The sequence below is a fragment of the Musca vetustissima genome, unplaced genomic scaffold (assembly GCF_032173495.1).
Source record: "Musca vetustissima isolate MV318-11 ecotype Yass unplaced genomic scaffold, APGP_CSIRO_Mvet_v1 utg197424, whole genome shotgun sequence".
Taxonomy (NCBI): Eukaryota; Metazoa; Arthropoda; class Insecta; order Diptera; family Muscidae; genus Musca; species Musca vetustissima.
Window position 1 is genome coordinate 1 of NW_026884398.1, and position 55961 is coordinate 55961.

Consider the following 55961-nt stretch of genomic DNA (forward strand, 5'->3'; position numbering starts at 1 on the left):
TAGAGTGCGAAAGCTTAAATCAAATTGAACACAATATTCCGTGATGGATTTATGTTGTCAATCTGCCGAATAGGAAATATTGAATTATCCAATTTATGGAAACTATCTATCGAGTTAGTAACGAATTAATATACAATTGAAGATATGCGAAACTTCAAAAGAAAACAACAAAAAAGATTGAGAGAAATTGCAAAGAATTGCTTTATTTCAACAAGTAACTATCGAAAATAGTTTGTCAGCTGTAGGGTGTTAATGTACAAAACTACCAAAAATGAACAGAATTTATAATATTTCCAAACCAAGCTATAAAAATGTACCAAAAAACCAAAGAGTCGATTGGAAAAAAGGGGACAACAATTGTCGAAAATAATTTGAAAATCGCTATTACCGACGGAAGGGTGCACGAAATTTCAAAATTATGCGATAATTTTACAGACAAATAATTTTTGTTGTAAACGTAAATATCTTTTTTTTTTCGAAAAATGTATAACAATTTCAATAAAAATTTCCAAAAAGAGTTTTTAATTAACACGCAAATTAATGCTTTGAATTCGCTTGTTGTATGCCGAAAGTAAGGTACTTTTTGTTAAAAATTCCAAAAATCTACAATAGACCAACAAATATAACAAAAATTTTTTATAAATTGTTTTTAAAAAATTATTTATAAAAATCCACTATTTTTCATACGTAGCCACTGTGCAGTGGTGAACAACGAATACCGCACAAAGGAAAATAAAACACAAGCAGTGTTGAGTGAGCGGCTAACGCACTACAAACAGACCAACGACAACGAAACAACAGAGATGTGTGGGGAGAGTAAGAACTTGTTGGTACGTTTGTTTGTTAGTCGGCTCACACTAAACAAGGCGGCTGGAATGCGAGAGTGATATTTGTTGTTGATATCACACGATCAACAACACAACGAGAATGAACCAACAGTGAGTGTTGGGGATTGAACGATTGAACAGTAATAGTGGTGAAGAGAAATAATTTGTTGGTAGATCAAATGTTAATAAACAGACGCTACAAAAAGGCGCGAGGAATATTCGATTATTGTTGTTGTGTTTACTCGACCAAACAACGAAAGATGATTCGATATAGAAATTGTCGGTAGGTTTGCGAATAAAAAGAAAACTAAGAAAAGGGCACGATGAATATTAGTAGTATTGTTTGTGCTTTTTCTCACTAGTGGCTAGCGAAGTCAACGAGAAGGCGGGGGTGTATATGTAACCTTTAGTGAGAAATAACAAATAAGCACTACACAATAGATCACTGGCTAACAAATTATCTCATATGCGACAATGAGTGGACTGTATATTTAGGAATGCATACGTTAAGGTAATGGTAGGGCGACCAATGCGTGACGTAGCGAACAAATTTAACAAAGGAATTGAATAAGGAATATTTGTTTTTGTAAATCGAAATTAAAAAACGACAACACTCGCGGAATGCTCAATATAAAAGAAACTGAACTACGTACCTTTTAATATATGATGTTGTTTGTGGATGATGTTTTTGATGATTTGGTGATGATGAGGTGTTGTGTTTTGTAAGGGGTGATGATGTATTTCTCCTTAGCCAATAGGAAAAAGGGTCGAGATTAGCAACAACGTCACAATTTATTGGTAGACGATCCGCCAACGAAAATGCTTAGCTTTTATCCGGCTCGAACGGATCAAAATGTTGGCGTGATACCGAGATGCAGTGAAACCCCAAAAAAATAAAGAAAAGAAAAACGATAGAATGTTTAAGTAAATATATTAAAATCTTTATAGTAAAGTATATGGGTTTCGTTAGAAACAAAACTTTACCTTAGCGTGCGTTAACGACGATAGCGAGAGATGTTTTAGCAACGAAAGCGAGAATGTAAGTGTTTACTCTACGAGAGTTCGAAAGCAAGTTTAACAAACGAGAGTTAGAAAGCAAGTGATGTTGCGATGGGCAAGAAAGCTACAGCAAGGCCGTGATCAACAACTACGACCACAGCATTGGAAAGCGCCTCTCTGCATCCGAACTAAGCGAATGTGGCTTCCAGTAGAAGGGAGCGAAACTCTCCCCTACAATCCGAACTAGGCGAATGAGGCTCCTGGAAGATATGCAGAGAAGATTTCCCCATTGGGCTCCGAAGAGCGGCCAATTAAAGTGGTTAATATCGAATATCGAATTTCTAGTTAATAAACGTATCTAGATGTACGGGTTTTTGAATTTTTACAGATGTTTTTGTAATATTTTCATTCCATTTCGTAAGTATTTCGTGTATAAAACATTTAATTATTTAAGGCAGTATTATTAAAAAGTGGTTAATTACAATGTGCATTCTTATAAAAATAATCAAAAATACAATATTTTTAAAAGATTGATAGAAATAAAACAAGTGACAATTAAACCAAGGTTGCAATAAACTGTAGGCCATACATTTTAAAGAATAATTAAGGACCAAACCAGGGGTTAATAAAAAGTAATAATTTTATACAATTCCAAATTAATCAATCAGCATACGTGATCGTCTGGGCGGGAATTTGTAGACCAACGTATCAAACATATACAGTTCTATCTGAGTCGATTTATTTATATCCGTCTGTTGATGTTTAATTGTATACAAAGTACAGGTCGCATTTATGATCAGAATGAGATGAAATTTTGGCACAGCTCTCTTATTCGATCCAAGGACCCTATTGAAATTGGAGAAAATCGATTCAGATATAGATATAACCATATCAGTTTTGAAATGAGTATCTTCGCCATGTTATTCACACATTAAATTATCTTCTTTGTGATATACTGGTCCAGCTTGAGAGTAAACCCGAAATTCTTTGAAGCTTAATGTATATATATATATATATATACATTGACTCCATCGCATAATCGGACAAGAATTTGAGTGATATGAATATGCTCAAAACTAAAGTAAAATAGCAAATATTTGAGTTATTTTTTGCTTTAATGTACATTATACTCTCTCATTTTACAAAATAATAATAATAAAACAATTGTTGTCTTCTTAATAACGGTAAATTTTTATTGAAAAGAATATTTACTTCATTTATTGTGCTCAAAGCATAATCGGACAAACAAACACAATGAATCAGTAAGTACGGTTAGTTAACCAAAAATATATTTCAAGATGTATTCTTGTCACATTTAGTCATAAATTGCATATGGTAACAGGCAGATGGAGTTTTTACAAAATATTTTTTTAATGGCTCCGAACGGAAAACACTCTTCTGTTGAAATAAGGCAGTTAATTGTAAAATTGAATTTTGAAGGGAAAACGGTGCGAGAAATGGCTGAATTGGTAGGAAGAAGCAAATCTACTGTCCAAGACATTATCAAGAGGTTCCGTAATGAGGGTAGATTAGAAAATAAAAGCCGAAAAGGACAAGGAAAAATGTTAAATGACAGAGAAGAACGCTATATAGTGAAGGAAACTAAAAATATCCTTTTAAACCTGCGAAAGATTTAAAAATATTGTTGAAGACCAGCAGTGGAAAAGATGTTTGTCTTAACACAGTTCGTAATACATTGCATAAATATAATTACCATGGCAGAATTGTTAGAAAAAAAAAAAAACATTTATTAGCCCCCAAAATAAGAAAAGGAGAAGATTTTTGGAATAAGGTAATTTGGTATATATGTATATTAAACATATTTTTATTGATAGTGAATTGTGAAAAATGTTTTTGTTTATTTTATTATTTTTAAGATGAGAGTGTAGTATAAAAATAAAAGGTGGAAAATAAACATATATTTAGTATTTTTATTCAGTTTAGAGCGCACACATATCAACAATTTGTCTGTCCGATTATGCGATGGAGTCACTGTATATATTCTAATAAAAGTGTAAAGACGCAACGGCTGAAGCTAGAATCTTAAAATTATAGGTGAGGGTACTCTTGGTCCAAATGTGTCAGAGTTTTTGGAAATGCGTGTTAGAACTGTACAAATGTACTAAATGTGGTATCATTTGTATTTCGCGAACCGATAGAGCTAGAACTCTTAAATTTAAAATGAGGGACACTGATGGAGTGTAGAATACATGTAGCAATACATGAAATTCGAACTATAAATATCCGAAAAGTACTAATATGTTCTAAATTTTGTACAATTTCGCAGCATGTGAACGGAAAGACATAAAAACTTGGAATTTGAAAAGCGAATTCGGGTCGATATAAGGAGATGGGTTTGAAAGCGTATACTCATATGTACAAAATGTACTATATAGTACTATATTTGGTCCAATTTGAATTTGGAGGTACAAATCGAGCTAGAATCGTGAAAATTTAAATTAAAATTACCGCCGGAGAGTAGGATTGAGATATGTACGTAGTTTTGGAAAAATTTATTTATGTGTAGGAAAAGTTCTAAATCTTACTATAATTGGCTTTGTGTGAACCGATAGAGCGGGAACAACAAAATTTGGAGTCAGTATCATTGTTGAAGTGTAGGGTTAGGGCCCTACACCCAGGCCATAAGGCCTATTCTGTAACTTTAACAAAAAATTAGATATTGTTTAAATATCTTTTGTTATTGTAAAAACAATAAAACAAACAAATGAAATTGTTGTAAAATAGACAATATCGAATGTTTTATAAAAAGTTGCAGAATACAGTACATGACTCAGTTTAAGGTATTAATACTTATGGGTACTAAATCGTACTAAATTTGGCACAATTTGAATTTTAGGTGAACCAATAGATCTAGAATCATGAAATTTTGAGTCAGGATGACTGTTAACGTCTAAGATTGAAATATGTAGGAAGTTTTAGCAATATGTACTAATGTGTACTAAATTTGGTACAATTTGAATTGTGGGTGACGCGATAGAGTCGAAATCATGAAATTTGAAGTTAGGATCACTGTGGAGGTGACGGATTGGGGTATATAGGATCTTTTGGATATTGGTACCGGTAGAGTTAGAGTCCTGAAACTTGAATTTGGGATCACTGTGGTGTTGTAGGTTTGGGGTAAGTAAAAAAGTTTTGGCAATGCGTACTACTGTGTACTAAATTTGGTACAATTTGAATTGTGAACCTATGGAGTTGGAATCCTGAAACATGGATGTAGAATCACTGTCGCTGTAGATTTGGGTTAAGTAGGAGGTTTTGAAAATTCGTACTAGTGTGTACTAACATTTGCAGAATATTAATTGCGGGTGAACCGATAGAGTTGGAATGCTCAAACTGAGATTTAGGAGCATTGTCGGAGTGTAGGTTTGGGTTAAGTAGCAAGTTTTGGAAATTCAAACTACTGCGTACTAAATTTGGTACAACTTAAATTGTTGGCGAACCAAAAAAGTTGGAATCCTGAAATCTGAATTTGGAATCATTGTGGGGGAGTATTGTCGGGGTATGCAGGAAGTTTTGTTGGATGGTTGAGGAGGGTACTTGTGGAAATAATGTGTGTTAAATGGAACTTAATTTGATTTTCAGTGTACCTTTAAAGCTCGAATCATGAAATTTGGTACAAAATGGTACTCAAATTTATCTTATGCTCGATATTAATGTGTGGATTTTTTTACATATGCAGTTTCTGTGAAAATAAAATAATATGTTAATACATGTTTACATATTTCTTACATATATATATATATATATATATATATATAGTATACATTATATATAGTATACATTATATTCGTAACATGTTAAGATTGGGACTTTTTTAAAATCACTTAAGATTGTTAAATATACTTGTATTTATGCTGTTGTGCCAACATAGTATAATGCTTTAGTAAAATGTGTAACAAATTCATTTTAAATGCGTTTTGATGTAGGGGAGACTGGGGCACCTTCGGCATCGGGTCACATTCGGCATTCGCGTTTTCGATATGGAGCTCTCACCGTACATCACTAGCTTCGATACATAGGTATCGAATATCGAATTTCTAGTTAATAAACGTATCTAGATGTACGCGTTTTTGAATTTTTACAGATGTTTTTGTAATATTTTCATTCCATTTCGTAAGTATTTCGTGTATAAAACATTTAATTATTTAAGGCAGTATTATTAAAAAGTGGTTAATTACAATGTGCATTCTTATAAAAATAATCAAAAATACAATATTTTTAAAAGATTGATAGAAATAAAACAAGTGACAATTACACCAAGGTTGCAATAAACTGTAGGGCATACATTTTAAAGAATAATTAAGGACCAAACCAGGGGTTAATAAAAAGTAATACTTTTATACAATTCCAAATTAAACAATCAGCATACGTGATCGTCTGGGCGGGAATTTGTAGACCAACGTATCAAACATATACAGTTCTATCTGAGTCGATTTATTTATATCCGTCTGTTGATGTTTAATTGTATACAAATTACAGGTCCCATTTATGATCAGAATGAGATGAAATTTGGCACAGCTCTCTTATTCGATCCAAGGGCCCTATTGAAATTGGAGAAAATCGATTCAGATATAGATATAACCATATCAGTTTTGAAATGAGTATCTTCGCCATGCTATTCACACATTAAATTATCTTCTTTGTGATATACTGGTCCAGCTTGAGAGTAAACCCGAAATTCTTTGAAGCTTCCAATTTAATTTCATTAATTTTTTCATGCTTGATGCTATACGTTAATGTATATATATATATATATATATACTAATAAAAGTGTAAAGACGCAACGGCTGAAGCTAGAATCTTAAAATTATAGGTGAGGGTACTCTTGGTCCAAATGTGTCAGAGTTTTTGGAAATGCGTGTTAGAACTGTACAAATGTACTAAATGTGGTATCATTTGTATTTCGCGAACCGGTAGAGCTAGAACTCTTAAATTTAAAATGAGGGACACTGATGGAGTGTAGAATACATGTAGCAATACATGAAATTCGAACTATAAATATCCGAAAAGTACTAATATGTTCTAAATTTTGTACAATTTCGCAGCATGTGAACGGAAAGACATAAAAACTTGGAATTTGAAAAGCGAATTCGGGTCGATATAAGGAGATGGGTTTGAAAGCGTATACTCATATGTACAAAATGTACTATATAGTACTATATTTGATACAATTTGAATTTGGAGGTACAAATCGAGCTAGAATCGTGAAAATTTAAACTAAAAGTACCGCCGGAGAGTAGGATTGAGATATGTAAGTAGTTTTGGAAAATTTTATTTATGTGTAGGAAAAGTTATAAATCTTACTATAATTGGCTTTGTGTGAACCGATAGAGGGGGAGCAACAAAATTTGGAGTCAGTATCATTGTTGGTGTGTAGGGTTAGGGCCCTACACCCAGGCCAGTAGGCCTATTCTGTAACTTTAACAAAAAATTAGATATTGTTTAAATATCTTTTGTTATTGTAAAAACAATAAAACAAACAAATGAAATTGTTATAAAAAAGACAATATCGAATGTTTTATAAAAAGTTGCAGAATACAGTACAGGACTCAGTTTAAGGTATTAACACTTATGGGTACTAAATCATACAAAATTTGGCACAATTTGAATTTTAGGTGAACCAATAGATCTAAAATCATGAAATTTTGAGTCAGGATGACTGTTAACGTCTAAGATTGAGATATGTAGGAAGTTTTAGCAATATGTACTAATGTGTACTAAATTTGGTACAATTTGAATTGTGGGTGACGCGATAGAGTCGAAATCATGAAATTTGAAGTTAGGATCACTGTGGAGGTGACGGATTGGGGTATGTAGGATCTTTTGGATATTGCTACCGGTAGAGTTAGAGTCCTGAAACTTGAATTTGGGATCACTGTGGTGGTGTAGGTTTGGGATAAGTAAAAAGTTTTGGCAATGCGTACTACTGTGTACTAAATTTGGTACAATTTGAATTGTGAACCTATGGAGTTGGAATCCTGAAACTTGGATGTAGAATCACTGTCGCTGTAGATTTGGGTTAAGTAGGAGGTTTTGAAAATTCGTACTAGTGTGTACTAACATTTGCACAATATTAATTGCGGGTGAACCGATAGAGTTGGAATGCTCAAACTGAGATTTAGGAGCATTGTCGGGGTGTAGGTTTGGGTTAATTAGCAAGTTTTGGAAATTCAAACTACTGCGTACTAAATTTGGTACAACTTAAATTTTTGGCGAACCAAAAACGTTGGAATCCTGAAATCTGAATTTGGAATCATTGTGGGGGAGTATTGTCGGGGTATGCAGGAAGTTTTGTTGGATGGTTGAGGAGGGTACTTGTGGAAATAATGTGTGTTAAATGGAACTTAATTTGATTTTCAGTGTACCTTTAAAGCTCGAATCATGAAATTTGGTACAAAATGGTACTCAAATTTATCTTTCTGTGAAAATAAAATAATATGTTAATACATGTTTACATATTTCTTATATATATATATAGTATATATATATATATATATTATATATAGTATACATTATATTCGTAATATGTTAAGATTGGGACTTTTTTAAAATCACTTAAGATTGTTAAATATACTTGTATTTATGCTGTTGTGCCAACATAGTATAATGCTTTAGTAAAATGTGTAACAAATTCATTTTAAATGCGTTTTGATGTAGGGGAGACTGGGGCACCTTCGGCATCGGGTCACATTCGGCATTCGCGTTTTCGATATGGAGCTCTCACCGTACATCACTAGCTTCGATACATAGGTATCGAATATCGAATTTCTAGTTAATAAACGTATCTAGATGTACGGATTTTTGAATTTTTACAGATGTTTCTGTAATATTTTCATTCCATTTCGTAAGTATTTCGTGTATAAAACATTTAATTATTTAAGGCAGTATTATTAAAAAGTGGTTAATTACAATGTGCATTCTTATAAAAATAATCAAAAATACAATATTTTTAAAAGATTGATAGAAATAAAACAAAAAAGCTATAAAAAGACCTTCGGTGTAGATTCGCCATTTTGAAGTGGGGCACATTCGTGCGATATAACATAACATGTTTTTGAGTTGATCTTTAAAAATAATTCTTTAATATGGTTTGAAATTACATATGTAAGACCAAACGTGCTTGCATTGATGAAAATGCGACGGAAAAAAGATATTTCTGATGGTGTGTGTGACCTTGAGATGTCAACGTCCGCCGCTAGAAAATATAGCCTTAACATTCAAACTTTGAGTCGCATATTAAACAAAATGGAACATTTAGAGCAAGTGAATTTCAAGCACACTGATAGCGGTGATAGTTAACAGGCTATGACTATGTTGCCGAATGTGCTCCATCAAATGCCGAAGCTACCCCGAGTAGGGGAAAATTCGGCGAATTTGACTTTTTTACAAAACTGTAAAATGTTTAACTAATACTAATTTATTATATGTTTTTCGAACTAGTTTTTATAATTAAGTATAAGAGGACAATAATCAGCCATTAAGTTTTTATATATGTTGAATAAGTACTGAGATGTAGAGCTCTAAACAAAAAGTGCCGAAGGTGCCCAGTCTCCTCTACATTGATGTTAATATAGTAGACCATGCTATGTTTAATAGGTATTATAGCGAAGAACATTTTTACATTCCTATAAATGCTTGTTGTTTACAACTTTTATCTATACAGTAGACCACGGATATAAGAACATCTTATATAAGAAAAACACGGATATAAGAAAATGTTTCGCCCATATATGAAAACAGTTTGTTATATAAAGTACATTCATATAAGAAAAATCCTCTTATAAGAACAAATTTCTCAATCCCGATGTATTCTGGATACTTCACTATTGGACTTATTAATATATCACGCATAAAGATATCGAATATATATAACAAACAATATTTGTTTTATGTATTGACAATATTGCTGGATTTATGCGTGGTCTGCTACAATTTATCTTCATTTTAAGAAAATTTTAGATTTTTAACGACGGTCTAAGAGCTAATTATAATATTTTAGATTTTTATTTTCGTTTGACCGGAAATAGATAAAATTGTTTAATTCGGAATTAAATTTTGCACTTATAATTCTATCATAGCTTTCTTTTAGTTCCTGGATAGTGTCACAGTTTTCAGAAATCGACAATAAGCCATACCATAACGACAAATATTCAGAATCAGCATCAAATATCATATATTGGTTGATGTACTTCACCTGGAGACATCACAACTCTTTGGTAAGGTACATTTTCAATATCTCTACCATTGTTTGTTGACCACCTGTATTGCCACTATGGATGATATTCCACATGGCGATGAATAGCATGGCCAGAAAAGGCACAACATGTGAAGAATTTAATCCTTTAAAACCAACATTCATCAATTGTAATTCCATGTTCAATAAATTACATTTACTGGTCTGATTGTTTTAGACATGTAATCATGCTGGTACTCCGTACGACGTTTAAGAAGAATTCCGATCACCTGTGTGTGATCAAAATTCCTTCAAACGGAAGTTACTGTTTCATTATCAGATATCGGAATGTTTACTACTCGGGACATTTTGAAATCTAAACCGTTTGAGAGGCATATATTCATGTTTTTCCATTCTTAATTACCCGACTGTAACGTATTGATCTTCGGCCTATTGCTGGGGTTTTGTCTATGAAATTGCACTCTAGATATAAGTGACCGATTGAAATCCTGTTGATCACTCCTTTGTACGTTTCGTCTACGTTGTCGTTTCTCGTGCTCGATTAGGTCTCGAAAGTTCCATTGTTTAGTGCTCCTCTTTATGGTATATTGAGTCCTGGAGTCGTTGAAATTGTGTTGATGTGTTCCACAGTTGTTTCTGCTCATGCATATGAGCAGAAGCATCATGTTGCTGCTCTTCGATTAATATTGCTGGTTTGTCGGTTCTATAGGATCATCGAATAACATTATTTTAAACTAAATTCCTTACAACGCGTCGGCGTGTGGCAGCACTTTGTTTGCGTGTCCTTGGCGTTTTATATTTTGGTGTTAATGGTTTGAAGTTGTCTCTAAGACAATGTTGCAAATTGTGTATGCAAGGCATATATACAGCATGTACATTACTGTATAATTGTGATGACTCCATGTGAAGGACGAGAACCAATACATGATAACTGATGCTGATTCTGAAGATTTGTCGTTATGGTATGGTATATCCGCCGCTAACTGCAACAGAAATTTTATTGCCTATTCCTGAAAACTGTGAAAATATCCAGGAACTAAAAGATAGCTATGATAAAATTATAAGTGCAAATTTGGATTCCGAATTAAACAATTTAACCAATTTGCGGTCACAAGAAAATATAAATCTAACATATGATAATTATGTATTAGCTCTTAGATCGTCGTTAAAAAAATCTGAAATGTACTTAAAATGAAGATTTGAAGACAAATGGAAATGGTCAACGCATACAATCGAGCAATATTGCCACTGCATAAAACAAATATTGTTTTTTTTATATATATTCGATATCCTTATGCGTGCTATATTAAAAACTCATTTCGTAACGTATCCAGAATACTTCGGGATATTGTTGAAGAATAAAGGATTGACAACCATTTAATAAAGCAAAAGCTACTGCATATAGCTCCAGTTTATTCGTGGTACTGAACAATCAGCACAAGAGATATGCGGCTTTCAGAAAGTAGTAACGCCGAGGTTTACACAAGTACTAGACGATAAGAAGAGGAAGTATTTCTGTAAATACCTCGAGAACAGAACCAGAACCTTCAGATATTTATGCTGTTTATGCTAAACATAGGAATTAAAGGTTATTGATATTGACGAAATATCAATAACATAGGAATTAAAGGTTATTGATATTGACGAAATATCAATGGTGGGAGCAAAAGCGCATTTATATATTGATGCAAAAATTAAACAAATTTTCAAAGATGCCGAATATGTCCTAGTACTTGGAGACTAAAAAAACAGCTCTCGCCCGTTGGTGATCGTTGGATATTTGTGGCACCGACGACATATGCTGAAATATATGGAAATAAAATGAACAAAGAGAAGATCAATCGTTCGCTATGGCTTTCAGTAACAAGACTTCAGAGCAAATAACAAATTATGATGTTTGTTTCAAATAATTTAATTTTAATTTAATAAGCATAGTAACGAAGCCAAATAGTCCATTTACGTTACACAAAACAACATAACATATACTACTCGAGAATCTGGAATAATGAAATCTGTTAAAACATTTAAATTCTATGAAACTTAAGGATTGCCGTATCAGCTAATATTGAAAACTGTTACAATTTATCTTCATTTTAAGAAAATTTTAGATTTTTAACAACGGTCTAAAAGCTAATTATAATATTTTAGATTTTTATTTTCGTTTGACCGGAAATTGATAAAATTGTTTAATTCGGAATTAAATTTTGCACTTATAATTCTATCATAGCTTTCTTTTAGTTCCTGGATAGTGTCACAGTTGTCAGAAATCGACAATATGCCATACCATAACGACAAATATTCAGAATCAGCATCAAATATCATATATTGGTTGATGTAATTCACCTGGAGACATCACAACTCTTTGGTAAGGTACATTTTCAATATCTCTACCATTGTTTGTTGACCACCTGTATTGCCACTATGGATGATATTCCACATGGCGATGAATAGCATGGCCAGAAAAGGCACAACATGTGAAGAATTTAATCCTTTAAAACCAACATTTATCAATTGTAATTCCATGTTCAATAAATTACATTTTCTGGTCTGATTGTTTTAGACATGTAATCATGCTGATACTCCGTACGACGTTTAAGATGAAATCGGATCACCTGTGTGTGATCAAAATCCCTTCAAACGGAAGTTACTGTTTCATTATCAGATATCGGAATGTTTACTACTCGGGACATTTTGAAATCTAAACCGTTTGAGAGACATATATTCATGTTTTTCCATTCATAATTACCCGACTGTAACGTATTGATCTTCGACCTATTGCTGGGGTTTTGTCTATGAAATTGCACTCTAGATATAAGTGACCGATTGAAATCCTGTTGCTCACTCCTTTGTACGATTCGTCTACGTTGTCGTTTCTCGTGCTCGATTAGGTCTCGAAAGTTCCATTGTTCAGTGCTCCTCTTTATGGTATATTGAGTCCTGGAGTCGTTCAAATTGTGTTGATGTGTTCCACAGTTGTTTCTGCTCATGCATATGAGCAGAAGCATCACGTTGCTGCTCTTCGATTATATATTGCTGGTTTGTCGGTTCTATAGGATCATCGAATAACATTATTTTAAACTAAATTCCATACAACGCGTCGGCGTGTGGCAGCACTTTGTTTGCGTGTCCTTGGCGTTTTATATTTTGGTGTTAATGGTTTGAAGTTGTCTCTAAGACAATGTTGCAAATTGTGTATGCAAGGCATATATACAGCATGTACATTACTGTATAATTGTGATGACTCCATGTGAAGGACGAGAACCAATACATGATAACTGATGCTGATTCTGAAGATTTGTCGTTATGGTATGGTATATCCGCCGCTAACTGCAACAGAAATTTTATTGCCTATTCCTGAAAACTGTGAAAATATCCAGGAACTAAAAGATAGCTATGATAAAATTATAAGTGCAAATTTGGATTCCGAATTAAACAATTTAACCAATTTGCGGTCACAAGAAAATATAAATCTAACATATGATAATTATGTATTAGCTCTTAGATCGTCGTTAAAAAAATCTGAAATGTACTTAAAATGAAGATTTGAAGACAAATGGAAATGGTCAACGCATACAATCGAGCAATATAGCCACTGCATAAAACAAATATTGTTTTTTTATATATATATTCGAAATCCCTATGCGTGCTATATTAAAAAGTCATTTCGTAAAGTATCCAGAATACTTAGGGATAGAATAAAGGATTGACAACCATTTAATAAAGCAAAAGCTACTGCATATATGGGGGTTATATGGGGACAACCCCAAAAAAAGGGCGCGAATATTAAACTTTTTTGTTAGGGAGATTTGTTACCATATACGACTACAAAATACCAAATTGCAGCGAACTCGGTTGAAAGACGAGCTCAAGAACCCCAAAATACCGAAAATTGAGGGTACCCTTATATGGGGGTTATCCGAAAAAATGGACCTATAATAATAATTTTTTGTGGAGAAATTTGGTACCTATTAGGAACTCAAAATACTAAATTACAGCGAATTCGGTTGAAAAACTCGAATAAGAACCCCAAAATACCGAAAATTGGGGAGACCCTTACCACATGTGGTATGTTTGGGTGAGATTGCGGGGAGTGATCTTCACTACAGACTGATAAGAATGTGTAGCGTGCTTGCCACATGTGAGATAAAGAAATGTGTGTGTCCACTCCATGTTTTACGGCAGACGCACTCTCTCTCTCTTTTACACATTATTCTAAGATATGTTAAGTCATATTGTACAACTTAGTTCCTAAGAAACACTTTTCATATTAATAAATTAGTGTGTAAATGCACAGCAAGTACGAAGTGCTTTCACTCCGCGGACAGTATTCGCGTAAGATCCCTAGTTTAACATTGGTCCTTCGAGCCGGATCAGTGACCGATAGTAAAGAAAGATATGCTGAAGAATTTACCTTAACAGTCAAGGAAATTCTGTCAGCTTGGTGAAAAATTTACAGAAAGAAAACAAACAAACAAACAAAACTGCGGCAAGGAACAAGGCGGTGACGGCGAGACATTTAGCCAGTAAAGCTTCAATACTGAGCATAGCGGCTGCAGATGAAGATAAGCTAGGCAGAGCCTCGGCACCAACCCACTGTGGGCGAAATGGACGATCTAGCGTCGTTGATTTCAATTTTCAAAGTGTTTAATTGGGCCAAAATTGTGTCTCTATCGATTACTACTATCCCACTGATCTAATATATCGGTTCTATTCTGATTGATATGATCTAGTTGAACAGCTGTGAGCTGTCAAACACAACATATGTTTCAGCCAATGCATAACTAAGCTTCAACACGTGTTTTCTTTGCATTGTCAAATTTTCTCTAAAGTTGCATTTGTCTCAATTAAGTCAATGAAAAGTTGATTTATATATTGTTAGAGGTATGTATTAACTAAAAAAAAATTGTTTGTGACCTGTGCTTAAGTGTTGTAGAAAAAATATAGTTCAAGTGTACTATACCACTAATCTGCTTGAAAAAAATCCAAAGCAAGACTTCCGTAGACCAGAACTTCTGATATTCGTGTGTATTCGCGCTAGAATAATTGTTTTTAAATTACTATGTCGTCTTGTGATTTTAAAATGTCCAAATGATCTGCAGCCACCTGCAACTTTACAAGATATTGCATTTTTTAGGAAAAATGTCGATGCTCAGACGATAAGTTTAGAGTCCAATTCACGAACTATTCAGCTCAAGTGCCTTAACAAGATATGGTAGATCATATTGTTACGCGTCTCGAAAAAGCTCGTTCTTCTATCAGAATTTAATGTTGCAGAACGGAGTGAGCAGAATTTCATTTCTTGCGGGCTCAAAATCGATATTGAATCTTGTAGGCAATATGCTTTACAGACCGCAGAACTTGTTATCATATTGTATCCTTGGTTTTATATGCCGTGTTCCATACATAAAATCTTAATACATGGAACCGATATAATTAAAGTATCACCACTTCAATTAGGAAAAATGTCGGAAGAAGCGTTAGAAGCCCGGCGAAGATTACCGCAATTTCCGTGAGCACCATTTGTATTTTTCCTTTTTTATTGATTTATAATTAAATTTTTGTTATGAAATCAACTGAAATGTATGAAGTCTGAATAAGGCCAAAAATATTATTAAAAAAATTAATAAATAAATGTTTTTATTACTAAAGTTTAATATATTCTTAGCCCCAAAGAATGAGAAACATTAAATATACTAACCTTATCATGTTTTCCTGAGTGAAATAAACAATGTCTAAAATAAAAAAAATTGCAACTTCCAAAAAAAAAAAAAAAACATATATATATTTTTTTTTGTTTAACAGAGTAGCTTAATCTATTTTCAACTAAAAAAAAATATTGCAAAAAATAAAAAACAAAATCCCTAAGCGCTATTAATTAAACGCCGCTAGATGAGCCTTTTCGCCCACTGTGCAACCCTGGAGCTGGAGATAAACAATCTTCTAAATAATATTAACATGTTCGCAGAGAATATCGATCGACTAGATGTGACTGTGGTACCGAACATGTATGACTTTATAGAAATACTTGTGAGGGACCTATCCGATTAAGTGAAAGGCGATCCTGTGGTGCGGGATCGGTGAATGGAGATATTGGAAAAGAAATCCAATATGGCAGGAGGTTTTAGGCCAGTACAAGAACAAATGGGCAGCCTTCAAATAGCATTGAAGGAGAAAAGTCGTGACGTGGCGAGTTACGGGCAAGGAATAAAGAGCTAGAACTTGCTCTAAAAAGATCGGAAGACGCCAATAATTGCCTTCAAGAAAGGGCACAGGCAAGTTATAAAAAGGCAAGAGATAGATACATTGACTTGTCCTTTCAAGAGCTCAAGCTTAAAGATGAATTGGTGGCGACTGCAGAGAAAGTCCAGGCAGTAGAAAAATCCTGGGAAGAAGAGAAAATGACTCTTTTGAAAAAACTGGATCTTTCGGAGAAGAACCGTCGATCAGCAGAGGCAGAACGTGACCAGTTGGCCGTACGAATGATTGCCAATAACAATAAGGAGCGGCACGTAAGTATCATTCCATTTGTTCACAGTAATATTCCATTTGCACAGGAAATACCTCCAGTCGAGTTGGCCATGGAAAAGAACGATGGAGTGGCTGTTGCGGAGAAACCTGTTATGGAACAGGATTCGGATGTGACGATAAATCCGATGAAAAAGCAAGTCCATGAGGGAATATATACTAAGAAGTGTGAGCCGGCAGTGGATAATTGTTTTGCCGATATGAAGGTAAAGCCGGCAGACAATGTATGTTACCCGACAGCAACAAATGATTGGGGCTGTGAGCAAAAGCCGGTGGTTATTAATGTTCCGACGAGGAAAATTACGGCTAGAAATTCAACACAAAATGATTGGAATGGTAAGCGAAAGCTTCCGGCCAGGAAGATTGTCGATATAAATCGTGGAAATGCGGCCAGGAAGTTGGATCAAGCAGTCGCATGCAATATGCAGCCAACATTAGATGGTGCACCACGTAATAAAGATGACGTTCTGCCGGAGAGGACGAATTTGGTGCCAAGAGAGATGGTGAGGCAGAAGGAGAAGGTTTTCCCGCCAAAACGAAGTCTGCGGTCAGAAGCGGGAACAAGCTGAAGAATGAAGCCGTGGCTATGATGAGGTTTGCAAATGACACAGCATGGAGAATGATGCTGCCGGCCAAAGATGAGGGCAAGCCACTTAGAAGCCGTATGATCGAGAAGCTGACGAAGACTATGGCCAGTGGTTCTGACTGGAAGATGAAGCCGGCAGACAAAGGTGGAGGTGCCGATATTAGAAGCTGGTTGGAGAGATCGCGGTGGTACCTAGATGCGATCACCTAGCTGTATTAGATTCTTTAAAATTAAATTCAAATCTATTCTTATTTCATAATTTCGAGGCTTTTACATATTTTATATTTTTTTATTCATTTTCAGGCCCGCAAGATGTTCACGTAGCGAACATGGGTTTTGTATAATAAAGATAGTGAATGTCTTGCTGTGGATCTTTTGTATAAAGGAGAGAATATTTAGTGAAACAGGGATCTATTTTTGTCTACAGTCCACTTGAGATAAAAGATTATTTTGGTAAAATGTTTGTACACATTAATAAGATAGGAGTTTTCTATTGCCACATGTGGTATGTTTGGGTGAGATTGCGGGGAGTAATCTTCACAACAGACCGATAAGCATGTGTAGCGTGCTTGCCAAATGTGAGATACAGAAATGTGTGTGTCCACTTCATGTGTTACGGCAGACTCACTCTCTCTCTCTTTTACACATTATTCTAAGATAGGTTAAGTCATATTGTATTACTTAGTTTCTATGAAACACGTTTCATATTAATAAATTAGTATGTAAATGCACAGCAAAACAAGTACGAAGTGCTTTCACTCCGGGGACAATATCCGCGTAAGATCCCGAGTTTAACAGGGGCTATCCGCAAAAATGGACTTATATTCATAATTTTTCGTGGAGAGTTTTGGCATCTATTAAGAACTCAAAATACAAAATTACAACCAATTCGGTGGAAAAATATGATAAAACCCCCAAAATACTACAGATTAGAGGTTACTGTTATATGGGGGCTACCAGAAAAAGGGGACCTAAATTTATAATTTTTTTGTGGGCAAATTTGGAACCAAATAAGAACCCATTGTAGCAAATTTCAGCGAATTCGGTTGAAAAACGTGCTCAAGAACCCCAAAATACCGAAAAGTAGTGGGTACCCTTATATGGGAGCTATGCCTAAACGTGGACCGATATATCCCATCTTCGAACTTAACCTGCCTGCAGACAAAAGACAACACTATGTGTTTGCGGAGGCAATAAAAAAGAAATGAAACCAAAAGAAAATAAAACAAAAGAATTTTAGTTTTTTTAAATAATAAATAAATTAAATCCTTTATTAAATATTGTTCGGATAAACATGTTCACGAATATGAACGGTGGTGGACGAAAATCCAAAGAAAAAGATGTGATGTGGACGAATATCCAAAAACAAGTGATCGCTTGTTGTTGCAAAGTGGCGCTCTTTTTTGTTTACTAGTTAGAATTTGACATCAGTCACTTTGTGCGAAAACACAAAGTTGTATTTTTGCTATTGATGTGCAAATTCTAACGGCAGGAAATTTTGAAGTTAATTTTAAATATTGGAAAATAATTCTTAATTAAACGATGTTACAACTTAAAATACTTATTATCTATTTACATCTATATGTTCAAGGGTAGGACCGTCAATGTGAACATATTTTTAAATTCATATTTACTTTTTCATACAAAAATGGCACGGGAAGCCAAAATGGTCAGGATGACCCATTTCAATGTCTATTGTTCTTCTTTAAACTTAGAGTCGACGGAGCCGATTTTTTTTCTAATCCGCGGATACGGAAATATGTACATGTTTTCGGAAGACTGTGCAATCTCCCGGATAGGAGCTGCTTACTTTCTTTCAATATAAGCACGAAGTGGTTGTGCAGTCTCCCGGATAGGAATCACTTCGCTATATTTTGCCTGAAGGGCACTTGGACTAACTACTGGAGGACTTAGTGCAATCTCCCGGATAGGAGTGGCCTCCATTGATTCGACCTCATTTTTTTTGAATATTGTTAATTATTAATAATGTTAGCCGGAGCCATTTGTGTGTCAAATTCCTTGTTAGGAAGGGTAGCGGCAATCTTGCTCATGTTTTCCATTCTGCGAAAAAGATGAAAAGATGCTGCGATAATAATAAACAACGTTTCGTTGGTCGGAAGATAACATGTCTTCTTACAACACCATATGTACATAGTCTCTTAACGTACCGACCTAAATTCCACTAAGTGGAAGTTTGTTTATTACGAATTACCACTAAAACTTCCGTCTGTATATCGCGTCTCGGAAATTTCCTTATAACGATTATATGGAAAGAAACCTTTTACAAACTCATATCCAACGAAAGTAGAATTGTTGAGTTGGCGCTTTCATTTTTCTAAACCGATTAACAATATGCATAGGAGATTCATTTATTAATGGCTCTGGAAAACAAGAATTGGAGATCCGACCTAAAGTGACTTGGATTCCGTACCTTGTGCGAATGTGGACTGTAGTTAATAAGGCACATGAGAAGAAGGAAAAGCAGTATCATTTGGTAATTTGTGGAGCAAAACAAACTATGAATGTTTCCTCTCAGAAAAACGAGCAGAAATAATGGAAAGAACAATCGCGTCATACTTAAAAATGTTTCTTTTACGCTGAAATTGTCGCCAATAATTTGGATAATATTTTGATGTAGAGGTGGATTTCTGCCTTGCTTCGTAAACTGTGCCCGAAATAGTTGTAGAATATACCCTGACATGAGAACTAGGTACTGGGCCTGTAATAATCCACCCGAAAATCGTATCCTGTGCAACTAATGTACCTGATATATTTATATGAGTGCCTGGTAATATTATCTTTGGATAAAGATCTGCACCTATCAATATATATACAGGTCTGCAGTCGAATAACTGTGTATCTGCCAAATATTTGGCATCCGAGAAGCAAATTCGGAAGTTACAGAAAACGAAGGCAAATTTCCTGAAATACTTGGAACAACAAACGCCGTTGAGGGCAATAACAGCGATTTGTCGATTGGGGAACCAATGGTAATAGAACACATCTTCCTAGAAGTAGTGGAAAGCTATTGTGGACTGAGTTGCTATGCCTATTTGACGCTGTAGTTTTTCTGTGATGAAGGAAGCTTCAGACGCAGGGTCAATAAGGGCACGAACAGGATATGTGACACCATCGTGTATAATGTGAACGATAGCTGTTCCTAATAAGACACTCCTATTTTGGGAAACATGGAATACCTGCCTACTGGTAGCACCAGAAGTTAAAACAGGCGAAGTTGTTGGATTATTTGAACTAGAAGTGGGAGATGAATGTGGGGATGAAGCTAAATGTGAAAGAGGTTGTGACGGAGTCACTGGTCTGGAAGGACTGGAAATTTCACGATGAAGAAGCGTGTGATGCCGCTTATTACACTTCCCACAACTATGCTTGCTTACACAATTTCTTACTTCATGACCGACAGCTAAACAATTCAAGCAACAATTGTATCGTCGAAGAACAGAATAACGACCCTCAACTGCTAATTTTAAAAAATCTGGACAAAAACGCAATGGATGTATTACCTTAGGACATAACACACAGAAATTGCCCGTAGAAGTACGTCCTGGATTGGAAGGGACCGATTTGGAGAAATGGGACCGAACCTTCTTTTCAACCTTTGTAGAGGAGTCAATACCACGAATATCTTTTAGACACGTAAGTGTCTGAATTCTCTCTGAAAGAAAGCAATCTAAATCTTTCCAAGATGACAATGCCGACTTATTTTTAACCGTTTGTTCCCATAACGTGACTGTAATTTTAGGCAACCTTTGTATACAAATAAATACAAGTATGGGATCCCAATCGCTCGTAGAAACTTCATAGATCGCCATAGCAGCAATACACCCATTTATTGCTCTTTGAATATTTTTCAATCCTGAACTTGTTTCATTATCAATCACCGGAATATCAAATAACAACTTTAATTGGTTATTGACAAGTATTCGAACATTATCATAGGTTTCCTTAAGAGTCTTCCATGCTAAATTGAAACTTTTATGGGTCAATGGGAACTTTGAAACTATATCTCTAGCTTCACCACTTGTTTTCTTTAGTAAAGGACATAATTTTTCAATGTCACTTAACCTATTATTATTAATAAATACGGCGGAAAATAAGTCCCGGAAAGTTGGCCACGAAAGAAAATCGCCATTGAAAACATCGATGTCACAGGGAGGTAAATTCATGGAATGCGAACTATTTTCATTAATGATGCCAGAAACGTCAGCTGCTGCTTCAGCTGGAAAAGAAATTTGAGAAATAGACAGAATATCATTTACACCCTGGCGAGGAGAACTTGCCATATTTGGCACATTAGGAACAGTAGATGTCTTCGGTTGAGGACGTATTTCATCTATCTTTCTTCTAATCAAGGCAAGGCTATGAATATTGGCTCTAAGAACAGCCTGGGTTTTCATTTCTGCTGATGTGTAGTCATTTGCATCACCCTCGTCACGAGTTTGCAAATGAGTAAGGCATTTATCAAACATTTCTTTCGTTTTGGACTACATTTCTTTAACTTCAGCAGCCTGAATTTCAAGTGCGTAAATGTCAAAATCTTCATCTCGGAGAGAAGTAAGATTAGCGTCGAATTTGATTAGAGCATCAGCAGCTCGAATGAAGAAATCTAGTGGAGTAAGCGACATTGTAGGAAAATTATATATGAAACTCTCAACTTCAAACTATAGAAAATATCAAAAATTGTGGAAACTTGAATAAAACTTGAAAAAAGTCATAAACTTCACGAAATTCTATATTAGAATACTAAATCTCAACTTCCAAACAAAAAGTTTAGAATAAAACCAATGAGAAAATACGAAAATATTTTCAAAAAATTCGAAATATTGTTGAGATTATATAAAAAATACCAAATTGCTATCTTATTGTTTCGAAAAATACAATAAAAACTCAAAAAATCTGCAAAAAATAATCAACCGTATTTTTCACAGTGTATGAAAAAATCACAAAATTTTTCTATGTGTACTAAATTTCGTTAAGTGTATTGAATAATACACTAAATTAATCAAAAATGTTGACCGAATGTAGGGTGCATGGACTGTAAAATGCACTTCGAGGTCCAACAACAACAAATTTTCCCAGAAAATATTAAGTAGAACAAATTATATTCAAATGATATATTGTAATATGTAGGCAATAAGAAAATGTTGAAAATTTTATTTTCCGTTATATGTAGGGTGCACATAATTTTTCAATGTCACTTAACCTATTATTATTAATAAATACGGCGGAAAATAAGTCCCGGAAAGTTGGCCACGAAAGAAAATCGCCATTGAAAACATCGATGTCACAGGGAGGTAAATTCATGGAATGCGAACTATTTTCATTAATGATGCCAGAAACGTCAGCTGCTGCTTCAGCTGGAAAAGAAATTTGAGAAATAGACAGAATATCATTTACACCCTGGCGAGGAGAACTTGCCATATGTAGGCAATAAGAAAATGTTGAAAATTTTATTTTCCGTTATATGTAGGGTGCACCGTAGGTCGACCTTATCAATTGATTTTCAAACTGTTCAAACATTTGTACCATAAATCGCGAAAAAATACAATAAAAAATTTTTATTTTAATTTACCAAACTTTTTCACCGGCCTTCGTATGTTGACTTACTAACCGGCCCTCGAAATTACGATATAAATGTGCGAGCGTGTGTGTGAATAATCGTTCAACGATAAACAGCCAAGCAATGATAGTTGTTGTTACAACCACTCAACAGTTGGTGACTAGGAAATTTGTTAGTGTTTTTATTCCTTCTTTTCTCTATTCTTTTTAAACTTTGGACTGTTGGAATTTGGATAAAAACACTAACAACAATAGGAATGCTATTTTAAACGAAATTATGAAACGAACAACTATCACTGGTTCACTGCACTTTTTGTTTTCTTTATTTTTTGCAGTATTCTCGTTAAATGAGAATATGCAGTGTAGTTATTCTTAAAGAGAATAACAATGACAACAACGCGTGATGGTGTTGCCCGTAGAAGTACGTCCTGGATTGGAAGGGACCGATTTGGAGAAATGGGACCGAACCTTCTTTTCAACCTTTGTAGAGGAGTCAATACCACGAATATCTTTTAGACACGTAAGTGTCTGAATTCTCTCTGAAAGAAAGCAATCTAAATCTTTCCAAGATGACAATGCCGACTTATTTTTAACCGTTTGTTCCCATAACGTGACTGTAATTTTAGGCAACCTTTGTATACAAATAAATACAAGTATGGGATCCCAATCGCTCGTAGAAACTTCATAGATCGCCATAGCAGCAATACACCCATTTATTGCTCTTTGAATATTTTTCAATCCTGAACTTGTTTCATTATCAATCACCGGAATATCAAATAACAACTTTAATTGGTTATTGACAAGTATTCGAACATTAGCATAGGTTTCCTTAAGAGCCTTCCATGCTAAATTGAAACTTTTATGGGTCAATGGGAACTTTGAAACTATATCTCTAGCTTCACCACTTGTTTTCTTTAGTAAAGGACATAATTTTTCAATGTCACTTAACCTATTATTATTAATAAATACGGCGGAAAATAAGTCCCGGAAAGTTGGCCACGAAAGAAAATCGCCATTGAAAACATCGATGTCACAGGGAGGTAAATTCATGGAATGCGAACTATTTTCATTAATGATGCCAGAAACGTCAGCTGCTGCTTCAGCTGGAAAAGAAATTTGAGAAATAGACAGAATATCATTTACACCCTGGCGAGGAGAACTTGCCATATTTGGCACATTAGGAACAGTAGATGTCTTCGGTTGAGGACGTATTTCATCTATCTTTCTTCTAATCAAGGCAAGGCTATGAATATTGGCTCTAAGAACAGCCTGGGTTTTCATTTCTGCTGATGTGTAGTCATTTGCATCACCCTCGTCACGAGTTTGCAAATGAGTAAGGCATTTATCAAACATTTCTTTCGTTTTGGACTACATTTCTTTAACTTCAGCAGCCTGAATTTCAAGTGCGTAAATGTCAAAATCTTCATCTCGGAGAGAAGTAAGATTATCGTCGAATTTGATTAGAGCATCAGCAGCTCGAATGAAGAAATCTAGTGGAGTAAGCGACATTGTAGGAAAATTATATATGAAACTCTCAACTTCAAACTATAGAAAATATCAAAAATTGTGGAAACTTGAATAAAACTTGAAAAAAGTCATACCTTCACGAAATTCTATATTAGAATACTAAATCTCAACTTCCAAACAAAAAGTTTAGAATAAAACCAATGAGAAAATACGAAAATATTTTCAAAAAATTCGAAATATTGTTGAGATCTTATAAAAAATACCAAATTGCTATCTTATTGTTTCGAAAAATACAATAAAAACTCAAAAAATCTGCAAAAAATAATCAACCGTATTTTTCACAGTGTATGAAAAAATCACAAAATTTTTCTATGTGTACTAAATTTCGTTAAGTGTATTGAATAATACACTAAATTAATCAAAAATGTTGACCGAATGTAGGGTGCATGGACTGTAAAATGCACTTCGAGGTCCAACAACAACAAATTTTCCCAGAAAATATTAAGTAGAACAAATTATATTCAAATGATATATTGTAATATGTAGGCAATAAGAAAATGTTGAAAATTTTATTTTCCGTTATATGTAGGGTGCACCGTAGGTCGACCTTATCAATTGATTTTCAAACTGTTCAAAAATTTGTACCATAAATCGCGAAAAAATACAATAAAAAAATTTTTATTTTAATTTACCAAACTTTTTCACCGGCCTTCGTATGTTGACTTACTAACCGGCCCTAATTTTTCAATGTCACTTAACCTATTATTATTAATAAATACGGCGGAAAATAAGTCCCGGAAAGTTGGCCACGAAAGAAAATCGCCATTGAAAACATCGATGTCACAGGGAGGTAAATTCATGGAATGCGAACTATTTTCATTAATGATGCCAGAAACGTCAGCTGCTGCTTCAGCTGGAAAAGAAATTTGAGAAATAGACAGAATATCATTTACACCCTGGCGAGGAGAACTTGCCATATTTGGCACATTAGGAACAGTAGATGTCTTCGGTTGAGGACGTATTTCATCTATCTTTCTTCTATTCAAGGCAAGGCTATGAATATTGGCTCTAAGAACAGCCTGGGTTTTCATTTCTGCTGATGTGTAGTCATTTGCATCACCCTCGTCACGAGTTTGCAAATGAGTAAGGCATTTATCAAACATTTCTTTCGTTTTGGACTACATTTCTTTAACTTCAGCAGCCTGAATTTCAAGTGCGTAAATGTCAAAATCTTCATCTCGGAGAGAAGTAAGATTAGCGTCGAATTTGATTAGAGCATCAGCAGCTCGAATGAAGAAATCTAGTGGAGTAAGCGACATTGTAGGAAAATTATATATGAAACTCTCAACTTCAAACTATAGAAAATATCAAAAATTGTGGAAACTTGAATAAAACTTGAAAAAAGTCATAAACTTCACGAAATTCTATATTAGAATACTAAATCTCAACTTCCAAACAAAAAGTTTAGAATAAAACCAATGAGAAAATACGAAAATATTTTCCAAAAATTCGAAATATTGTTGAGATCTTATAAAAAATACCAAATTGCTATCTTATTGTTTCGAAAAATACAATAAAAACTCAAAAAATAATCAACCTTATTTTTCACAGTGTATGAAAAAATCACAAAATTTTTCTATGTGTACTAAATTTCGTTAAGTGTATTGAATAATACACTAAATTAATCAAAAATGTTGACCGAATGTAGGGTGCATGGACTGTAAAATGCACTTCGAGGTCCAACAACAACAAATTTTCCCAGAAAATATTAAGTAGAACAAATTATATTCAAATGATATATTGTAATATGTAGGCAATAAGAAAATGTTGAAAATTTTATTTTCCGTTATATGTAGGGTGCACCGTAGGTCGACCTTATCAATTGATTTTCAAACTGTTCAAAAATTTGTACCATAAATCGCGAAAAAATACAATAAAAAATTTTTATTTTAATTTACCAAACTTTTTCACCGGCCTTCGTATGTTGACTTACTAACCGGCCCTCGAAATTACGATATAAATGTGCGAGCGTGTGTGTGAATAATCGTTCAACGATAAACAGCCAAGCAATGATAGTTGTTGTTACAACCACTCAACAGTTGGTGACTAGGAAATTTGTTAGTGTTTTTATTCCTTCTTTTCTCTATTCTTTTTAAACTTTGGACTGTTGGAATTTGGATAAAAACACTAACAACAATAGGAATATTATTTTAAACGAAATTATGAAACGAACAACTATCACTGGTTCACTGCACTTTTTGTTTTCTTTATTTGTTGCAGTATTCTCGTTAAATGAGAATATGCAGTGTAGTTATTCTTAAAGAGAATAACAATGACAACAACGCGTGACGGTGTTGTAAGACGGACGTCTGTAATTTATGGAATATAACTTTTTGTAAACAAAGAAAAACACTCGCGTATGTTCACTAATATTGACGGTACTCACCTTAAACAATATTATGAGATATTAGTAATTGATGGATGGATGTTTGATGTTTTCTTCTTGATGTGATGCTGATGGAGTCAGTGCGCCTTTGAAAACAAATGCAAAAAATGCCAATTATTTCTTCTTCTTTGTTGTTGAGGACACCAATTCGATTCGGCTCGAATGGACCAATGTTTGCTGAGGCAATAAAAAAGAAATGAAACCAAAAGAAAATAAAACAAAAGAATTTTAGTTTTTTCAAATAATAAATAAATTAAATCCTTTATTAAATATTGTTCGGATAAACAATATTTTACCTTAATAATGTTCACGAATATGAACGGTGGTGGACGAAAATCCAAAGAAAAAGATGTGATGTGGACGAATATCCAAAAACAAGTGATCGCTTGTTGTTGCAAAGTAGCGCTCTTTTTTGTTTACTAGTTAGAATTTGACATCAGTCACTTTGTGCGAAAACACAAAGTTGTATTTTTGCTATTGATGTGCAAATTCTAACGGCAGGAAATTTTGAAGTTAATTTTAAATATTGGAAAATAATTCTTAATTAAACACTATGCAAAATTTTAGCACACTATCTCAATTCTATCAGAAGATAGCGTTATTACAACAGACGGGCGGATATGGCTAGATCGTCTTAGAATTTTACCCTGATCGAGAATATATATACTTTATAGGGTCGAAAATTAATATTTCCATACTATGGTGGAGGAAAAGGAGGTTGTATGGGGACTACTCCAAAAAGTGGGCGAATATTAATAATTTTTGGTAGGGAGATTTGCTACCGTATACTACCTCAAATTCGTTTGAAAAACTTGCTCAAAAGCTCCAAAATACCGAGAAGTAGTGGGGACCCTTATATGGGAGCTATGCCTAAACATGGACCGATATATCCCATCTTCGAACTTGACAAAAGACAACCCTATGCAAAATTTCAGCACCCTATCTCAATTCCTTCAGAAGATGGCGTGATTACAACAGACGGACGGACATGGCTAGATCGTCTTAGAATTTTACCCTGATCAATAGTATATATAAATAATATCGAAAATAATATAATATATCGAAAATGAATATTTCGATGAGTTACAAACGGAATGACAAAATTAATATACCCTCCATACTATGGTGGAGGGTATAAAAATCAAATGTTTGGTCAATTTATGTGCTTTTCAACATAGAAAAAGAGGGCAAAAATTTGTACAGTATCAATTTGTGTATACCATCTAAATTATTTAAAACGCTTCGTATTTTATTTTCCAGAAGGAATATGCAAGGATGTAGCAATGTCAAAATTTTTTCATATCCTAAATATGTATACATGAAATAATTCTATAATAATGGAAAAAAATTCGTGGCTCCAAGGGTTAAAAATTTCAAATACTCTTAAATAATAATAGACTAGACAGTAATATTGACAAGAGCATAATAAATACTGTAAGATACAAAATAAGACATATTTACCTTGACACGACATGTGTCCAATTAAATTCCAACATTTTTCTTTTAGCGTATTTATTATTATCTGTGTAAATAGCTACAACCAAATGTTCAAATAGTGTATTAATTATTATTTAAGCAGGAAACAAAACGCAATTGTAAATTTAATATATTATTTGCATCAAAATGAATAAATGTTAAAAGTGTATTCAATTGTTAGCTTGTATTAACAGTTTTAACCGTTTAAAGTGTTCTTATAGTGTATTAATTATTATTTAAACGAGCAACAAAATGCAATTTCACATTTGATATATTATTTGTGTCATAGGTAATAAATGTTAAGAGTGTCTTCAATGTTAACTTGTGTTAACAGTTTTAAGGCAACCATGTCCGCTTGATTTGATTGTTTTTCTAACAATATACAGGGTGCTTCAAAAAATTTATACACACTTTGAACTTCCATAGAAAATTGAAAGCTGAAAGTCCAATGTAAATGCCACATTAATAACAAATGTTAATACTGTTCATATTGGTGGCCGGCAGCATCAATACAATTCTGAGTGCGAGTCAGCACTGATTCTGTACATCGTATCAAAACGACCAATGAGATTTCTCTACACACTGCTTGAATCTCATTTCAAAGAATGTCTAGGTTACGTCGTTTACGTTTGTACACCTCATCTTTTACTGTGCCCCACAAAAAGAAATCCAGTGGTGTAAGGTCTTGAGAGCGTCCTATTCACTGTTCCCTATATTGATATTACAAATTCCAACTGATAATATAACATAGAGGGACCATTATGCTGGCACCTGGTGAAGAAATATAACATTAATCTTGTAGAGCGGGAAAACTACAATAGTGTGTGTACTTTTTTGAAGCACCCTGTATTTTAAGTAATAATACAACCAAAACAATTCGAAGGAAATGCTATTCAGCGTAGTAGTTTATATAGTTTGAATGTTTACTCCTCATGATGTGGCGGTGAAGATAAGTAGTAAGGCACAAAAATATTATTGTTAAAAAAATCAGATGTCTTAAAAACTATATATAAATAATGCGTACTTGTAAACATTATTTGTGTATTTATTATAACTACCTAACGCAACTAGAGTTCCCAAACCTAATCCATATGAGAAAAATATTTGCGTGACAGCGTCAATCCAAACCTGCAAACGAGAATTATAGTATGTCTGTTTTTAATATACATAAAGTATTTTTAATTGTTATTGTACCTGGGACTCTGTCAGTTTTGAAAAGTTAGGAATAATGTAAAATTTAATCCCATCTAATGCTCCAGGTAAAGTAACGCCTCGAACTAGAAGTATGCTTAATAGTACATAGGGAAACAACGCGGTAAAATATACAACTTTTCCAGTCCATTTAACTCCTTTCCATATACAGAAGTAACATAATATCCACACTAGGAGTAGCGTCCCTGCAAGCTCCCAACGGATAGCACCTAAGTCATCTATCCCCGATGAAATATTCAATGTTCGGCGTCTAAATAATATGATATATAATAAAATTGAGGTAAATAATATTTAGTTTTATTTGTACATACTCCCAAAATTCTTTTACGGGGTCCGCAATATCTGACATTGAAACATTGACTTCATTAATGGAGCATACTTTGGAATTATAATTGATATCGTTTGTTTCCCAACACTTAATTTGTTTTCTAGCATATGGATTTACGCATTTATATGTATTCCAAGTGTTATTGCAATTACGCCATGGCACATCGGTCCGCATCGACATAACCAAGTAGAAAGCGGCCCACGCTAAAATTACTATGTAATACACATTCATCCAACATGACATAACGGCAGCAGCATATCCTATGCCTTTGAAAATAGGGGTTATCTTAAAAACTCCTAATCCTCCAATAGTTAACATTTGTCCTAAAGCTAACTCCATGAAAAACATTGGAATTCCAGCTAAGAACAGTGCAACTAAATATGGTATTAGAAAGGCACCGCCACCATTTTTGTAACACAAATATGGAAAACGCCACACATTCCCTAAGCCGATGGCCAATCCAACGACGGACAAAATGAAATCTAGTTTCGAAGACCAAGAACCACGATCGGGATTTGTGACAACCTTAAATTATATGTTGCCAGATTAATTAAGAATTTAAAGAAAAACCCCGCTGATCAAAGAAACTGGCTTCAATACCTAGATTACAATATAAAGGGACTATAAACAACGTACCCAATTAATGTTACTGCTTCGTTTTTTATGTTGTTATTATTACGACTTCAACAGCATACATGTATTGTATTGTATCCAACACAATGCATGTTTCAAGAAAAAAATTATGACAATATTATCGATTTATGGCCAATATAGATATCAACTTTTTCTTTATGTATACAAATGCATAAATAACGTAGGATTGCACACTATAGATTTCGTACAAATCAAATTTCGTTCAATATTCGGAACAATGCCCAGCTTCGTGTTGCTTTATGTTACACAGAAACCACTTTAGCGTATACAACATTCTGGAAGTCTACAATATAATAATTTGCCACAAAATGTTAAAGTTGTTCCACAAAATAAGGATCCCAGAATCGATTATAATCCTTCAAAAATGTATCCGACGTCATTATTGTTTAAAAATGTATCCAAAACTATTTACCTGTACGGATTTATAAAATGCAACTAGTAGCATTCATATACAAGTCTGTAAATAACATTGGTCATCACATTATAAGCTTTTCGCAAAATCAAACACATTTTAATACGCGAAATAGCTCTAACATTTATATTAAAAGATGCATTTAAAAACAACAAAACAGCGCCTGTTCTAAAGTGCCCAAAGGCCGTTTTGGCTACTATATTATAAATTGTATTTTTTTCTTGAAATAACTAATATTAATAAAAAATATGACCCACCCTCCGAGAGTTCACAATACCAAACGACAGACCATTCGAATAAAAAATGTGCCAATACTTCAAAAAACCGAATATTGGATTATACCGCATATGAGGCTATGATAAAAATTAATCCCACGAGAACACTGCAAACTTGTTTGGAAAGTGTACCAAATTGTTATGGTTGACTTTTATTGCTATTCATTTAAATGTTTTGTTTAGAAATACAAATTTGCCTTATACATATAAACATATTGACAGTCATAAGACGAAAGCAGGATCTCATGTAATATCACTCAAAGTTAAACAATTTTTCACTAAACCTTTTTAAACTAATAATTTTCTTGTTTATGCCAAAGCGACTAATATGGAATACCATTTTTTCTACAATTTTTAGTATGTAGATGTGGTATACAATGAGAATCCAAATTGTAGCCAATTTGGCTGAAAAACGTATCCCAAATACTATAGGATGCCGTTATATGATGGCTACCCTAAAAATATGTCAATAATAATAATAATAATTTTTTGTACGAATATGTGTTATACAATGAGAACCCAATATACCAAATTAAGTCAATTCTGTTAAAAAAGTGTCCAAAATAGGCACTTAAGCGATATAGTGTCACTCAGTTTGACCGTTGTTCAAATGTATCTTCATCACTGAGGAATGAAATGGTAAAATATTTACTTGAAATGAATCACTCTTTCTTTTGAGAATATGTATAGAATCACTTTCTGTCCGTCCGTCAGTCCATGTCTGATTTGGCCATATTTGTCCGCTTCAATATTAAAACTTCGGATGCTTTCTTTTTTGTCAACGTCACAGATAGCCTGTTTGGAACTGTGACGTTTCCAGTGCTAATAGAAATTGACAAAAAATGAAAACAAACAAAACAACAACATACATTGCATTTGCATGTGTGTTTCTGTTTTGCATCTAATGCATCCCGCTATGTAACAATGACTTTTAAAGCCCATGTGTTGGGTTGTCTAGCCATGATTTTGAATGTCGTAAATCGGCGGTTCTGCTGCATGAATGATAGCAATCCAAGTCGTTATAATGTTGAGTGCCTAATCTTAGGCATGCTTGCAAGTGGCCTTACAGTCTTCCACGAAACTTCTTTGTCAGCTACAACAAACCCCAGAGCAGTTGGAACAAAGCCCAGGTTCCATGTAAATGGTGCAACAAAAGTTGGTGCTGGGTGTAATGGATTTTCCAACTGCTGAGCCCCATAGAGTTTGGTATCTACTGGGGATAGAACACTCCTTGCCAGGCAGTTTCGGCAGTACCCTCTTCTTTCCGCCGTCTCATGCCGTTGATGTAAGGATTGCTCTCGAAACCTCTGGCATGTATTTATAACATGATCATCTTGGCAGAGCCCGCAGGAATATTGCTAGAAATTAGGCCGCCCTCTTCTGCTTCTGGATTGTTGCCAAATCCTCGGTGGATGCTGCTGCTCGTCGCGCCTGTTGTTGTGGGATCCCAGTCCCGGTTTGGTAGATAGGCAGCCATATCAATTGTGAGAGCATACCCAATTTATATGTAGTGACTTGAAGAATTTACTCGGTTTGAACGAACTTTTTAACGACAAATTTGGTAGTACGAACATGTTCGCACTGCATAGTTTGCTAATTCTTTCTCGATCTTTATTAAGTATTAAGTTCAAACAAGTGAAAAAGCGTTAAGTTCGGCCGGCCGAACGTTGGGTACCCTCCACCATAGATATACTGACAGGTACTTGAAATGAAAATATAGGGAACATACCAACAAATTGACCTATAACGACATTTCTACAATCCGATTATGTAAACAATAATTTTTAATACAAAATTATACCCTCAGCCTTATGGCTAATTAGTGTGTATACACTTGCACACGGTGAAACTGTGCCTCATCGAAATATTGGTTCTAGACCCCATGTTTCTTGGGACCAAATCCGTTTCAGAAAAATTTGATTTCATCGCATCTTATTATGTCTTCCAATCTTAGTTCATGTCCGAATTTGGGGAATATCGGTCCATGCCTTCTGGTACCTCCTACACAGGGGCTACGGCTAAGCATAAATGCGGGCTGTAGTTCACATATAGTACATTATCCAACCGTACGTTCTAGGTTTTTATCTCCATATCCTTCGCAGGTGAAATGATTACAACGGAGTGTTAGAACCAAACTCAAAACGCGGAAAAATCTGAAAATTATAGTAATGTAAAAAAATGGGGTTATATGAAGACTACGCCTAAAAGGGGTTGACTATTAATAATTTTTGGTAGGGAGATTTGTTTCCATATACGGCTACAAAATACCAAATTTCAGTGATTTCGGTTGAAAACGCGCTCAAGAACCTCCAAATGCCTAAATTAGGGGGTACCTTTATATGGGGGCTACCAGAAAAAAATGGACTTATATTTATCATTTTTAATGGAGATATTTGGTACCCAATAAGAACCCAATATACCAAATTTCAGCGAATTCGGTTGAAAAACGCGCTCAAGAACCTCAAAATACCGAAATATGTGGGTACCCTTATGTGAGAGCTACCAGAAAAAAATGGACTTATATTTATAATTTTTAGTGAAGATATTTGGTACCCAATAATAACCCAATGTACCAAATTTCAGTGAATTCGGTTGAAAAACGCGCTCAAGAACCCCAAAATACCGAAAATTGGGGGTACCCCTATATGGGGGGCTACCAGAAAAAATTGACCTACATTCATAATTTTTTGTGGAGTGATTGGGAACCTATTTAAAACTCACAGTACTAAATGACAGCCAATTTTGTGGAAAAATACGACCAAAACCCCCAAAATACTGAAAATTAGGATGTACAGTTATATGGGGGCTACCAAAAAAAGTGGGCATATATTTATAATTTTTTGTGGCGACATTTAGTACCCCAGAACCCAACCCAATGTACCAAATTTCAGCGAATTCGGTTGAAAAACGCTCTCAAGAACACCAAAATACCGAAAATTTGGGAGTACCCTTGTATGTGAGCTATGCATAAACGTGGACCGATATATCCCATCTTCGAACGTGACCTGCCTGCAGACAAAAAACAACCCTATGCAAAATTTCAGCACCCTATCTAAATTCCTCCATACTATGGTGGAGGGTATAAAAATCAGATGTATCCAAAACTATACATAAAAAATAATGTGTACTTGTAAACATTATTTTTCTAATTATTATAACTACCTAACGCAACCAGAGTTTCCACATCCAAACCTGCAAACGAGAATTATTGTATGTCTCTTTTTAATATACATAAAGTATTTTTAATTGTTACTGTTAATATTCCTGGGACTCTGCCAATTTAGAAAAGTTAGGAATAATGTAAAATTTAATCCCATCTAATACTCCAGGTAAAGTAACGCCTCGAACTAGAAGTATGCTTAATAGTACATATGGAAACAACATGGTAAATATAATTTTTTTTAGTCCATTTAACTCCTTTCCATATGCAAAAGTAACATAATACCCATACTAGGAGTAGCGTCCGTGCAAGCTCCCAACTGATAGAACTTAAGTCATTTATCCCCGACGAAATATTCAATGTTCGGCGTCTAAATCAATTGAGATAAATAATTTTCAGTTTTATTTGTATATACTTCCAAAAAATTTTACTGTTTCCGCAATACCTGACATTGATACATTGACTTCACGGAGCATACTTTGGAATTATAATTGATATCGTTTGTTTCCCAACAATTAATTTGTTTTCTAGCATATGGATTTACGCATTTATATGTATTCCAAGTGTTATTGCAATTACGCCATGGCACATCGGTCCGTATCGACATAACCAAGTAGAATTCGGCCCACACTAAAATTACTATGTAATACACATTCATCCAACATGACATAACGGCAGCAGCATATCCTATGCCTTGGAAAATAGGGGTTATCTTAAAAACTCCTAATCCTCCGATAGTTAACATTTGTCCTAAAGCTAACTTCATGAAAAACATTGGAATTCCAGCTAAGAACAGTGCAACTTAACACGGTATTAGAAAGGCACCGCCACCATTTTTGTTACACAAATAGGGAAAGCGCCACACATTCCCTAAGCCGATGACCAATCCAACGACGGACAAAATGAAATCTAGTTTCGAAGACCAAGAACCACGATCGGGATTTGTGACTACCTTAAATTATATGTTGCCAGATTAATTAAGAATTTAAAGAAAAACCCCGCTGATCAAAGAAACTGGCTTCAATACCTAGATTACAATATAAAGGGACTATAAACAACGTACCCAATTAATGTTACTGCTTCGTTTTTTATGTTGTTATTATTACGACTTCAACTGCATACATGTATTGTATTGTATCCAACACAATGCTTGTTTCAAGAAAAAATTATGACAATATATCCGATTTATGGCCAATATAGATATCAACTTTTTCTTTATGTATATAAATGCATAAAAAATGGTGTTTTTACACGATATGTATTTTACATATGTGCTGTCACTTATTTCATCCATATGTAATTCCTTATGTGTGTCAATATTAGCGGCGTACACAAAACATTTAACATGTGTTCAAATCGGCATATGTATTTTACATATGACATAACCTATAAACAAAAAAAATCACTTTTATTGTTTCTTAAATCAACATCTTTTTTTTTATTAAACACCTACAAACGAAATAATGATTTGTAATTGTTGTCTTTTCATCCTTTTCTTTGACTTGCAATTGAAATATTTTCTTCCAACAATGTGTTTCATTCAAACAGCTGATTTCCTTATGTTTCACATACGAAAATAGGGCGCGTCCTATTCGGAAAAAAATCATATGTAATTGCATATCGTTTTGACACATTGAAATTTCCGTATGTTTCACATGACCAGTTCGATTTCCAAAGTGACAGCACATGTGTAAAATACATATCGTGTAAAAACACCATAACTATAGATTTCGTACGAAATCAAATTTCGTTCAATATTCGGAACAATGCACAGCTTCGTGTTGCTTTATGTTACACAGAAACCACTTTAGCGTATACAACATTCTGGAAGTCTACTATAAAATAATTTGCCACAAAATGTTAAAGTTGTTCCACAAAATAAGGCTCCCAGAATCGATTATAATCCTTCAAAAATGTATCCGACGTCATTATTGTTTAAAAATGTATCCAAAACTATTTACCTGTACGGACTTATAAAATGCAACTAGTAGCATTCATATACAAGTCTGTAAATAACATTGGTCATCACATTATAAGCTTTCCGCAAAATCAAACACATTTTAATACGCGAAATAGCTCTAACATTTATATTAAAGGATACATTTAAAAACAACAAAACAGCGCATTGAATATATCACCTGTTCTAAAGTGCCCAAAGGCCGTTTTGGCTACTATATTATAAATTGTATTTTTTTCTTGAAATAACTAATATTAATAAAAAATATGACCCACCCTCCGAGAGTTCACAATACCAAACGACAGACCATTCGAACGAAAAATGTGCCAATACTTCAAAAAACCGAATATTGGATTATACCGCATATGAGGCTATGATAAAAATTAATCCCACGAGAACACTGCAAACTTGTTTGGAAAGTGTACCAAATTGTTATGGTTGACTTTTATTGCTATTCATTTAAATGTTTTGTTTAGAAATACAAATTTGCCTTATACATATAAACATATTGAAATTCATAAGACGAAAGCAGGATCTCATGTAATATCACTCAAAGTTAAACAATTTTTCACTAAACCTTTTTAAACTAATAATTTTCTTGTTTATGCCAAAGCGACTAATATGGAATACCATTTTTCTACAATTTTTAGTATGTAGATGTGGTATACAATGAGAATCCAAATTGTAGCCAATTTGGCTGAAAAACGTATCCCAAATACTATAGGATGCCGTTATATGATGGCTACCCTAAAAATATGTCAATAATAATAATAATAATTTTTTGTACGAATATGTGTTATACAATGAGAACCCAATATACCAAATTAAGTCAATTCTGTTAAAAAAGTGTCCAAAATAGGCACTTAAGCGATATAGTGTCACTCAGTTTGACCGTTGTTCAAATGTATCTTCATCACTGAGGAATGAAATGGGATTAAGCCTGACTATTTTGCAAAAACAAAATACAAATTGTATCCCAAATAACCCGCCAAACACTACTGAAGTTGTAGACGAGGCACGGTCATACTGTTTGGTTTATTGCTTTAACTAGCAATGCCAACAACAACGTTATGTGCATTCGTCACAAAGTGACGACACATAGTAGTGGGAAATGTATTGTAGTTGTCTGTAAATGCCTTGTTGACCAGAAGTTAGGCGCCAACGAAACGAACTTCTCATTGGGGTCGTATCGCTGGTAACGTAAGAACTTCGAATTGTCACAAGAGACATTTGGGTTTGAAAGGTTTTTTGTAAAGAAGCTATTAATAGCTTCTGGGTAGAATATCCCAACAAAAAACTAAGGGAACTGATGAGGATCAGTGACGAGATCCGAAACTATAGTCTTCCCTGCCTTACCCCTCGGCGGACAATGCCATACATTCCCCACTAATAAATAGTTGTTTTTTATAAAAACAACAAACTGGGATTAAGCCTGACTATTTTGCAAAAACAAAATACAAATGGTATCCCAAATAACCCGCTAAACACTACTGAAGTTGTAGACGAGGCACGGTCATACTGTTTGGTTTATTGCTTTAACTAGCAATGCCAACAACAACGTTATGTGCATTCGTCACAAAGTGACGACACATAGCTGTGGGAAATGTATTGTAGTTGTCTGTAAATGCCTTGTTGACCACGAAGTCAGGCGCCAACGAAACGAACTTCTCCTTGGGGTCGTATCGCTGGTAACGTAAGAACTTCGAATTGTCACAAGAGACATTTGGGTTTGAAAGGTTTTTTGTAAAGAAGCTATTAATAGCTTCTGGGTAGAATATCCCAACAAAAAACTAAGGGAACTGATGAGGATCAGTGGCGAGATCCGAAACTATAGTCTTCCCTGCCTTACCCCTCGGCGGACAATGCCATACATTCCCCACTAATAAATAGTTGTTTTTTATAAAAACAACAAACTGGGATTAAGCCTGACTATTTTGCAAAAACAAAATACAAATGGTATCCCAAATAAACCGCCAAACACTACTGAAGTTGTAGACGAGGCACGGTCATACTGTTTGGTTTATTGCTTTAACTAGCAATGCCAACAACAACGTTATGTGCATTCGTCACAAAGTGACGACACATAGCTGTGGGAAAAGTATTGTAGTTGTCTGTAAATGCCTTGTTGACCACGAAGTCAGGCGCCAACGAAACGAACTTCTCCTTGGGGTCGTATCGCTGGTAACGTAAGAACTTCGAATTGTCACAAGAGACATTTGGGTTTGAAAGGTTTTTTGTAAAGAAGCTATTAATAGCTTCTGGGTAGAATATCCCAACAAAAAACTAAGGGAACTGATGAGGATCAGTGACGAGATCCGAAACTATAGTCTTCCCTGCCTTACCCCTCGGCGGACAATGCCATACATTCCCCACTAATAAATAGTTGTTTTTTATAAAAACAACAAACTGGGATTAAGCCTGACTATTTTGCAAAAACAAAATACAAATGGTATCCCAAATAACCCGCTAAACACTACTGAAGTTGTAGACGAGGCACGGTCATACTGTTTGGTTTATTGCTTTAACTAGCAATGCCAACAACAACGTTATGTGCATTCGTCACAAAGTGACGACACATAGCAGTGGGAAATGTATTGTAGTTTTCTGTAAATGCCTTGTTGACCACGAAGTCAGGCGCCAACGAAACGAACTTCTCATTGGGGTCGTATCGCTGGTAACGTACGAACTTCGAATTGTCACAAGAGACATTTGGGTTTGAAAGGTTTTTTGTAAAGAAGCTATTAATAGCTTCTGGGTAGAATATCCCAACAAAAAACTAAGGGAACTGATGAGGATCAGTGGCGAGATCCGAAACTATAGTCTTCCCTGCCTTACCCCTCGGCGGACAATGTCATACATTCCCCACTAATAAATAGTTGTTTTTTATAAAAACAACAAACTGGGATTAAGACTGACTATTTTGCAAAAATAAAATATTTACTTGAAATGAATCACTCTTCCTTTTAAGAATATGTATAGAATCACTTTCTGTCCGTCCGTCAGTCCATGTCTGATTTGGCCATATTTGTCCGCTTCAATATTAAAACTTCGGATGCTTTCTTTTTTGTCAACGTCACAGATAGCCTGTTTGGAACTGTGACGTTTCCAGTGCTAATAGAAATTGACAAAAAATGAAAACAAACAAAACAACAACATACATTGCATTTGCATGTGTGTTTCTGTTTTGCATCTAAAACATCCCGCTATGTAACAGTGACTTTTAAAGCCCATGTGTTGGGTTGTCTAGCCATGATTTTGAATGTCGTAAATCGGCGGTTCTGCCGCATGAATGATAGCAATCCAAGTCGTTATAATGTTGAGTACCTAATCTTAGGCATGCTTGCAAGTGGCCTTACAGTCTTCCACGAATCTTCTTTGTCAGCTACAACAAACCCCAGAGCAGTTGGAACAAAGTCCAGGTTCCATGTAAATGGTGCAACAACAGTTGGTGCTGGGTGTAATGGATTTTCCAACTGCTGAGCCCCATAGAGTTTGGTATCTATAGTCCCACTTTCGACAACCAGTTCGAGAAATCTGGGGATAGGACACTCCTTGCCAGGCAGTTTCGGCAGTACCCTCTTCTTTCCGCCGTCTCATGCCGTTGATGTGAGGCTTGCTCTCGAAACTTCTGGCATGTATTTATAACATGATCATCTTGGCAGAGCCCGCAGGAATATTGCTAGAAATTAGGCCGCCCTCTTCTGCTTCTGGATTGTTGCCAAATCCTCGGTGGATGCTGCTGCTCGTCGCGCCTGTTGTTGTGGGATCCCAGTCCCGGTTTGGTAGATAGGCAGCCATATCAATTGTGAGAGCATACCCAATTTATATGTAGTGACTTGAAGAATTTACTCGGTTTGAACGAACTTTTTAACGACAAATTTGGTAGTACGAACATGTTCGCACTGCATAGTTTGCTAATTCTTTCTCGATCTTTATTAAGTATTAAGTTCAAACAAGTGAAAAAGCGTTAAGTTCGGCCGGCCGAACTTTGGGTACCCTCCACCATAGATATACTGACAGGTACTTGAAATGAAAATATAGGGAACATACCAACAAATTGACCTATAACGACATTTCTACAATCCGATTATGTAAACAATAATTTTTAATACAAAATTATACCCTCAGCCTTATGGCTAATTAGTGTGTATACACTTGCACACGGTGAAACTGTGCCTCATCGAAATATTGGTTCTAGACCCCATGTTTCTTGGGACCAAATCCGTTTCAGAAAAATTTGATTTCATCGCATCTTATTATGTCTTCCAATCTTAGTTCATGTCCGAATTTGGGGAATATCGGTCCATGCCTTCTGGTACCTCCTACACAGGGGCTACGGCTAAGCATAAATGCGGGCTGTAGTTCACATATAGTACATTATCCAACCGTACGTTCTAGGTTTTTATCTCCATATCCTTCGCAGGTGAAATGATTACAACGGAGTGTTAGAACCAAACTCAAAACGCGGAAAAATCAGAAAATTATAGTAATGTAAAAAAATGGGGTTATATGAAGACTACGCCTAAAAGGGGTTGACTATTAATAATTTTTGGTAGGGAGATTTGTTTCCATATACGGCTACAAAATACCAAATTTCAGTGATTTCGGTTGAAAACGCGCTCAAGAACCTCCAAATGCCTAAATTAGGGGGTACCTTTATATGGGGGCTACCAGAAAAAAATGGACTTATATTTATCATTTTTAATGGAGATATTTGGTACCCAATAAGAACCCAATATACCAAATTTCAGCGAATTCGGTTGAAAAACGCGCTCAAGAACCTCAAAATACCGAAATATGTGGGTACCCTTATGTGAGAGCTACCAGAAAAAAATGGACTTATATTTATAATTTTTAGTGAAGATATTTGGTACCCAATAATAACCCAATGTACCAAATTTCAGTGAATTCGGTTGAAAAACGCGCTCAAGAACCCCAAAATACCGAAAATTGGGGGTACCCCTATATGGGGGGCTACCAGAAAAAATTGACCTACATTCATAATTTTTTGTGGAGTGATTGGGAACCTATTTAAAACTCACAGTACTAAATGACAGCCAATTTTGTGGAAAAATACGACCAAAACCCCCAAAATACTGAAAATTAGGATGTACAGTTATATGGGGGCTACCAAAAAAAGTGGGCATATATTTATAATTTTTTGTGGCGACATTTAGTACCCCAGAACCCAACCCAATGTACCAAATTTCAGCGAATTCGGTTGAAAAACGCTCTCAAGAACACCAAAATACCGAAAATTTGGGAGTACCCTTGTATGTGAGCTATGCATAAACGTGGACCGATATATCCCATCTTCGAACGTGACCTGCCTGCAGACAAAAAACAACCCTATGCAAAATTTCAGCACCCTATCTAAATTCCTCCATACTATGGTGGAGGGTATAAAAATCAGATGTATCCAAAACTATACATAAAAAATAATGTGTACTTGTAAACATTATTTTTCTAATTATTATAACTACCTAACGCAACCAGAGTTTCCACATCCAAACCTGCAAACGAGAATTATTGTATGTCTCTTTTTAATATACATAAAGTATTTTTAATTGTTACTGTTAATATTCCTGGGACTCTGCCAATTTAGAAAAGTTAGGAATAATGTAAAATTTAATCCCATCTAATACTCCAGGTAAAGTAACGCCTCGAACTAGAAGTATGCTTAATAGTACATATGGAAACAACATGGTAAATATAATTTTTTTTAGTCCATTTAACTCCTTTCCATATACAAAAGTAACATAATACCCATACTAGGAGTAGCGTCCGTGCAAGCTCCCAACTGATAGAACTTAAGTCATTTATCCCCGACGAAATGTTCAATGTAATTTTCAGTTTTATTTGTATATACTTCCAAAAAATTTTACTGTTTCCGCAATACCTGACATTGATACATTGACTTCACGGAGCATACTTTGGAATTATAATTGATATCGTTTGTTTCCCAACAATTAATTTGTTTTCTAGCATATGGATTTACGCATTTATATGTATTCCAAGTGTTATTGCAATTACGCCATGGCACATCGGTCCGTATCGACATAACCAAGTAGAATTCGGCCCACACTAAAATTACTATGTAATACACATTCATCCAACATGACATAACGGCAGCAGCATATCCTATGCCTTGGAAAATAGGGGTTATCTTAAAAACTCCTAATCCTCCGATAGTTAACATTTGTCCTAAAGCTAACTTCATGAAAAACATTGGAATTCCAGCTAAGAACAGTGCAACTTAACACGGTATTAGAAAGGCACCGCCACCATTTTTGTTACACAAATAGGGAAAGCGCCACACATTCCCTAAGCCGATGACCAATCCAACGACGGACAAAATGAAATCTAGTTTCGAAGACCAAGAACCACGATCGGGATTTGTGACAACCTTTAATTATATATTGCCAGATTAATTAAGAATTTAAAGAAAAACCCCGCTGATCAAAGAAACTGGCTTCAATACCTAGATTACAATATAAAGGGACTATAAAAAACGTACCCAATTAATGTTACTGCTTCGTTTTTTATGTTGTTATTATTACGACTTCAACAGCATAAATGTATTGTATTGTATCCAACACAATGCTTGTTTCAAGAAAAAATTATGACAATATTACCGATTTATGGCCAACATAGATATCAACTTTTTCTTTATGTATACAAATACATAAATAATGGTGTTTTACACGATATGTATTTTACATATGTGCTGTCACTTATTTCATCCATATGTAATTCCTTATGTGTGTCAAAATTAGCGGCGTACACAAAACATTTATTTCTGTGTTCAAATCGGCATATGTATTTTACATATGACATAACCTATAAACAAAAAAAAAATCACTTTAATTGTTTCTTAAATCAACATATTTTTTTTATTAAACACCTACAAACGAAATAATAATTTGTAATTGTTGCCTTTTCATCCTTTTCTTTGACTTGCAATTGAAATATTTTCTTCCAACAATGTGTTTCATTCAAACAGCTGATTTCCTTATGTTTCACATACGAAAATAGGGCGCGTCCGATTCGGAGAAAATACATATGTAATTGCATATGCTTAATAGTACATATGGAAACAACATGGTAAATATAATTTTTTTCAGTCCATTTAACTCCTTTCCATATACAAAAGTAACATAATACCCATACTAGGAGTAGCGTTCGTGCAAGCTCCCAACGGATAGAACCTAAGTCATCTATCCCCGATGATCAATGTTCGGCGTCTAAATCAATTGAGATAAATAATTTTCAGTTTTATTTGTATATACTTCCAAAAAATTTTACTGTTTCCGCAATACCTGACATTGATACATTGACTTCACGGAGCATACTTTGGAATTATAATTGATATCGTTTGTTTCCCAACAATTAATTTGTTTTCTAGCGTATGGATTTACGCATTTATATGTATTCCAAGTGTTATTGCAATTACGCCATGGCACATCGGTCCGTATCGACATAACCAAGTAGAATGCGGCCCACGCTAAAATTACTATGTAATACAAATTCATCCAACATGACATAACGGCAGCAGCATATTCTATGCCTTTGAAAATAGGGGTTATCTTAAAAACTCCTAATCCTCCGATAGTTAACATTTGTCCTAAAGCTAACTCCATGAAAAACATTGGAATTCCAGCTAAGAACAGTGCAACTTAATACGGTATTAGAAAGGCACCGCCACCATTTTTGTAACACAAATAGGGAAAACGCCACACATTCCCTAAGCCGATGACCAATCCAACGACGGACAAAATAAAATCTAGTTTCGAAGACCAAGAACCACGATCGGGATTTGTGACTACCTTAAATTATATGTTGCCAGATTAATTAAGAATTTAAAGAAAAACCCCGCTGATCAAATAAACTGGCTTCAATACCTAGATTACAATATAAAGGGACTATAAACAACGTACCCAATTAATGTTACTGCTTCGTTTTTTATGTTGTTATTATTACGACTTCAACAGCATAAATGTATTGTATTGTATCCAACACAATGCTTGTTTCAAGAAAAAATTATGACAATATTACCGATTTATGGCCAACATAGATATCAACTTTTTCTTTATGTATACAAATACATAAATAATGGTGTTTTTACACGATATGTATTTTACATATGTGCTGTCACTTATTTCATCCATATGTAATTCCTTATGTGTGTCAAAATTAGCGGCGTACACAAAACATTTATTTTTGTGTTCAAATCGGCATATGTATTTTACATATGACATAACCTATAAACAAAAAAAAAAATCACTTTTATTGTTTCTTAAATCAACATATTTTTTTTATTAAACACCTACAAACGAAATAATAATTTGTAATTGTTGCCTTTTCATCCTTTTCTTTGACTTGCAATTGAAATATTTTCTTCCAACAATGTGTTTCATTCAAACAGCTGATTTCCTTATGTTTCACATACGAAAATAGGGCGCGTCCGATTCGGAAAAAATACATATGTAATTGCATATGCTTAATAGTACATATGGAAACAACATGGTAAATATAAATTTTTTCAGTCCATTTAACTCCTTTCCATTTACAAAAGTAACATAATACCCATACTAGGAGTAGCGTTCGTTCAAGCTCCCAACGGATAGAACCTAAGTCATCTATCCCCGATGAAATATTCAATGTTCGGCGTCTAAATCAATTGAGATAAGTAATTTTCAGTTTTATTGGTATATACTTCCAAAAAATTTTACTGTTTCCGCAATACCTGACATTGATACATTGACTTCATGGAGCATACTTTGGAATTATAATTGATATCGTTTGTTTCCCAACAATTAATTTGTTTTCTAGCATATGGATTTACGCATTTATATGTATTCCAAGTGTTATTGCAATTACGCCATGGCACATCGGTCCGCATTGACATAACCAAGTAGAATGCGGCCCACGCTAATATTACTATGTAATACACATTCATCCAACATGACATAACGGCAGCAGCATATTCTATGCCTTTGAAAATAGGGGTTATCTTAAAAACTCCTAATCCTCCGATAGTTAACATTTGTCCTAAAGCTAACTCCATGAAAAACATTGGAATTCCAGCTAAGAACAGTGCAACTTAATACGGTATTAGAAAGGCACCGCCACCATTTTTGTAACACAAATAGGGAAAACGCCACACATTCCCTAAGCCGATGGCCAATCCAACGACGGACAAAATGAAATCTAGTTTCGAAGACCAAGAACCACGATCGGGATTTGTGACTACCTTAAATTATATGTTGCCAGATTAATTAAGAATTTAAAGAAAAACCCCGCTGATCAAAGAAACTGGCTTCAATACCTAGATTACAATATAAAGGGAATATAAACAACGTACCCAATTAATGTTACTGCTTCGTTTTTTATGTTGTTATTATTACGACTTCAACTGCATACATGTATTGTATTGTATCCAACACAATGCTTGTTTCAAGAAAAAATTATGACAATATATCCGATTTATGGCCAATATAGATATCAACTTTTTCTTTATGTATATAAATGCATAAAAAATGGTGTTTTTACACGATATGTATTTTACATATGTGCTGTCACTTATTTCATCCATATGTAATTCCTTATGTGTGTCAATATTAGCGGCGTACACAAAACATTTAACATGTGTTCAAATCGGCATATGTATTTTACATATGACATAACCTATAAACAAAAAAAATCACTTTTATTGTTTCTTAAATCAACATCTTTTTTTTATTAAACACCTACAAACGAAATAATGATTTGTAATTGTTGTCTTTTCATCCTTTTCTTTGACTTGCAATTGAAATATTTTCTTCCAACAATGTGTTTCATTCAAACAGCTGATTTCCTTATGTTTCACATACGAAAATAGGGCGCGTCCTATTCGGAAAAAATTCATATGTAATTGCATATCGTTTTGACACATTGAAATTTCCGTATGTTTCACATGACCAGTTCGATTTCCAAAGTGACAGCACATGTGTAAAATACATATCGTGTAAAAACACCATAACTATAGATTTCGTACAAATCAAATTTCGTTCAATATTCGGAACAATGCCCAGCTTCGTGTTGCTTTATGTTACACAGAAACCACTTTAGCGTATACAACATTCTGGAAGTCTACAATATAATAATTTGCCACAAAATGTTAAAGTTGTTCCACAAAATAAGGATCCCAGAATCGATTATAATCCTTCAAAAATGTATCCGACGTCATTATTGTTTAAAAATGTATCCAAAACTATTTACCTGTACGGATTTATAAAATGCAACTAGTAGCATTCATATACAAGTCTGTAAATAACATTGGTCATCACATTATAAGCTTTTCGCAAAATCAAACACATTTTAATACGCGAAATAGCTCTAACATTTATATTAAAAGATGCATTTAAAAACAACAAAACAGCGCATTGAATATATCGCCTGTTCTAAAGTGCCCAAAGGCCGTTTTGGCTACTATATTATAAATTGTATTTTTTTCTTGAAATAACTAATATTAATAAAAAATATGACCCACCCTCCGAGAGTTCACAATACCAAACGACAGACCATTCGAATAAAAAATGTGCCAATACTTCAAAAAACCGAATATTGGATTATACCGCATATGAGGCTATGATAAAAATTAATCCCACGAGAACACTGCAAACTTGTTTGGAAAGTGTACCAAATTGTTATGGTTGACTTTTATTGCTATTCATTTAAATGTTTTGTTTAGAAATACAAATTTGCCTTATACATATAAACATATTGACAGTCATAAGACGAAAGCAGGATCTCATGTAATATCACTCAAAGTTAAACAATTTTTCACTAAACCTTTTTAAACTAATAATTTTCTTGTTTATGCCAAAGCGACTAATATGGAATACCATTTTTTCTACAATTTTTAGTATGTAGATGTGGTATACAATGAGAATCCAAATTGTAGCCAATTTGGCTGAAAAACGTATCCCAAATACTATAGGATGCCGTTATATGATGGCTACCCTAAAAATATGTCAATAATAATAATAATTTTTTGTACGAATATGTGTTATACAATGAGAACCCAATATACCAAATTAAGTCAATTCTGTTAAAAAAGTGTCCAAAATAGGCACTTAAGCGATATAGTGTCACTCAGTTTGACCGTTGTTCAAATGTATCTTCATCACTGAGGAATGAAATGGTAAAATATTTACTTGAAATGAATCACTCTTTCTTTTGAGAATATGTATAGAATCACTTTCTGTCCGTCCGTCAGTCCATGTCTGATTTGGCCATATTTGTCCGCTTCAATATTAAAACTTCGGATGCTTTCTTTTTTGTCAACGTCACAGATAGCCTGTTTGGAACTGTGACGTTTCCAGTGCTAATAGAAATTGACAAAAAATGAAAACAAACAAAACAACAACATACATTGCATTTGCATGTGTGTTTCTGTTTTGCATCTAAAACATCCCGCTATGTAACAATGACTTTTAAAGCCCATGTGTTGGGTTGTCTAGCCATGATTTTGAATGTCGTAAATCGGCGGTTCTGCCGCATGAATGATAGCAATCCAAGTCGTTATAATGTTGAGTACCTAATCTTAGGCATGCTTGCAAGTGGCCTTACAGTCTTCCACGAATCTTCTTTGTCAGCTACAACAAACCCCAGAGCAGTTGGAACAAAGTCCAGGTTCCATGTAAATGGTGCAACAACAGTTGGTGCTGGGTGTAATGGATTTTCCAACTGCTGAGCCCCATAGAGTTTGGTATCTATAGTCCCACTTTCGACAACCAGTTCGAGAAATCTGGGGATAGGACACTCCTTGCCAGGCAGTTTCGGCAGTACCCTCTTCTTTCCGCCGTCTCATGCCGTTGATGTGAGGCTTGCTCTCGAAACTTCTGGCATGTATTTATAGTATGATCATCGTGACAGAGCCCGCAGGAATATTGCTAGAAATTAGTCCGCTCTCTTCTGCTGAAAATAATTTGACAACTTTTGTTATGGGCCCACTAGATACTTCAATGGAAGATTCTATATATACAACTGTTATGTTTTGAACCACCCCTTTGTATGTTTTTATAATTCGTTCCAATCTCCATCAGTTGGCGTTCCTGATAACCACAAAGTTCCCTTCATTTTAATTGTATTTTTGATATTTCCATTTATGTCTTCTATGTAATTCATTTAGGTATTAATTTTTCCATCTATTGCAAAAATGTTGTCAAAAATAATTTAAAGTCGTTTCCAGCGATTGACATGCGAAATTTCAGTGTCGAAAATATGAGAAAATGAGCTGGGGTTAATGGAGCTATTTGGCTTGGGTCGTCGCTAGCAGGTTTCAGGAGTCTTGAATTGAGGCAAGCCTTCATGCGAGCTAATATTGTACTAAATTCTTCAAAGGTAAAATTAAGTATAGTATTTTACTCCGTCCTCCCATAATCCACCAATATGAGGAGCACCGAGAGGAATATATTTCCATTCTAATTCTAATTCTTTCTCGATATTTATTAAGTATCTTGTTTTTTGCTGTAGTGAAGACAAGTAAGTTCAAACAAGTGAAAAAGCGTTAAGTTCGGCCGGCCGAACTTTGGATACCCTCTACCATAGATATACTGACAGGTACTTGAAATGAAAATATAGGGAACATACCAACAAAATTGAGCTATACCGACATTTCTACAATACGATTATGTAAACAATAATTTTTAATACAAAATTATACCCTCAGCCTTATGGCTAATTAGTGTGTATACACTTGCACACGGTGAAAGTGTGCCTCATCGAAATATTGGTTCTAGACCCCATGTTTCTTGGGACCAAATCCGTTTCAGAAAAATTTGATTTCATCGCATCTTATTATGTCTTCCAATCTTAGTTCATGTCCGAATTTGGGGAATATCGGTCCATGCCTTCTGGTACCTCCTACACAGGGGCTACGGCTAAGCCTAAATGCGGGCTGTAGTTTACATATAGTACATTATCCAACTGTACGTTCTAGTTTTTTATCTCCATATCCTTCGCAGGTGAAATGATTACAACAGAGTGTTAGAACCAAACCCAAAACGCGGAAAAATCAGAAAATTATATTAATGCAAAAAAATGGGGTTATATGGGGACTACGCCTAAGAGGGGTTGACTATTAATAATTTTTGGTAGGGAGATTTGTTTCCATATTCGGCTACAAAATACCAAATTTCAGTGATTTCGGTTGAAAACGCGCTCAAGAACCTCCAAATGCATAAATTAGGGGGTACCTTTATATGGGGGGTACCAGAAAAAAATGGTCTTATATTTATAATTTTTAATGGAGATATTTGGTACCCAATAAGAACCCAACATATCAAATTTCAGCGAATTCGGTTGAAAAACGCGCTCAAGAACCTCAAAATACCGAAATTTGTGGGTACTCTTATATGGGGGCTACCAGAAAAAATTTACCTATATTCATAATTTTTTGTGGAGTGATTTGGAACCTATTTAGAACTCAAAGTACTAAATGACAGCCACTTTTGTGGAAAAATTCGACCAAAATCCCCAAAATACTGAAAATTAGGAGTTACCGTTATATGGGGGCTACCAAAAAAGTGGGCATATATTTATAATTTTTTGTGGCGACATTTAGTACCCCAGAACCCAACTCAATGTACCAAATTTCAGCGAATTCGGTTGAAAAACGCGCTCAAGAACACCAAAATACCGAAAATTTGGGAGTACCCTTATATGGGAGCTATACCTAAACGTGGACCGATATATTCCATCTTCGAACGTGACCTGCCTGCAGACAAAACAACCCTATGCAAAACGGAAAAACAAAACTAATATACCCTCCATACTATGATGGAGGGTATAAAAATCAGATGTATTCAAAACTATATATAAGAAATAATGCGTACTTGTAAACATTATTTTTGTAATAATTATAACTACCTAACGCAACCAGAGTTCCCACATCCAAACCTGCAAACGAGAATTATTGTATGTCTCCTTTTTAATATACATAAAGTATTTTTAATTGTTATTGTTAATATTCCTGGGACTCTGCCAATTTAGAAAAGTTAGGAATAATGTAAAATTTAATCCCATCTAATACTCCAGGTAAAGTAACGCCTCGAACTAGAAGTATGCTTAATAGTTCATATGGAAACAACGTGGTAAATTTAAAATTTTTCAGTCCATTTAACTCCTTTCCATATACAAAAGTAACATAATACCCATACTAGGAGTAGCGTCCCTGCAAGCTCCCAACGGATAGAACCTAAGTCATCTATCCCCGATGAAATATTAAATGTTCGGCGTCTAAATCAATTGAGATAAATAATTTTCAGTTTTATTTGTATATACTTCCAAAAAATTTTACAGTGTCCGCAATACCTGACATTGAAACATTGACTTCATAAATGGAGCATACTTTGGAATTATAATTGATATCGTTTGTTTCCCAACAATTAATTTGTTTTTTAGCATATGGATTTACGCATTTATATGTATTGCAAGTGTTTTTGCAATTACGCCATGGTACATCGGTCCGCATCGACATAACCAAGTAGAATGCGGCCCACGCTAAAATTACTATGTAATACATATTCATCCAACATGACATAACGGCAGCAGCATTGAAAATAGAGGTTATATTAAAAACTACTAATCTTCCGATAGTTAACATTTGTTCTAAAGCTAACTCCATGAAAAACATTGGAATTTCAGCTAAGAACAGTGGAACTAAATATGGTATAAGAAAGGAACCGCCGCCATTTTGGTAACACAAATAGGGAAAACGCCACACCTTATATTATAGGTTGCCAGATTGATAAAGAATTTAATGAAAACCCCCGCTGATAAATGATACTAGTTTCAATATCTAGATTACAATATAAAGGGACTAATAACAAAAAAAAAAAAAAAAAAAAAAAACATTGTAAATAGTATGCCAAGAACTTTCTTTTGGACACTTAAACATTCCAACAAAGGTTTATTTAAATGTTAATTTATCCAATTAATGTTACTGCTTCGTTTTTTTATTTTGTTATTATTACGACTTCAACAGCATAACATTATATGAATCTGGTCGTAAGAATGTAAACGTTTAAGAAAACTTAAACTTACGTATTTTACATTTCACTTCTTAGAATTATTAGGACTTCAAAACAACAATTTTAAAGTTGTTGCTGATTTATATGTATTGTTCAAGAAAAAATTATGACAATATTACCGATTCATGGACAATATAGATATCAATATTTACTTTATGTATACAAATGCATAAATAACGTAGGATTGCACACTATAGATTTTGTACGAAATCGAAGTTCCTTCAATATTCGGAACAATGCACAGCTTGTTCCGAATATTGAAGGCACAGTTCCACCGTGTGAAAGTGTATACACACTAATTAGCCATAAGGCTGAGGGTATAATTTTCTATTAAAAATTATTGTTTACATAATCGGATTGTAGAAATGTCGGTATATGTCCATTTTTGGTATGGTCCCCATATTTTCTTTTCAAGTACCTGTCAGTATATCTATGGTGGAGGGTATACAAAGTCATATGACATGTGACATATGTCATATGAAATGCCACATATATCATATGACATTTGTCATATGAAATGTCACATATGTAAAATGCATGTGACATATGTCATATTACATGTGACATATGTCGTATGACATGTGACATATGTCGTATGACATGTGACATATGTCATATCACATATGTCACATGACATATCACATATGTCATGTGACATACGTCATATGAAATGCCACATATGTCATATGACATGTCACATATGTCATATGACATGTCACATATGTCATATGTCATATGACATACGTGACATGTCATATAACATATGTGGCATATGGCATATGACATATGTCACATGTCATATGTCACATGTCATATGACATATGTCACATGTCATATGTCACATGTCATATGACATATGTCATATGATATATAATTTTTTGTTTTTTTCAAAATAATTACTGTTTATTAGTAGTGTTTTTGATATTTTTGGACATTTGCACACTACAGTCGGCAGATACTGCACTCTATTGGAGCATATTTAGCACATGGAAAAATATTAAGTTTTCGAATATTTCTTCATTGTTTTTTTTTGTTTTTACTCAATATTTATTAAAAGATGAGTACTCCTTGTTGAGTTTTTTTGAACATTTGGACAACTGCACCCTACATTTGGCATTCACCGCCTCAAATACACCCTACCATTGGTAGAATTTTAAAAAAAAAATCGTTGAATATTTGGAACAAATAATTACATTTTGTGGTCGCATTAATGTAGTTTTGTCACCTAGGGGAAGTTTCTTCTAATTTTCGCTACCTTTGTGCTACTTTAACCCTAGAGATTATATAATATACCATCTTTGGAAACTATTTTGGTTATTTTGTTAATATTATTGGAGGTTTTGTTGTAATTTGACTTTTTTGGTTGAGCTATAGCAACCCTTGTTGAATTTTGGGATTTTGTTATTCAATTAATTGTTGTTTATTCTGCAATTGAGAAATTTCCATTTGCGTGTTTTCACATATCAGTAAAAAAATTTCGATAACTTCTCTCACTCGTTTTATTAGAGCTACTGACATTGTTTTGAAAAGTGTAGCGTCGTTTGAAAATGTAAAAGAATCTACGTATTCTATCTACAACCTCGAAATTCGTAGTTCAAAAATTCGAAGGTTGTGGAATAAAGTCCAATGCACTTATGTTGAGTGCAAAACCTTCCTGGCGACATCTGAGACTGCACAGGATGATAAAATTGATGTCGTTGAGGAAAAATACTACGCTTCATTCATTGCATACACTTGGTGTATCTCCAGCTCTAGAATTTTCTTCTCCTGCTATAGCTTCTGTAATTTCAACACCTCCACCAGATTGTAATGACTCCACTTCACCATCCAGATTGCTTTCGAGCACGTCCGTCGATTCTGGTTCTGTGCAGTCCACCACCTCTTTCGTTGCTACTGAAATTCAATCTTCTACCACCTCCAATAGCTACACTTGCCCACCTGTCGATAATCATAGTCTCACTGCACCACCTATCGAATATATAATAATTGTCGTTCATCTGACATTGAACGTCTATGTCATCTAATGTAAAAGACCACCGGTGAGGCTCGCGAAATCGTTTCCAGATTTCCACTCACCAATTGTAGTTTCCCTTTAGCGTGGAAAGATCTCTCAGATACTTATGAAAATAAACGTATCATAGTAAATTGTCACCTCAAATCTTTGTTTGGCATCCCCTCCGTCGAGATTGAAACTATTTCTGGCCTTAAAACTATCCAACGTGGGATAAATAGTTGCCTCGCTGCAATGTCAGTCTATGACGTAGCCACGGATCAGTGGAATCCAATTATTGTGTTTGTTTCTTTGCAGCTTTTGCCAAAATAAACTTTGACTCTGTGGGAGTCAATAGATCTGCTACTTGGCGCTGATCTGTACCCCCAAATATTGAAAGCTGAACCACCACAAATAGTTTTGAATTCGTTGTTGGCCCAAAAGTCTATTTTCGGGTACTTACTCACCTGTTCGATTCCTACCCTTACTAGCATTTGAGTAAATGTTAATATTGTTTTGAACTTACACATCACCCAGTTACTAAACTAGTAACTTTGAACTGCTCACTAGAAATCTGAATTTACGTCCAATTAAAGATCGTAGCAAGGGGGCCGGAATGTTTAAGTTTGATACATTGTCCTACAACTTCCTGAGCTCAGTCGATCACGGATGCTGATTGACAGCTCGGGTATTGCGTATATACCAAAGGGTACCAGTTGTTGTTGGTTTGCTCCCCTTGCTTAACACTATATCACTGGAATATGCGTATGTAGTTGTAGCTGTACAAATACAAAGATCATTAAGATCCAACGATCCTCTGCGATCCACGTGAACCACTGCGTTCACTTGCTAACCAACCTTTGTCTAGCTAACGTCTACGCGTTAGCACTAACAGGCCTCTGACGCCACCACCAAATTAAATAAGGAAATTTATTTGTTGTAAGAAAAGAAGAACGAATCAGCAATAAAGCCAAGAAACTTTGAATATTATATTAATCACTTGCGTTATATTTTCTTGTAATTTCTTCTCTTTTCATTCTATTTACACCTACACCTAACTGCTTGGGAGCTCTCGTTGTCGTACATATCCCCCTGCTCCCTTGAGTTAATTAGTTGATCACCCCCATTCCATCACCACGGCGTGGAGTAGAGCAAGACCTTCGCCTAAACAGTGCCTAAAAGGCGTTTTGGCTACTATATTATAAATTGTATTTTTTTCATGAAATAATTAATATTAATAAAAAATATATAACCCACCCTCCAAGAGTTCACAATACCAAACTACAGACCATTCGGATGAAAAACGTGCCAATACTCCAAAAAACCGAATATTTGATTGTACGGTATATGAGGCTATGATAAAAATTAATCCCACGAGAACACTGCAAACTTGTTTGGAAAGTGTACCATATTCTTACGGTTGACTTTTATTGCTATTCATTTAAATATTTGTTTAGAAATGATGGCTATACTAAAACTATGTCAATAATAATAATTTTTTGTACGAATATGTGTTATACAATGAGAACCCAATATACCAAATTAAGTCAATTCTGTTTAAAAATTATGCAAAATAGGCACTTAAGCGATACAGTGTCATTCAAATTGACCGTTGTTCAAATATACCAAATTAAGTCCATTCTGTTTAAAAATTATGCAAAATAGGCACTTAAGCGATACAGTGTCATTCAAATTGACCGTTGTTCAAATGTATCTTCATTACTGAGGAAAGAAATGGTAAAATATTTATTTTACAATTGTTTGCAAATTTAAAGGTAAGTAAATTTTTATATATTCACAGTAAGTATAAGGTTTTTAAATTCAGGTTAGTATAAATTTTCATATATTTACTTGTATGTATAGGGTTTGTCTTCGAGGTAAGTAAAAAGTTTATACACAAGGTAAGTAAAAGTTTATATAGTCACCGGTAAATATCAGGTTTTATGAATTTAAATTTGTTTTCGTAGGTGAGTTCACATTTAAGACGAAGGGGGATAGCAACGATCGCGTTAATATAAAAACTTCGAATAATTTTTTATCAACGTCGCAGATAGCCTGTTTGGAACTATGACGTTCTGAGTGCTGAATGGAATTTAAAAAAAGAAATATCATTACGCATCTAAGGCATCCCGCTATGTAACAATGATGTGCTATTTAAATAGCACATACACTCAAATTTATAGCATACCGATTTTTTGTTTGTTTTTGTTACATTCATGTACATCCCCCCGTCGTGATTTCTGTGAATGATATAAATAAAACAAGCGATAAAGCGTTAAGTTCGGCCGGGCCGAACTTTGGATACCCTCCACCATAGATGGAGAATGGTGGAGGGTATCATCGAAATATTGGTTCCAGACCCATATTTCTTTGGACCAAATCCGTTTCAAAAAATTTTGATTTCATCCAAACTTTGCCTATCTTATTATTTCTTCCAAACTTAGTTCAAGTTCGAAGATGGGGAATATCGGTCCACTCCTTCTGGTACGTCCAACACAGGGGCTAGGCCTAGACCTAAATCCGGGCTATAGTTCATTATCATATCATATGACATATGTCACATGTCATATGATATATAATTTTTTATTATTTATTTTTTCTTTGTTCTCTTTTGTTGTTCTTTTTTTTTTTTTTTTGTTTTTATTTAGTTTTTAAGTCTAATTGAAATTTTAACTCTCAAAATTACGGTATTCTCGGGAGCAAGGAATTATTCAACATTATTATTGTAATATAATTATTTTTTCTCTTTTCTCACATGTTTAAGCATGGTGCTGTACA

General features: G+C 34.5%; 1 protein-coding gene and 2 pseudogenes across 1 annotated transcript; all 3 read right to left on the bottom strand.

The window, feature by feature from the left end:
* Positions 1–29114: 29114 nt before the first annotated feature.
* On the bottom strand, positions 29115–30383 carry LOC133331381 (sodium- and chloride-dependent GABA transporter 1-like). The gene is made up of 4 exons (XM_061539779.1): positions 30354–30383; positions 29642–30183; positions 29313–29580; positions 29115–29246 (listed from the first exon to the last, which is right to left on the bottom strand). Exons 1-4 carry the CDS (start codon positions 30381–30383, stop codon positions 29115–29117), a joined length of 972 nt encoding a protein of 323 aa, XP_061395763.1.
* Positions 30384–34132: 3749 nt separating this feature from the next.
* LOC133331382 (sodium- and chloride-dependent GABA transporter 1-like) lies at positions 34133–39914 on the bottom strand (annotated as a pseudogene).
* A 1656-nt stretch (positions 39915–41570) lies between these two features.
* On the bottom strand, positions 41571–50886 carry LOC133331383 (uncharacterized; annotated as a pseudogene).
* Between the last annotated feature and the right edge of the window lie 5075 nt (positions 50887–55961).

What these genes read in the sequence shown, in the direction of transcription:
- LOC133331381 (XM_061539779.1), bottom strand. Translation starts at nt 30,383, where the DNA reads ATGCATTGTGTTGGATACAATACAATACAT. An exon ending in TTGGATACAATACAATACAT is followed by an intron (nt 30,184 to 30,353) that starts GTATGCTGTTGA and finishes ATATAATTTAAG; the next exon opens with GTTGTCACAAATCCCGATCG. An exon ending in CCCGTAAAAGAATTTTGGGA is followed by an intron (nt 29,581 to 29,641) that starts GTATGTACAAAT and finishes CATATTATTTAG; the next exon opens with ACGCCGAACATTGAATATTT.